The 53,157-nt window shown below is 28.0% G+C and overlaps 1 protein-coding gene and 1 pseudogene across 1 annotated transcript; both read right to left on the reverse strand.

Moving 5' to 3' along the window:
• Window positions 1-13,563: 13,563 nt before the first annotated feature.
• Window positions 13,564-25,650, reverse strand: LOC113557516. Its single transcript, XM_026963085.1, has 13 exons — window positions 25,565-25,650; window positions 25,343-25,462; window positions 25,128-25,244; window positions 23,667-23,783; window positions 23,349-23,605; window positions 22,221-22,362; window positions 20,997-21,080; window positions 19,983-20,124; window positions 15,042-15,219; window positions 14,702-14,976; window positions 14,469-14,637; window positions 14,060-14,398; window positions 13,564-13,977 (listed from the first exon to the last, which is right to left on the reverse strand). Exons 2-13 carry the CDS (start codon window positions 25,452-25,454, stop codon window positions 13,564-13,566), a joined length of 2,346 nt encoding a protein of 781 aa, XP_026818886.1. The 5' UTR covers window positions 25,455-25,462; window positions 25,565-25,650.
• An 18,139-nt stretch (window positions 25,651-43,789) lies between these two features.
• On the reverse strand, window positions 43,790-51,330 carry LOC113558340 (annotated as a pseudogene).
• Between the last annotated feature and the right edge of the window lie 1,827 nt (window positions 51,331-53,157).

Consider the following 53,157-nt stretch of genomic DNA (forward strand, 5'->3'; position numbering starts at 1 on the left):
ATTATTATTATTATTATTTCTTTTTTATTTTCTTTTTTACGTACGTAGTGCAGTTTAAAATGATCCTTGCCATGTTTTTTTTTATATTTATGATTTTTTAACAAGTTACTGGATGCTCATGATCGCACTGATGTTCGCTTGGCTTGTCTCGAATTCTTGGATGTTAACGACGACTTTCCTCTTCGACTGCGCTTGTGGAAATCGACGTTCGCTAGCCCGACCGAAACTCCTGGCGGGAGACCACTACAACCTGTAGTGGGTTTCTCTGCTTTGCTTACGACTTGTCGTTAATAAAACACGGTCGCGTTTTCGCGTATTTATTGATAACGACGATCGCGTTTTTACACCGATTACAACGATCGCGTATTTTTTAAATTTAACGCTTATCACGAATTCGAACCGCTAACGCGAGTCGTGTTGCTTGTTTACACTTCGCGGCGGCGCTGATTACGAGCGTCGTGCACTGGATATCAGTGTTTTCAGCGGCTATCAGCTGCTGGTACTATATTATAATATATATATATATATGTATATATTCGGCGGCGGCACAGACGTCCGGTTCGTAACTAGCATACACGGCAAATGCGTGCGTGCGTAAGTGAGTGTCGTTCGGTTCGGGCGGCACTATCGACACGGCGGCGGCGGCGCGTCCTTTGCGTGTGTGTGTGCGCGCTTATAAATTTCAGCGGTACCACGAACAACGGACGCGGCGGCTGTGATGCTCGTATTACGGATTCGCGTTCGTGTGAGTGCGTGCGCTACTAACCATTAGTTTGGGCGGCGCTATGAGTACAGCGTTACTGCGGGCTCCCTTCCTTGTCGTCTTGTAAACTGGAGTTTCTGTATACTTCGATGTTTTGGATTTTCTGGACACTTCGGATTTTCTTCTTCAGAATTTCTCTTGTATTAATTATATTATAAGCATAGATTTACTTTAACTCAAAATTACACGGCATTGACTAACTTATTGTTTAACGAACTGGAATCTACGGATCCCACCGCTGCCACCAAAAATGTTATGGACGTCTCCACAACCGAGTTTGTTCGTTAGTAATAAATACGCGGTGTTTAAGTTATCACTAATACTTTATTAATATAATCAATTTTAAAAGAAATTAGTTACACAGAATAATTGTTAGACTTAAGAAAATAACAGAGGCTCTGCTCGATGGTCTGCCAGGACTACACTAATATTACACAGACGGCGAGACACGGTAGTGGCTCGCTCGGGCTCAAAACTGTCCACACAGCGAATTCCCTAAAACCGTGTCACTATCGGTTCACATGTTAATATGCTTACACACTATACTATATTATATTATATTATAACTATATCCTATTCTGGGTATAGCATACAGACAGGGGTTCACAACAAAATATAAAACATAAATATTTAGAATTAAAATTATTATTTTATTTTCATAATTTATAAAAACGTCAGGTAAAAAAAAAGTGGGTACCGCTCTGCTGTATAGTAGAGATGGAGACTAGGTCACTGGTCACTATAGTGGATATGTTAAATTTGAATGCAATGACGGGTATTATTGTATACGGAAAACGATTCTGAACGGAAATGATTTGTCAGTCAATGATAATTAGTAAATATATTATATTATTACCTATATTTAAATTGTAATATATCGTTATTTTACGCGATTTCGTAAAAAATTAAATTTCATACGTTCATAAAATGTTTTCTATATTGACGCTGCAATTTTTTTTAACAGTTACTTGAAGGAAAACTTATAGATAACCTTGTATTGGATTTTTGAACCTTAGGTATAAATCACAAAAATTTTATGAATTTTCAACTTTAAGATTCCTTGCAAATTTTCGCGATTTTGATATATTTCGTAAACATTTGAACTTTAAATGCCTATAAACGAAAATTGTGACTAACGATTTTTGATTTTTTTTTTTTACTTCAATAAGTACAACTTATAATAAACCTTGTATTGAATTTTAAAGATTTTTGGATAGCCAAATTTTTTTTATCGGCATTTTAAGAAAAAAAACTTATAAAGTCGAAAATTTCAATTGTCTATAAGTAGTTTAAAAAAGGTCAAAATATAATCGTAAATAGATAACCATATTATAAAAATTTGGTGAAAATTTCAAGTATTTACAATGATTCGTTTTTGAGTTACAGCAAAATCAAAATATCGAAAGTGGTTGTGCGTAAAAATTCCCATTTTTCCGTTATTTTTTCAGGGTTTTTCCCGACGATTTTGAAAACTACTGTAAATTTTTTACTTTTGACCCCCCAAAATACCAACTAGATGAATTTTCCTATTCAAAGAGGGGCTGAAGTCAAAAATCGAAGCATTATTACTACGTGATTAGATCCGTTTATTCGTGGCTTATTCGTTTTGTTTTATTTGTTTTAGCTAATCTTTATTTAAGGTGGACTATCTGCTAATTACATTCTATAATATTCTACAATATTATAGATTATTTTTCTAAAATTATAATTATAATTTCTATATATTTGTATTTTATATTTATTTGTTACCGGACGTTTTTTAGCAGGATATTTTTGGTACAGGTTCATTTTGAACCGGATTAAACGTCGCCGGATATTATATACCGGACCAAATGACGGGTCACCAGTTGTATGTACTATATTATACTGCTATTATAATCGTGTACTATACTTTATAGACTTATAGTCGTATTACTATTTGTAATATCCATTAAATTAATTATGACTATAAACAATTTAAAGAAATTATTTCTTTCATAGTAAGAAATAATATAATAGAAACAAATATTAATTGTAATAAGATTAATTCTACCACCATTAAATTATAACCTATTAATATCTTTCAACTAAAGATTTAATGTACTAGATAAAAGTAAATTTTCTTTCAATATAATGATTTTTTTTTTTTTTAATGCAAAAAATTCGTTAATGTTAATCAAGGCGTCGCCCAAATCCGCCGGAGCGGGATTCGTTCTTGTTACTATTGTACCTACCTATGAATGGAAACCTAACGCTAACACCTATCGACTACAGTTTGAATTGATATTTGATGCCAAATCTTGAGCATTTAAGCCGTTATTTCTGAGCTTCTTTTTATATTTTACGTTAAACATTGTTTAGCTATGCCTATGCGATTAATATAATTCATGTGTAATTAAACTTGGATATTTTTATTAATTATCTTTTTAATTTATTTACTATTTATCTACAATATCTGTTTATATTTTCATGTTTTTATGTATTATATATTATCCTTAGCATAGAAAAATACAGAATATATAATATACAATATTTTAATATACCAAATTTATTTAAAGAATTAAATATTAATGCTTATACCTGTTCTATATAATTTCAATAAACACATTATAGCACCGTATAAAAACTATAGTTTGATAAAAAAAAAATTGGAGGGGGTAATTATAGAGTACTATAATAATAAGGTCTAGGTACTCTTTTTAAAAATAGAACATACGATTTTAATAACTGCTTTTCATTTGTTTCACTCCTAAAAGAATATAGAATAAATAAATTTTCTAAACAGATTTAGTTTAAAATGTTTTAATGTTAGACACTTCTTATACAAATAAAAGCTATAATAGTTTGCGCAGTAGTAATGTACGCGTTTGCTGCAATCTTACATAAAATACCTATGTCATAAGACGACGCCAAAACTTTTCTACTAATTGACTGATATTTTTTTATCTTAAACTATAAAAATATATTTTTGTCAATATTACGAAAAATGTTATTAATTCAATACCTACCATTTTACAGTTGTTAAATTGAGAAAAAACGAAATATTGATAATATTCCATTAACATTAAGATGTTTTCCTTAAAACTAATACTATTTTAGAAAACTCGAATTATGATACCCGATAACTTTGATTATAGGAAAAGTAACATTGATGTAAAGGTTGATTGAAATGTATTAAATTTAATAAACTATTGATTTTAAACACTTTTGTTAACAAATTAAGTACTATTTTTCATTAATTCAACATCATAATTATGCGTAAAAATGAAGATATCTTTCATTGTTTCTAAGTCAGTTGAACATAAAATAAAATATTTTTTTCTTTATTTTAAAGAGAACTGAATAATATAATCAATGGATTTGCTAAAATTTAATTGTATATTTTTATTCTTAAATTAAAGAAAATATCTTTGAACTGATTATGTTTATCTTTGAAATGATGAAATTTGTCATACATTTTAATAAAATAATAAAATAGTAAATCAATGGAATGAAATCATAGAAATTAAAACTATATTTTCTCTGAGTGTACGTGCCTAATTTCAAAATTATGTAATAAAATATTATAAAAATTATAAATTGTAGGAGAGGTAAATGTCTTAATCCCGTGATTGACGGCTGTACGGGATTGAACCGTATGTTCTCGGGGTCCTGTCCGTTCTCCCGAATGCTTTCTTATAGCCTTATAACCGTTGTAACGTTTTGTTCGTGTAATTTTATGATGGATAATAAAATTACAAATGTGGTCGTTAAACTGTTGTGCGAACGACGACTTGTGCTTGTTGTGCAGTACAGCGGCTCAGAGTTAAAAATCGGTTGAAAAACGCAAGTTTCTCGCGATGTTTACGGGAGTGTCTATTTTATATCGTCTAATAAATAATATTAATTTTTATCTTGGCGTTAATTATTTAAATTCCTACAAATTCTATTAATTATTGTTATTATTATGGTTTTTTTATTGCAGACCGCAATTACAGTAATAATTTAAGTATAACACTTTTATTTGCATTTAAGAACATTACTCAAGAAAACTTTTTACAATTTTCTAATAAAAACTATTTAACCACTTAAAATAATTTTTTTGCAATTAATGATGCAAATCTTAATTCTAAAGTTTAAAACCTTTTAGAAATTAAATATAGGCAGATTGAGTATTTTTTTAGTAATAAAATTATAAATATTACTTAATTCTTGTTTAAAAAAAGTATGTATATAATTTTTTTTTAAATAAAAATAAATAATTACATTAAAAATGATTGTCATAATCGTATTTTGAAAATATATCAATTATAATAATATTACAGTAAAATTTTGATAGAAAATTAAATATTGTTGTAATATTTTGATAATATTGCTTAAATCAAAATTAATCTCCAGTAAATCTTGAGATAACGTTAATATTTTAAAACATAGTTAATGGTAATATTGTTAAAATACACAATGTGGTGTTTATGGAACAAGAAAAAAGTAGTCGCCGATCTCACAGTTGTCGCAAGTCGACGAGATCGCCAACGGCCAGTCATGCGTTTTGTTGTCTTCCCGTCTCGCCTTGTCCCTTTGCGTTGGTGCGAGAGTCGACAGTTCTGACAGCGTAGAAAATAAATCAAGATTTCTTACCAGTCGCTTACCAGAGTCATATACTCTTTTCCCGAGTCTTAGATAAAAATATGTGTCAAAACCTCAAAACAATATACGTTATTTAAATAAGTGATTAATGTTGATTATTTAAATTCATGTAGGTAATCATTTGTGACACTATCATTTTAATAAAATTGTTGACTAATACAAACTTTGCTAGCCATAGGTACCTACTTCTTTACAAACTGAAAATATTAAAATAAAATTAATACACAATTTAATTTATTGTTTTATATACATGTTAAAACTAAGTACATTACGAACATTTAAAAACAAACAAGTATGTAGGTAGGTAGGTAGGTATTAAATTTAAATTGTTTAAAATAAAATATAATACTTGTTATCATTATGTATTATAATATAGATTGTCAGATTGATGTTATTACACACGTACGTGCTATTACACTCGTAATAAAGACATTTGTATATTATGGATCGACATTTATATCTACTAATCTTTTCGCCATGAGCTCTTATGCTACTAACTGTCTAAATTAATTCATTTGTACTTGTGAAAAATTTACTACAGTATCCCTAGCTAAATATTTAGCATATTTACACACGAATACACCACAATCATAACTATTATCGTACACTTTTGAATTTGAATAAGACAATTTATTTTGCATTTTTTGACATTTTGTTTTAAAATTTTACACGCGAGTTTTATATAAATTTATATTTTTTTTTGTAATAACAAACAATGAAGTAGGTACAAAATAGTTTAAAAAATAAAAAGGAAATAATTATTTTTCAGTTTAAAAGAAATCCAAGTTGAAGTTTAGCCTATGGAAAAATTATTTTCATTACTTTTATTTCAATTTAATTAATTTAATCAAATATTATTTACAATTTATACTAAATATATTAACAATGAAAATAGTTTACTTGCATTTTATTAGTGCTAGTGCATTAATTAGAATTTTTAGGGTATTAAATCATTTTTTAGAGTCTTATAGGGCATTACATTTCCAGCCCTAGAATAATACTGTTTTAGAAAAATATGTGGCTATAATGTTTCAGATGTAGAAAAAAAATAGTTATATCTATTATATTGTCAGAACTTTTTCTTATTATAGGTATATCGGATACATGCTTTTTTCTAACAAAATTATTAGGTTGAAAATGTAATCTTTTATGCAGTATTAGCAGATAACAGCATTGTCAGCATTAATGTTTTTGAATGCAAAACAGTATAAAACAATATTGGTGAACAAAATTATTGTTAATTTTACGAGATAAAATCGATAATAAAAACTAATAAATATATTTCTCGTCTTAATTGGACATTGTACCACAGTGTGATTTTACTAGGAAAAGAAATCAGAAACAATCACAAATAATAATATGAACTTATAGTCCATTTTATTTTTTAATAATTAACTATTTTCAAACATGTAATATTTTCATTGAAGTTTTTATTCTTTTTGTCCCGACTTATTTTGACCAAGACTCTATGTAATATGTAGTGGTCTGTGGTATATTATTAACTTTACAATAAAGTATTTATATTTGTATTCAACATTAAAAATTCTAAAATAGCATTTCATAAATGCTATTCCTAGTGTACTAAATTTTATGCTATGCTATTGGCCTCTAATGATGATTCTTAATATGTAATTTAAATTTAAATTAATAAAAATTGCTTTACGACTAAAACCTTATAAAAACGGTACATAATAATTAAATATTTAATTTCTAAACATGATTTTCAGTTTCTTACATTATTTTTGTATTCTTTAAACAATAAAAACTGAAAAATAATTGGCATCGGATGAATTTTCGGGAGGTGGAAAGATTAAACCCTAATAATTAACACTTTACAATAATTCATAATTATTATAAGTTATAAGTTATAACTAAACCTAACCTAACCTAATTTTAAGAGAATTTTTTTAGTGCATTTTTAAAGAATTTTCTGTTATGAGTGCATTAAATCGTATTTTTTTAAGAAATTTTTCTTTTTAAAAAATGCACTAAAAAATTTTTTTAAAATTCTTTTTAACATTGAAAAAATTGTTTGATTATATACATTTTTATTCTTAGGTATTAATTATTCGTATAATTTTCGTCTTCTTCGAATTCTCCTATCTTCTTTGTATTTTGACATGTATTTTCAAAAAATTAATATACAATTAAAATAGATACACGCATTATACTTTTACTTTGTCTTTCATAATAGTACTGCATAATCAAGTGCTGCTTAATTTTTATCGAATTTTATAAATTCCTATACAAAAATGACTTAAGACATAAAAATGTCAAAGAATCCAAAACAAAAGTTACATTTTTAATTTCTTGATGTATGAAATGAACTGTGTGTTTGGAAAGCAATGTTTTCGGACATTCAGCAAAAATGTAATTTGCATTTAAATACGTGGCCTAGTTATAACAATATTGTGCTCCAGTGATTTATAGATACAGAAATTATTTTTAATGACCCGCGTGCATTAATAAAAAAATATTTAATTTAAATATAGTGTTTTATTTCCAGTATTTGTATTTATAATTATAATATTGCATATAAGATAAATATATTTCATATTTTTTATGAAATATAATAGCTTAGTAAAATATTATTGTGTCATCGCTCATCGAATTTAAAAATATGCTTACATAGTTACATACTACAATTTTACTAATCGACTGTACTTAATAAACTGTTTGTAAAATTAATATTAAAACAAATAATAATTTACAAGCATATTACTTAAAATGTCTACAGGAATCCAATCTTTGAAATTCCTGGATTGATGTATTAAGTGTACATGTTACTGAAAATATACAGTCAATAGTAAAATGAATCCACCTTGTTAAGAAGCTGTCCAATCGATGAAAGAGAAGCCAAAATGAATACAAGAATAAAGTTAAATAAATTAACACGGTTTTGAAAATATTTAATGCTGTCTTTTTTTATCCTATCAAAAATAATTAAAGATTGTTAAATAAATTTTGTTTCTTGTCTATAAATTTGTCTATAATATTTAGAATTAAACGTTATGTAAATTTCATTATAAGGGTAAAAGTACATCGTACATAGATTAATGATTATGTATTATTTGTGATACCTATGGCTTTGAATTTGTAGTAAAGTGCATTTTTTTTTGCATTTTTTGACGTTTTTAATTTTTTAGCTCATTTTTTTGCATTTTTAGGTCATATTTTTCTTTTTAGTTAATTTTTTATAGATCATAAGATCTATGTGCAGTCGATTATATTGATTATTATTATTATTATTAAAACGATATTATTTCTACTTACGTAATCTTTCGAATATTTTTAATTTTTCACAGGATTTTAAGACTTTTACAGAGTTTTTCCAATCCGTTCTTTCCATATTTGCGTAATGGCCGTAATGTGCGTCTTTTGAATGCCATACGTGTATAGTTTATTCGTCGTTTGCGTTTGTAGCGGTCGCGATCGCGGTTACGAGTACGACCAACGAGGACAGTCCTCCGGACGTTTTTTTTCGTTATTTTTATTTTCTCACATAAGAGAGACGTAGAGCACTGTTGTTTGATTCGAAGCACATTTATCAATTTAGAATACTGGTTTTTTGATTCAATAAGTTGCATTTTATCGTATTTATATTGTTTTGTTGTTCTCGGTAGCTTTAATCGGTTGTACTGTATATTATAAAAGTGTTTCTTGACGACGGTCACGTTTGTGTTGCAAAGTACTGTATTCATTCATGTACTTGGGTGTATATTTAATATACAAAGGGGTGCTATGGGAGCGATGCCCCTCACCCCAAATGTCATGAAAAAAATGAATTTATTTTTTTATAGTTTAGGATCTTATACTTAGTTTTACCTGAAAACGCTACAATTTGTTATTGTCTTTTGGAAGCACTTTTAAAGGGACATCTACGTGATGTATCACGTACTCCTATTCCGTATTACCCGGTGGGGAGTTTCCATTATTGAAAGAACTATGAATTTGAAATTTGTACGACTAATGAGTAATGACCATTATATTATGTAAGTTATTAACTTTATATATAAATTAGATTATTGACTAGTTATTAAGCTCGAGTGTAGCTATTTAAGAGATAAAGAGAATATTCAGATGTAAAACGGAGATACGAGATGCTAATTTAGACCAATTGAACCAAAGCCTTAATACGACGAGGAATAATTTAACACCATCGTTCATCGAGAACTATATTTTGAGAGGCAATGAAGAAAATTTAATAGTAATATGGAATGGAGATTCTGATAGAAATATTTTAAACAGGCTAGAATTAACACAATACCCAATACTAAATATAACATGTCACAATAAACTTTTTAATAAAAAATTTCACAATCCAATTTGAAAAACAAAACTATGTATAATAAAAATTAGGTTAGAGAAAAATTATTAAAAATATAAGTTAAAGCAGTGGTTCTCAACTGGTGGTCCGCGTGTTGATGTTAGGGAGTCCATGGTTATGTAGTACTGAAGTGATATTTTTATTTTTATTTTAGTGGAATTACTAAACACGTAGTGAGATAAACTCGATTATCGCAAAAAAGGTCGACAATTAATGATATAATTAAATAAAATTGAAAAGTAAGTAATCACAAATAAGAGGGGTCCCCCGTCCAATTTAAGTTTTAGCTAGGGGTCCGTGGCTCAATGCTGATTAGGAACCACTGAGTTAGAGTATAGACATTTTACTAGAGATTATGCATTCAGATATATTATAGTTTTACTTTATTATAAATATCAAAATTATTATACTATAAAAAAAAAAAGGTGAACTATATTATAATTATGTACTACGAAAGTATTAATATTTTGTTTATTTATATACATTAGTAATCACTCTATTTGGTTTTTTTATAAAAGTTAATAATATTAATATATTATTATATCATTATCCATTAACCATTTATATTATATAACATATACATTATTATATTATTATACTATCTACTAAATATTTTTTTTATTGTATTAATTAAAAAAAAAATGCAAAAATGTAACCACTAACCAGCATATATTAAGCAAATTATTGATCCACTTTTGTAATCAATATATTACCTATTATAAATATTTATTGTAAACTTTAAAATATAGTAAACAAGTTTTAATAACTTGTATTGTATATTAACTATTTTTTGTACTAGACTTTGAAAGATTTCTGTCATGAGGACATAAACCTTTTTTTTCATGGAGAGATGCTACGTGCTATGATATTACATACCAATAATATAATACATAATAAGGATGCTGCGACGTAGGCATAAATATCTATTAGGATAACAATCACCGATATATTAGAATAACATACCACACAATAAGGATACTATGACGTAGAAATAAACATTTATATGTAATGGGGAAATATCTACATACCTGAGCGGTAACGCACTAGGCCTAAGTACTGCGGACAATAATAATGAGAGAGTCAAACCACCCATGACTTTACCTTCGGAACTGGAAGATGAATGAATTCCACAATGCGTTTTAGGCCTATAATCGAATATGATTTTTAATTAATCTCGATTTCTGAGAATTTCGATCGCGTTTGACCACCCGCGCGTTGGCAGACATCATCGCGGACGTCATATTGAGATTTATTATCGCACTTGCATCTTGAAATGTTTAATAGTGTGATAAGTGATAACGAATAACTCACTTAGGAATAGGCTAGAAGTGACATGAGTAGTTGGTCGGAGTACACCGACTATATATAATAGGGTTCAAGAGAGGACTCCGATACATGTGATTTACCAGAGTCAGCGCAAGCACCTTCACGTCAGTTTACATCAGAATATTGTCTATTGGACTTAATTAGAATTATTTTTATTTAAATTAAATAAAAAAAACTTAGAAATATTTTACTACTTTATATTTCGACAATCAGTCGGCTTACTACGGAGCAATCAAAATCAATCTGTTGGATCTGTGTTAACATTTACTGAAGACTGTAGTACATTCAACTGTAATACAACTTTATGGGAAATCTTGTATTAGATTTTTAAACCTTTAAATGATTTTATAAATTCTTAAACCAAAATATAATTTTAAAACTTCATGATTATGACGGATTTTGTCAACATTTTATATTTTTTAAGCCTTAAAACACTTTCAACACTTATATTATAAGAACACCATTTACTTGTGCGGTATTGTATTAAGTTTTCAATCTTTTTAAATGAACTTAAAAACTTTAAACAAAATTCAAATCAAAATTTCTATAAATTCTTAAATTTAAAAATAATCTAAATATATTTAAAATGTGATTGTAAATAAAAAATAATTATTAAAGTATTAGTAGAATGTTAAAAATTTCTAGAACAAAAAATGTCGAAAATTGTACTTGAATTGCATATGAATGGATTTTTTTTTTAAATTCCTATTTAAGACTCATTACAGTGAATCTTGTATTCAATTTCCTAACATTAGTTTCAAGTCTTACGTAACAATAACAGTTGACTACATATAAAACTATAAAATAATTTAGATACAATCATGAACTGTATAAACATTGTAAACATTTCAAATACGTATTAACAGGCTCTAAAAAAAATGTAAGAATAAATTTTCTATATTTTTGAATTGATATGAGAAGAACTCATTTTGAGATCTTGTATTAAATTGCCAAACGAAATTTGAAAAAAAAATGAAAAAGTAACGGTTTTAAATGTCTAACTGTTTTCAAAATTGTGAGCGCCAATAAATTATTACTTATATTGTAATTATTATTATACATTTTTATAATATTAAACTATGCTTGAATCTAACTTGAAACCAAAAAAATGTGTTAATGATTAACCTGGCAATAGGTTTCAATAGTGGGTTGTCATCATAAAGATTGAAAAACATTGATTTCCAACATTTTTTCCTAGTTAAGTTTGAGTTTTATTGGATTCAAAAGTTTTTATAACGTTTATTATAAAAAAAAACTTAAAAAAAAAAATAGTATACAATATTAAATCATCAAAATCCTAAGACCATAAATAATTAGAAAACAAAAGGTGTTGAAGAGTGACTATTGATAAAAGTAATTGTAATCATATTGTAGTTATAGGAACCTTTGTACAATTCTCAGTAAAATATCTACAGATTTACAAAACACAGATAATTGCATTTGTATGTTTATATTAGAGTAACATGACTATATTACTCTAGTTTATATGAATTACTCAAAACTTTTATCATCAGAATGGTTGCAAATATAATAATGTGCTAAGACACTGATTGTTAAGAATGGATTTAACTGCCTTATACAATCATAATATTATAAACATACAATAAAAGTTAAATTTGAAATTTATGCAAAATGAGTATTAATAGCTTTTATACAAATTTTGTTTGTATGACTATATCTAACAACTAAACTATTTATGTTATAGACAAGTTCAGAAAATACTAATGTAGAAAACTTAAAATATTTTTACATATAATTTTGAATTTTCAAAATATAGTAAATGTATATAAATTATATTTTAGTAAATTATTATCTTCAACATGCAAGTTAATATAGAATTTTATATGAAAAATAAACAATTAATACAAAGTGAAAACTTGAAATGCAATTTCACTTAAGTATCAAATTAAAAGTATTATTACCAAAAAAGAGTTAGGTTATTTATGTTCCGATTGCTTGAAAAGTTTTATTTTGTATTTAAGCAAGGCACATAGTCGGTTATTGAAATTGAATTAATAATTTTATAAAAAAAAGTTAATTAACTTTAATAATAAAATCATATCTAAATTAAAAACAATTGATTTCAGTTTAAGAATGATATACTGTGTGAATTGTTTTTTTTTTATAAAAAATATATAGAATACTTAAGTTTCTTAAAATGTTCTTTAAATCTAATTTATTTAGAATTAAATTAAAATTAATTTTATTATTACTAAACAATGAATGAAAAAATTTACAGTTTCAAATTATAGTTTTATATTATTTACAAAATGAAAAAAAAAATATATAAGTAATAAATGAAAAAAATTATTACAATTATAAATCTATTAAATACATAATAACATTTATGCTTAATGATGAGTTTTATTATACATATAGAAAAACATAATACATGTACATTATAAGTTGTAACTAATAATTTAAATTGTTATTAATATCTTCAACCTTAAATTAAGAAAAAAATTTGTCATGTTCACAAAAATAAAATCATAATATGAAAGGTTTTTAACGTAAAGAAACAAATGAATACTAAACATTTAATTCAAAGATAATTAAACTGTTCACTCAAATAAACTCTAACTGTTCTTGAAAAGGGAACTTTAATTACCCTAGTTTTAGCATTTGGCATCATTGTATCTAACAGTTTCTCTAGATCAGGAACTGAAAGAAAGTTAATTTCATTTAATTTGTTTTTATTCTTGTCATTTTTGGGAGCAGACTCTTCTTCTGGTCGCTGTCTGGGTTTTCTTGTCCTTAGTATAGGTATGTAGTTGGTATTTTCGTTGATATGGGATAATTCTAAATTATAACCAATAATATGCTGGTTTTGTTGACATGTAGTTATAAATATGTCAGTAACATTGAGTAATTCACGAGTCAATCCCCAAACCAAGTGTGTTAATGTCTTGGAGAGTTTCTCGAGGCAGTCAATCAAGTGGCAGTTGGTGATTGCAGTCTAAAAAATAAAGACAATCATAATTTTAAATATAAATAAATAGATGTTATAAAATAATTTAACGCATATTAAGTATACATACTTTGCTCATATAAGCAGGAATAATCAATAAAGCTTTAATGCCAACACATTTTTCCAATTCATCTTCAACACAATTACTGAATTCTATGTTTACTAATTCCAGAATAGTAAGCTTTTCAAGACCCCTTATAGCAGTAAAAACGTCGTGTACATAACTTTCCCATTTACCGCAACAATTTTCCAGTCTCAACGATTTCAAATTGACAAATCTTTTTAGTGACACAGCAAAATCTTTTGATAAGACATCGCAATCACCAATTTCCAAAAACTTTATGTTATCAGTAATAGTATCCAAACTCTGACAGATGTCTTTTGGAAATGAATTTATAGAGGTTAATGACTAAATAGTAAAAACATAATAAATATTTTAACTGTTTTTCCATAAATATTAAGTTATTTAATAAACTTACAAATTTATTTAAATTTATTAAATTTTCAAATGATGGCAATGACGTTAATTTGATTCCAGTTAAACCTTTTAGTCTTAACTCAGTGAGGTTTGTCATTTGGCCTAAATAATTTAAGTTTAGGGCCATAAGATCATGGGGATTTTTTGTCTCTTTTGTTACATTTGGATTTCTAAAAATAAAATCAATTATTAAAATAATTTTTAAAAAAAACTGGATATTTTTTTCTTTATTACTTTATTGAAGTTGCATTAAGTACTTCAAGTTGAGGTAATGAGTGAATAATATCTTCAACTACATGGGTAGGACATCTATACAATTCAATGAATTTTAAATTCTGTGCTCTTTTCATTGCTTTGGAAAAATGCAACCAAAAATTTTTGAATTCATCAATTTGTACAGGTAATAACATTCGTCTAGTATCTAACGTATTAGTTCTTTGTTGATCAATCGAGTCTACAAACCTTTCCCAGTCATAGACCATAGAATTTTTTAAACGACAATTTTGCCACTAAAAATAATTGAATAAATTAGCAAACATATATTGTAAAAAATTTAAAGTTTATAGGTACTTACTAAAAACTTGTTCATTGCAATTATATTCCAGGTGGTACATACTCTAGAAGCGGATAAAAGCTCACGTGTAGTTAAATATTTAAAAACGTGTCCCAATGCTTTAACCATGTAGTTTAATGTTTGCATAGATGCGAGAGTAGTTGACATTTCTTTAAATGAACCATTCATTTCAGAATTTCTGTAAAATTTGAAAAAAAAATTCATTATATAATGATTTTATTGATCTAATTCTATAAAAGCATTCTTAAATATTTAATTATTTATTTATTAAACGTAATAGTATAAAATACAAAACATTGTGAACATTACATAAATAACTGGTTTAGCCCCCCAAATAGAAACAATGGACCTAACCTAACTTCTTTCGTTAATCTCATCATGCGTGGTATAGGACTGTTTTGCAAATAATTCACAGAACAAATAATAATATAGAAAGGGAAGATACAATGAGAATTAAAAGTTGGGATCATAAAATTAAACTTTTTTAAAAGAACTGGCTAGTCAATTCGACCATCAATGAGTTTTCCCAATAATGATAATTTTATTTCAACTCTCCTTGCAGCCAGCGTGGTCAAGCCCAGGCGGCAAAATACTGGGTTGTAGTCAATGTAATCAATTGATAACCGGAAAGATACACACTTCAGAAACTTGTGTTGGACTCTTTCAAGTTGGTAGCTGACATTCATAGTTGTTGGGTACCAAGTAACAGCTCCATACTCCAGTAGAGAACAAGCAAATGAGCAAAAAAGGACTTGTAAGGAAATAGACAACTTGAAGTCTGTAGAAATTCTTTTCCAGAAAACCTTCCCATGTTACCAAGGAATTGAGATTATTTTGAAGATGGATGCAATCCCGAGGAGCACTGATACGATGAAATAACTTTATATCATCGGTAAACAAGAAAAATTGGCAGTTTTTTATGACGCTTTTAACACAGTTTACAAATAAGGAGAAGAAAATCGGAGACAAGTGGCCTGCTTGAGGGATACCTACCGTTATATTTATATCTTTTGGAAAGATAAGATCTGAACCAAGAAATCAGTGACTCCCCAAAGACAGAGTGCATGGTAATTATGTTCCTGATCAGGCACATATAAAGACCACTAGCTTTTACATGCCCCTAAGGGGACCACTAACTAGTGGTGCGGGTATGGCGAACCTGTGGTCCCGAGCTCTAAACTGTACTGACTTTAACTAGTTGGATCAGTTTAGTATAGGCACAGGGAAAGTGGCACTCCCATCACCCTATACATCGTAAAATGCATTAACATTTCAGACATGAGCCTTAAGTGTCCTTCCAGACTTTGGGTTTAGAGCAGAGTTAACCACCCTGCCTAGTAAAACAACCTTTGTTCAAGATTCAAAACCCAAGCCTCGGACTAGATTAAATGGAAAAACGGATTGAAATAAGAAATTGGATATGTTTTGGTGCACATGGAATATACGGACACTATATAAGGCAGGATTAGCATTAAGTCTAACTAAACAAATAGAAAAATACGGAATAAAACTTTTAGCTTTACAGGAAGTTAGATGGGAGGAGGCAGGAAATGTGAAAATCTCACAAACAACTATATTCAATGAAAAATGTGAAAAGGGCTATAAATTAGGAACGGGTTTTAATGTGCATGAGTCGATAATACATAGAGTCAAAATTTTCAAAGACATCAATCCAAGATTATCGAATATAACTATAAAAACGAATGGCTTGGATATGGTAATAATTAACGTGCATGCGCCTATGGAAGATAAGGGAAATGATGAAAATGAAGAATTCTACACTATTCTGGAAGATGTCTATGATGTATCAGTGGGAAGCATTAAAATAATTGTGGGTGATTTGAATGCAAGGGTAGTAAGATAATTGGAATAAAGAACAACAACTAAGGGCCACAGTTTACACGAAAGAACCAACAGTAATGGGTATATGCTAATAGATTTTGCAATGAGAAAAGGGATGATTATAAAAAGTATGATGTTCCTTCGTAAAAACATCTATAAGTATATGTGGGTATCCCCAGATGGAAAATAGAAACCAAATTGACCATGTCTCCTAATTATTATAATTATAATCATAAGTTTAAAAATTGTATCACCAATGTAAGAACGTTACGGGGAGCAGATATGGACACTTACTACTTATTAATGGATATATGGATAAAAGTGAAACTACGGAAGATGGAGAAACGAAAACAAATAAATAAAATAGTGAGGTATGATATCGATTAACTAAAGAATGACAATATGGACAAGACATACAAAGAAAATATCGAAGTTTTTAAAACTAAAAGCAGCTATAGATAACGAAGAACCAGATGAATAGTGGACGGAGTTAAGGGAAACTATTAAAGAAGTGACGGTGTATCCGTCATGTAAGATATAGAACACTATCAAACAACGGTTCAAGAGGATATGCGAGGAAACAATTATAAGACGAGACGAAAGAAAGCAAGACAAAAATGGTTGGAAGATGTAAATAATGAAAACAATTTTAAAATATTTAAAACAAGACAAAAAAAGCGCATAATTTAGGTGTGAAAAAAGAAAGTATATGGAAAATATAATAGTAAGTGTTGAAAATTACTAACGAGGCCATAGAACTAGAGAGCTGTATCAACAAGTAAATAAACTTGGGGGTAAATATAAAAAGAAAGAACGTTTCCTCAAAGACAACATGGGTTCTTTAATAACCATGAACGAAGCATTGATAGAGAGATGGAAAAGTTATTTTGAAGATCTACTGAACTGTAATGAGCCAGAGGAGATGTTAACTTTTCTTTTAGTATAACTATAACGAGAATAACAATGAATGTCCGGAACCAACACTAGAGGAAATTGAAATACAAACAAAAATGTTAAAAAATAATAAATCCCCAGGAGAGGATGGAATACAAGCAGAATTATTAAAAAAGGGAGGAAAAGAGATGGTCAAAAGGATATGGGATCTAATCGGAAACATATGAAGTAGAAAAAGTTTACCCGAAGACTGGAAGATTGCGTTAATTTACCCAATATATAAGAAGGGACATACTCAGGAGTGTAACAACTATAGAGGTATCTCCGTATTGAATGTGACATATAAGATATTATCTAATTGAATCTTATCAATAATAAAAGGAAGGGCAGAAGAAATAATCGGAAATTATCAAGGTGGCTTCAGGATGGGAAGGTCAACTATTGATCAGATATTTATATTAAGACAGCTCTTTCAGAAAGCTTGGGAATATGATAAGGAATGCACTTTTCATTGACTTCCAAAAAGCTTACGACTTAATACACAGAGAAAGAACAATGAAAATACTGAAGGATTTCCCTGTCCCTAATATGTTAATAAATCTAATTATGATAAGTGTAATGGAAACAAAAGTCAAAGTTAAGGTTGGTGGCTTGATTTCGGACCCTGTACAGGTAAAGTCTGGGTTAAAACAAGGTGATGCTCTATCACCTTTCTTATTTAACCTGATGTTAGAAAGAGTAAAAAGGGAAATTAGTGTTAATAACCAAGGCTTTAAATTACAAGACTTTTCAATTGGATTGCTATCGTATGCGGATAAAGTAGTCTTATTAGAAGAATCACAAGAGAGTTTAAAAAATGTATTCTTCAAATTAGAGATAACCGCAGCGAAAATAGGATTACAGTGTAATGAAGGAAAAACAGCATATATGTGTGTTGGCACAAGGCAACTGCAACCACCTACTAACATATTGAACATTGGAAAGTATAACTTCAACAAAGTGCAATAATTTAAATATCTCAGAACTATGGTAAACAAAACATAATGATATAGCGAAGAAAGTAGCAGCTAGAATACAAACAGGCGACAAATGTTACTATGGGCTAGCAAAGACATTAGGATCCCGAGTATTATTAATAGAACTAAAAAAATCAACTATACATTACACTGATCCGTCTAGTATATGAATTAAATAAAGCAGTATTAGGAAAAAACCCGCAAGGAACAAGCCCGCTGGAAAGACCCAAAAACCAGACGGGAAGACTTAGTCAAAAAGGACGTGCTATCGTTAGGAGGAGGAACGAATTGGAAAGAAAGAGAAATGGACAGAGAATAATGGAGGAATGGGTGTTAGATGGGATGGTCAAGAAAGGCCTTTTAACTAGAAGAAGAAGAAGCTTTTACATGCAAACAAAATTAGGCCTTAGAACATATTGTATGAAACAATAAGCAAATAACAAACTGGGGTTAAAAGGAATATAGGAACGGTTGACTTTCTGCTCAAATCTAAAACAAACATAACCAAATGATTAAAGCAGTAAAAAAACGAAAATTAACTTACACTCATTCATACAAGCAAGACCGACCAATGACCAACGTTACTGTGTGCCTGGTCCATTATTACATTCCCACAAAGGATAGGGAAAATTAAATATTAACTTACTCTTGCAAATTTTTGAGCTCTTGAATAACAATAATCATTAAACTAGATCCTCGTTTTTGTTTCATTTCATAAACATACTGTACGTAAAAACTATCATCGACCATTTTAGTTTTGGATACATTTCCATCTCTATATTCATCAATTTTATAATGTGGTTCTTCAATTTTAGAAATTGGCGTACTTGATACTTGATGAACTTGTCTTTTACGAATCGGTTCAACACGTAGTTTCTCCGGTTCAGTAGTACCAACAACCACAGTACCTAAGAGATGACTAGACTACGAGTACGCGTTAAAGAGACAGGTTCATCAATATTAGGGCACCGCATACCACAACGAGACTGCATGATGATTTTCCTATCTGATGCTGGCAATGTATTTTTATCATTCACGTATAATATGATTTGATTGAGGAAAGATTATGTAGAAGAAAGCATAAGGATTACAATCCCTTAATTGTGTATTATATTTGTGTAGCCAAATAATAAACTAATAAGCAAAAACTGTTTAAGCAAAAAAAATTAAAAAAAAGCCTATATGTTACCGTTTTTTCATGATTGTGGTATTTATATCAATGTTCTCAAGTTTAGGAGAGACTTTTGTCGATACACTAGATTGAATAGCTTGCTGGTCTTCAGATATGTATTTAGGTGTGGATGAAGATGTATCCATTGATTCTGAATTCCCTATGTAATAATGTAAAACATTAATTCTGTATTCAAATAGCACAATAAAATATATAACTGTAATTTTTCAGATTATTAACCAAATAAATATATACAGAGTTACACTGAATATAAAATTATCATATTTACATGCAATTTTAAATATATGGAATAGTATTTAATTTAAATATATATATTTCATAGATTTTGTACACAATTTCGAATTTCACAATGAAATGCATTATTTAAGAAAGGTGCATACTTTAATTTATCAACAATTCTGTGTATCAACATTTATTTTTCAAAATAGGTTTTTTATTTAAAATTAATCTAATTTAAATTGACAAACAGATTTTAATATAATAATTGGTATACTAAACTAAAATCAATTCCTTATTTAGGGGGCATCACATTATGGGTATAGACAAACAATACTAATGACATTTTATAGCTCATTGTTTTGATTTGGATTTGACTTACTCAATACCATAGCCAGAAAAAAATATGGTGGGGGTTTAGAGTATAAATATGTTATATAATACAAGTTTTAAATATAATAGGCGATTAAACCTATTCAATCTTATTTCAAGAAAAAATTTCTGAGGGGAGTCTGAACCCTGAAACCCTCCCCTTAGCTACGCCCTTAGACTTACTAGTTGCATACTCGTATGATTGCAAGATATGGGAAATAAGTATTTACTTGTCAGTGCTACTAGAGAGTAAAATTAAAACTAAAATATTAATTAAGTGGTAAATTATTATATAAATTGTTAGGTCTTTATTATTTTATATTAGAACATAATAACATCATTACCTGTATTAAATGTTTGTGGTAGTTTACATTTAAAGAAGTTTAAATGATTAGCTAAATAATAAAATATATTTATATTTACCTTTTTTGGATCTTAATCTTGAGGAAGTCTTCACAGTTTTAAAAACAATTTTCATTTTACTAGCAGAATTTTTGTTTCCATTGCCTGTCAAATCATAATTAAATGGTGGACGTTGTTTAGATTTTATTTATTTTTTAGGTTATATATTACTAAAATCAATTACTTATAAGAGGACGTCACACTATGGGAATAGACAAACAATACTAATGACATTTTATAGCTCATTGTTTTGATTTAGATTTGACTTACTAGTTGTAGTATACAACTACGAGTATCGTAGGATGACAAGAGATAGGAAATAAGTATCTACTTGTTAGTGCTACTAGAGAGTCAAATTCAAATTCAAATATTAATTAGGTTGTAAATTTTTATACAGTGTCCAATGGAGATCTCACAAATTAAATAATGAAATAACTTTTGTTATAATCAATATTTTTATACTATTTCTTATAAATATAAATCATAGGCATTTGTGCTTCATTTTTAGTATACATTTTTTATTTTTTAATACAGAAAATTGTAAATTTGATTTTTAAAAAAATTTAGATGTTAAAAACATTTTTTTAAGTCCAGTGGCTGATTTTTATAATTTTTTAAATATCAATATTCTCGTAAGGTAAATTACGATCTAGTTTATGTTAGAAATTTTATAATTTCAAAAAATATATATTTTTTTTAAATATTTTATATAAACATTTTTAAAGAGGTGCATGTTAAAATCTAACTATTTTTTTATTGTTTTACGTAAACTAGATCGTAATTTACTTAACGAGAATATTAATATTTAAAAAAATTGTAAAATATCAGTCACTGGACTTAAATAAATATTTTTACTATCTGAACTTTTTTTTTAATTAGATTCACAAATTGGTTATTTTCGAATATTTTGGAAATCTTTTTATCAATTTTTTAGTTTTTTATTTCAGTATTAAAAAATAAAAAATGTATACTAAAAATGTAGCGCAAGTGTCTATGAATTATATTTAAAAATTTTTTTTTTAAAATATTGATTAGAACAAGAGTTATTTGATTTGTCAGATCTTCGTAAGACACCCGTATAAATTATTAGGCCTTTATTATTTTTTATTAGAACATAACAACTTAATTAACTGTATTAAATGTTTGTCGTAGTCTACACTTAAAGAAGTTTAAGGGGTAAATCTATTAATAGTATGGGCAGCACTGCAAATGTTTAGCTAAATAATAAAATATATTTATATTTACCTTTTTTGGATCTTGATCTTAAAGAAGTCTTCGATTTTTTTTTCGTTTTACTAGCAGACTTTTTGTTTTTAAAATCAAATGATGGGCGCTGTGTAGGTGTTTTAGATTTTTTAGATTGAGCAGCGCCAACAGAAGTGTTTTCCTAAAAATTATGAAGATAATTGCAAATGGTCGGTTTTTTTAACATTTATATGTATAAAATATGAAGAGTATATGCATAAAGAGTCATGTGTTTATGTGCATAATTGAATGATAAATTGTAAAAAAAGCACATTAGCTTCCATACTCGAACATTCCAAACTTAATAAAACCAAGGAATAAGAATTAACACTCCTTACTAAGATTTGTACAACTCTCCTCCACCGATTTTTTTTTTCATGAAAATTCTTGTTCAAGTGTTATTTGAAGATAAAATAAATTGGTTAATACAAAAAACAAAAATTAAATATAAAATTGTTTTTTGCTGTATACCGATTGAGTCCCTATACCGGAACGGGAAAAAAATAATTACTAATTGAGTCCTGGGTTAGGAAAATAATAATACTTATACAAATCGAGTCCTAGGATTATTTTGAGTAAAATATAATTTTTTATAGGTAATTTTATTCAGCTCATCCAAGCATTTACCAATTGGCAATTTATAAACATTTTGTTGAATATACAATACGAAATATATACATAAAAATTAGAAGTGATCATATAATAATTACAAAAAATTATTAAAAAGAAAAAGAAATTGGACATCAAATACAGCTGTTGCAATCAAACACAATAAATAGATTTGAATATATACAATACTTATCCCAATTTTTACCAATATAAATAATGTTATTTTATCATTATCTATATTTATTTAATTATACACAAATTATTCATATTATATTATACCTCAATATTATTATATATTTATATAATAAAATTTTTAAAAAAAAAATCATTTTTAACCATACTTGTAGATTTTTTTTTTAATTTGACAGTACTCAATTAATATTAAAACATGGACTCAATTAGTATTATACCTAAAATTTCACTGAACTTATTGGTATATACCCTAAAAAAATCTGTGATTTAATTTGTCATAAAAGGTTATACTGGGACTAGGTTCATATGCAGCTTTGTTTTTATTACCTTAAATGATTTGAAACATGCATCTCTGATCAGTTCTTTTGATCTATCATTGACACCAATTGGTTTTCTAACAAAAGTAAAACAATCTATAGTTAAAACACTTTTATCAGATAAAATATTCAATTGTTCCTGAATTTCTCGTAATGATCGTAATTTTTGGTTATTTGGAGAATGATAGTATACATCAGCTTTTTTATGTGCCCGATTAAGAGCAGCAGATTCGCCTGATGTTCTATAAACTAATTCTCGTTTCCATCCTGAAAAATATTTATCACAGGTAATCCACCAAAATAAATCATAAATAATTAATTTACTTACCATGCTCAAATGGGATTTTGAAAATAGCACCACTAACATCAGACTTAATTCTTCTGGCTGTACTACGATGCATTCTAGTGTAAGAAGAAGTTAAGTTGAATGTAGGAATGGTAAGTTCTAAAACATTAAAAATCAATTAACATGATACAAAACTAATATAATATCAAAACTGTTTAGAAATCTTTAACACAGTATGAAACATATACCAAACATGAAATATAATAGGTACTCTTTATTAGTAAGTAATAATGGTAATTAATAAGAATTTGTGTAAAAATTTTAAAACAATAACTTCTATAGAATGTAATATTAAGAAAAAATAATTTATTATTTGACATTTGGATATAAAATAAAGTATAAATAATTCTTATAAATACTTTTTTTAAAACATAGAAATTTAAAATTATATTCTGTAAAAGTAACTTAAATGTGACAATATCTCTAATTAAATTAGCCCTTTTCATTATTTTAAATTCAACATACCTAATTGCAAAAACAATAGTCATCAAAATGTAAAAAATTCAAAGAATTTGAACATAAAATTACATAAAAGCTATAAGTGCAGTCAAGTGCATGTAGATATTTATTAGAATTTCATTCATCTAATAAAAAAATATCAGTATCAATTTGGTTTTTATTTATGATACATGCAGAACATAATTTTACTTAGTTTTTTCATTAGCAAATGCGGATAGTGTCTCTCTTTGGGAAAAATGTAGTTTTAGTTTCTATAACTTAAATAAATAAATTATTAGGTAGAAACCTAATATAATATTTTTTCCTGTACTTTTTTTAGATTATAAGCTGAGGAATTTATGTATTGATTTAAAATTTATGGTTTTTTTTTTTTTACGATAAGTAGAAGAATTTTATCTTCTACTTAAATAAAATGGGTGGTTTTGGATAGAAAAGTTGATTTAGTTTGAACTTGAATTAAAAAATTCTTAACAATATTTAAAAACAATTACTTTTTATAAATATATTTTTAAATTAAATTTGGACAAAAATTATATATTTTAACTATGTTAATTATTATATTATCTTTCATAATCTTTAATCGTGGTGACTTAAAATTGTTATGTATATTATAGATTTAATTTTGCCAATGAAATTATAAAAGATTACGAATTTTTTTAAAGATATAATCTACTTATATTTTAAACCTATTCACACTGTTTTACAGTACACCTAGTGTATACAACAGATTGATACCCATTTGTCTATCTTATTTTACTACTTATTTATTAACTATAAATAATATATTATATTATGTTGGTATTCCTAAGATTGTTTGTAGGATATATGATGGATGTACGTAAAACAAAGAATATTAATATTTCAATAAAGAATAGCAATAAATACATTAAAAATTAAGTTAATAACTCCTATAAAAATTAACATTTAACGTGTATATATATTTAATGTTTTTAGATACATATATTATACATTTTTGCCACTCACCTAAAGAAGGCGGAACATGTAATTTCAAAGGTTCTAAGGTATCACTGCGTGTGTTGTCTTTCTTATGCCTCTTATTACTCCAATTATTCTTTATATCATAAGGTTCTGGTGTTGATACTATAAATTATTTAAAAAATTATATATATACATATTTTATTCATGTTATAAAACAAAATAAAATAATCAGGTTTACAAATATAATTTTTCTAACTTACTATTTGATTTAGATTGTTTCTTTTTATTAACATGATTTTTATGAACATTGGATGGACTATCAGTTGGCTCTTCTACTTCCATAGGCTCACCTGTTTCTTTACTAAGTTCCATTTTTAATACTAAATACAACCATATAAATTTTTTTTATACAATTTGTAATAACATTGAATTTTCAGTTAAATATAAAAGCTGTATGAACATATAATGATTAAAAAACTTACATTTTTTCTTATTTTTAAATATTATCAATACTTTATCATCAATATCAAATCCAATAAAATGTTCTTCTAGGTTTAAAAGATTATTGGTTTTCTAAAAATAAACAAATTAAAAATTTTTTTTAACCGATCATAAAATATACAATTAACACAACAAGAAATTATTTTTTCATTTATTATTTAACCTAATCTAGACTAAATTGTATTAATTAAATAAAATTGTGTTTTTACAAAAATTAAGCAAATTATATTAATTTTAATTGTAAGGAATGTTCATTGTAATTCTATTGTATATTTGTTTTATTATATTAACAATATTTAATAGGATTAGTGAATGTTAAATTGAATGTTATTTTAAAAAAATTTATCTGCACTAAAACAATACATACTAAATTTGTTATATTGCATTTTTGTAGGTCAATTCATAATTTTTACTTTAACGGAAAGTGTTTTACATAAAATAAAATATGTATTTATTAACTTACCATTATGTTACTCTTTTTTTAAACTATTATTAATTATATGTATTAAAATAATAATAAAAGCAGATATAATAACTTAAAATGTTTAATAACTAAAATTAACAGTAAAAATCCTTCAACGTATATTTGTTAGTAGTCAATAAATGAGATAGGTAATCAGTAATACTAACATAGAAATCATCCTCTACATATTATTAAACATTATATTAAAATGAAAATTGCATAAGTGATGAAATTTTACCAATTAAGTATGAAAAATGGGTGATATATATAAATAATTATTTGTCGAGGAAAGAATTATAGTATCTAGCTTTTAGAGATAAGTCTCCTCATTTTGAAAAATATAATTGTCATTTTAGTGAAAAAGCAGCAGAAATTGTTGAATATAATGTATCATCTCTCATAACAAATACAAATAGTACAATAGTTACAACTGATAATCTGGATAATCATAATATTGATCAATAGTCTGATGAATATGTTAATTAGATTCAAGAATTAATTAAAACAAATTTTGAAAAATTTAAAAGAAATACTTCAGTTTCTCACTAAATGTTTACATCGTTTGAAGAAAGTTAGATCAGTTGCTACTTAGGAATCATTATTGAGTACTGCTGGTAGTAGTATATTACTAAGGCATCAATCTCGTGCAACTATTCAAGTAGAGCCTACTATGATAAGTAAAAGAAAGCCAGGCATCAACAGAGGTAATAAACGTTTATTAGTAGGACGACCAGCAAAAATAGACAATAACAAAAGAAATGCAATAAAAAGAAAAAGAAATTTAGCTGAAAATGTTAAGAGGAATGTCCCAAATGCTAAAGGTCATTAACTGCTATAACTAGTATCAACATATTATTATGTATTCACTATTTTCATCAAATTGTATAAAGCATACTTTTAGTATTATTATTATATAAATATTATATAATTACGACTTAGGTACTTTACATAAAACAATATTATAAAACATTCATTCATTTTTTCTAAAATATTATAATTATATAAAATGTAAAATTCTCCTATGTTGAATTTTTTATTTATTTATTGTTATTAGAAGACAGCTATGTAAAATATTACCACTTCATAACTCACTTTAAAATGATAATATCAATAAAATCCTAAGTCATTGTTTAGATACTATTCTTACCTTTAAATTTGATAATAGGTAAATTTACTCTAATATTAAAGCTAACATTACAAAATGTATTCTACTGAACGAAAATTTGTTATGATGTGTACGTTAGTAAAAAAGAGACAACACATGTGGATATGGCGTTCTCTTAAGACACTGAAACCTGTTACAACGCACACCTGTAGTTTATAACAGATTTTGGTCCCGCGACTATCTGTTATATACAGGTTTCACTGTAATAACAATAATAATAATAATAATATAATTCTTATAGATATTAACCATCACGTCGCCATAACGTTATAAAGTATTAAACTGTTGCATAAGACCGCCGAAATTCATTCTGTAGATACAGGCGTTGAGGCATCAATATTTAATTACATATTATTATTATTAATACTGTTATTATTTAATAATATTATATATCAATAAAGTATAGTACAATAATATTAACTTACCGAGTTGGCTTTCTCCCTGTACACCGAACACTGTGTACTGTAATACTGTGAGCGAGGACAAAAAAAACCAAAATTCCTTGCAGTAAGTGTGCGCGGTCGTGTGTATTGGGGTGGGAGTCGGTAAGGTTTCTGGCAGTTCACAATGTAGTAGGTAGTGGTGGTGATGTACTCGGCACTATTCGCCGTGTTCAATATAATATATATATATAATAAAAAATCTATTATATATATCAGCTATAGAAATCACGGGACGATCTCCTCCACAACAATACGTGGTCGTTTGAGGTGGCTAACTGCGTTTCGTTCGGTACAGTGCTTCTCAAAATGGGCTTTTTATTATGTACAATCGTGGTCAGTCAGCACTTCAAAATTCGGCATGAAGGTCACCCAGACGTCATTTATATGGTATAAATTCATTTTCTATCCGTTCGGCTGGATCCGCACGTGTCGGTGTTATTACTATACCATACTACCTATACCTACCATACTATTAATTCACGCATTCATATTTTGTTATAAAAATTATTAATTATCATTCAGCGAGTATAAAATCTATACACGTATATTATAGCTTATAGGCCGGGAGTTTTATTATACCCGTTATACCTGTAGTAACTGTACGATATGCCGTTTTTATTGTACGCAACTATGTCTACACTGACTGAACTATATGCACACGAAATATTAATTAATAACCACAGAACAACGACTATTATAAGTACTCATTTCGTAAATTGAATAATTCATACATTTGCGTTTAAATATTATGTGGTTGTGCCAGTGATCCAAGAATACATCGATTTTTTTAAATGTTTTGGCCAGCCCTTCATTCTATACGACCGATTTCAAAATACCTTTCAGGTGACACTGCGACATGCGGAGACTTCCTTCGGCTATCTTTTTTTCTCTTTAGGCATATAACAATGTTACGTATTTCTAACGTATTGCTGCGCGTTACAAATACGTTTCGAGTTAACAATACGTGTTTTTACAATACGGCTCGTCCTTTTCAACAGTTATGAAGATTTTTTACTAGGGGTTTCCAATTTCTGCGTCTGACAATGGGAGATGGTAAACTGCGACAAAACTACACCTTTTCTAAAAGTCGATATGTAAACTATGTCAATAAATAAAATTAAAATTATACAAACTGCGACAATTTATTTTATATATATATAGATACTATATGTACAATGTACATAACCGATAAGATAACACATAACGTTAAGCGTTTAATTAAACATTTATGCTATGGTATTGGTATAGGTGTATAATAATAATTAGTTCACGGCGCTAATATAAGCTCTGTGCTCGTTTTTATGTTTTCTTCGAAAATAATTACCCGTTTTTTGCGTTTTTTAGATTACTAAATCCATAAAAAGTGCGTGCGTAGACTGGTGTCATTGTTGAGTCAGTCTGCTCAATAATTTTTCTTTATTTTTCACTTTCAGTCAATTGTTAAATAATTTGTATACATCGTTGAAAGATAAAATTTAATATAAGTTTATACTATCAGCTAATTTATGGCAGAATCTTATGGACTTTTGATAAGCAGCGGCGACCTATGGCTGCTATTTCTCAATTAGAATTCGGCACGTATCAAGGCCACCGCCTATCGTAGTTATTCTCAACGGGTGCAAATTATTTGGCCTATCTACTTTTGTTAAGGCGCCTTACTTGTCCTTTTGTTTATTCGCATATTTTCTCATCAATTAGTCGAAAACGTGTTATGACTCAAAACAATGATCTTCCTTCTGCCGAGTTAAATAAGTGGACTAAAAGCATGCTCGTCGACTTTATTGTGACGCAATCTCCGCCTGCTGGTGTGAAATTGAGTGAAGACATGTCAACGTTGTTAAAAGTTTCTACTTCTAACCCTGTAACGCTTTAGCCTGGAAACTCAATAAATGTTGCCAATATTCTCCAATCCGTGGTCTAAGAGCTTAAATTCGTGGCATTTAGTAACTCTTAGTTACATGATAAGCTCAACCGTCTCAATGTGAAAACTAGAGCCTCAATTCCCAAATCAAATGCTCAGTCCATTAATTTGCCAGTTGTTGTACACCAGTTGTTGATGTGACCATCAGCAAAATTTCTACAAGGCACCCATCATACTCTTGATTCCATGTGCGCTTGTCTGCGGAGAAGCTTGATATTATCCTCGATTCTGTATTCTGGCCCGATGGAGTAATGGTCAAACGTTTTTGGGGTCGTCTTGTTCCCGATATGATTCAAAACACTACTCCAAAAAACTGATATCTTCATGTTCATCTACCAGTCCTCCTCTTATTGGTGTACACGTTCCATCCACTTCCAGATATGGTGTTGAAAAAACCACAAAAACTTATCAGCCTGGGAATGAAGTTACCCATAAGCTACTATCAAAACTGTAGAGGTCTAAGAACCAAACTTGGTTTTTTTAAATGTAATGTTGCTGTGTTTAATTATATTTTCATTTGCTTAACTGAAACGTGGCTAACTAATAGCTTCCATGACACTGAATTAGGTTTAAATAACTATGTTGTATTTAGATGTGATAGAAGTAGTCAAACCAGTAGTTTCAGTAGAGGAGGTGGAGTTCTCGTTTCCATACGTAACGATGTGTTCTATAACTTATAACCAGCTCTCGTTAACAATGTTGAATATTTATTCGTTAATTTTTATGTAAATAATACTGCTTATATTGTTTGTTCCGTTTATATTCCTCCTGATAGCCCTATCCCGGTATACGAGTCCGTTGTGTCTGCTACTCAATATATTACCAACGCTAATCCTGGTTCCGTATTTATACTCTCTGGTGATTTTAACCTTCCAGATTTATCCTGGTCTAATGATGATTTTGGCTTAATTTATTCTTCCTCTGGCCCTGGAGTCCACTGTGTTCCTGACGTTTTCGCATTTAATAATTTTTTCCAATTAAATCTTATACCTAACTCTAATGGTAATTTCCTTGATCTAGTGTTTTCCAATGATTCTAGGATCAATATAGAGAAATCCGTTACTGTGGTTGTTCCTTGCAATCCTTATCACCCATACTTAGATGTTATGCTTACTTTTATGGATGATTTACCTCCCATTGATAGTTGTCATAAATATTATAATTTTTGTAAAGCCTGTTATCCTCGTATTAGTGCTTTCTTATCATCGTTTAACTGGTTAGAAACCTTTACAACAACTGACATTGATTCTGCTACAAGTGCATTGTACGATGCATTGCATTTCTGTGTTACAAGTTTTGTATTCTTAGTTGTTTTCAAACCTTCTAAATTTTCATCCTGGTTTTCTAAAGATCTTAAGAATATTGTTTTTGCCAAGAAGAAAATGCATGCTAATTACAAAGCATCACGCAACCCTGTTGACTATAACAAGTTCTCTAACCTGCGTGCTCAGTATAAGTAGTATTATAAAAAATGCTATAAAATGTTTCTGTATAACACAGAAAACATGCTTAAACTTAATCCTCGTTTGTTTTGGGACGTTGTGCATAAGCAAAGATCAACCAATGGTATTCCGAACGCTATCCATCTCAATGATTAAAGTGTCAAAGATACTGAATCCATCTCCAGTCTTTTCTCATCTTACCATAACTCAGTCTATGTGCCTTCCTCAATAAGTAGCCTGCCTGTAATTTCATTCGCGCAGCATATTTTGCCTTCTGACTGCAGCTTTAGTGTCGATGATGTCGAGAATGGGTTAGCTGCACTAAAAAATGTAGACTCCGTTGGCCCTGATGGTTTACCTGGGAGTTTTTTGTATAACATTAGATCTGTCTTCTGCTTTCCTCCGTGGTTACTCTTTAGGCTCTCGATGGACGATGGAGTTTCCCATCTATTCTAAATATTAGTTCAATCACCCCTGTGTTCAAATCTGGTGACAAATCTGACGTCATGAATTATCGGCCCGTCTCGATTCTTAGTCATATTGCCAAGCTCTTTGAACACTTATTACTGAAATCTATTCAGCATTCGGTTAACTCTATTCTAGTTGATGAACGATATGGCTTCTAACCTGAACGTTCCGCCGTTTCGAATCTAATTGTTTTTAACAATTTTGTCCTTGAAGCATTTGAAAATCGCTCTCAGGTAGACGTGGTTTTCACTGATTTTGCGAAAGCATTTGACCGTGTCGACCACGCCATCTTGATTGACATTCTCTATAAGTCCGGTTTTGGAAAACCTATTTTATCCTGGTTTAAATCATACCTTTCCAATCGTGTTGTCGTATACGTCACGCGATGATTTAACGTATAGAATAGGTATATCGGTATCCGATTCCCAAACCGTCAAACAAGTTAGCACCCTTGGCCTTCAATTTAATATTAATAAATGCAAATCTATGTTCTTCACCAGGTACCGGGTGGCAGTCGATTATTTATACACTATCAATGGTTCAGTGTTTGATAGAGTTACAAGCTATAACGACTTGGGCGTTCTTTTCACTGCTGATCTTAACTTTCACCCTCACATTGATTCCATCTGCTACCAAGCTCTCAAGTCACTTGACTTCATAATTCGCACCATGAAAGAGTTCAAACTGTTTAGATCTCTCAAGATTGTATATTGCTCTTTAGTCCGGAGTTTACTATAGTATGCGTCTGTGCTTTGGGACCCATTTGTGGTAATTGATTCTTGTCACTTAGAGCGAGTTAAAAGGTGCTTTTTGTCGTCCACAACATACATGCTAAAAATTTCCACCCTCCTCACAACTATATTCCAGTATTACACGCACTTAACCTTACATCCTTAGCTGACAGACGCGTTAAAGCTAACCTAGGCTTTTTGGGAAAGTTAACCGATGATTCTATAAATGCCCCTTCACTGCAAGTAAATTTTAAAGCTCCACATCGTGCTACAAGTTCTCGAGTTCCTTTTACTGTACCTTTCCATTGCACCAATTACGGTAGAAACAAACCAATTGACCGCATGATGCGTTTGGCTAACGAAGACCCCCCCCCCTTTCTTAGTTAACCTTAATATTGTGTTATTTATCTTGTAGTATCTTTTTTATTATTTATTATATCAGTATGTAATTCTATTTGTGTCTTAATTATTACAATTTATATTTAATGTACCTGTAATTTTGTTGTATTTTTGGGCCTTCGCCCCTTTTATATATTAATTATGTTATGTTACTGTATTATTGTTGTGTGCTGTATTAAATAAGGAATTTTTATTCCGTAAATTAATAAACAAATATACAAATATACAAAATAACTATAGATTGTGTACCAAAAATTATTATTATTGTAGAGTAATATTTTCGTTGTTTAAGAACAATTTGGCTCAGCATGTTTTCTTAGAGCAAATCCATATCGAATAACCGCTTAATTTGGAATTATAAACAGTGGACGCAACTTATAAGACTCACGGATATAAGGTTCAGTCGCTTATTAGACTCAAAATCGTCTGGAACGGCCGGTCCGGACGTACCCAAATACATAATAAAAAAAATTTGATTATAAGACTCAAATTTCTTAAAAAATATACATTTTTGGTTAAAATTTAGAAATAAATTAGTGTTTGAAAATTACATATTTTTTGGGGTTTTTTCTGGTTTCAATTCATGCTTTTTAATGTGTGTATGTACATACAATTTTATCGCAAATCACATTTTTCACAAATATCGTTAGGTATTGTAATATGAGTACGAGAAATATATTTTCAAAATATTAGATAATACTCAAAACAAACCAAAATTACAAATTTTTTTCATAAATAATAAATACATCATACATCTTTTATAATTTTTAGTTAATATGTAATAATTTTTATAATATGTATATGCATGTCTTTAATTTTTTTATCAGAATTTTTAAATTTATTCTATAATAGATAAGTAAAATTTATTAAAGTAAATTAAAATTAAAGCAAAATATATAGTGAAATAAAATTCATAAAAATATAATGCATTTTTTTCCAACTTCGCCTATATAAGATTTATTCGGTTTTAAGACTCACCACTTTGAGCAGATCCCAAAGTGTGTCTTTTAAGCAGCGTCTACTGTTTATTTAAATTTACAATTGTTTTGCACCAATAATAATTGTTTGTTGTTTTGGGGAGCGTATTTAGAGAAGGAGCCCATTCACCGTATTTTATACTTTTTTATGTACGCAAATTTTAAATTTTTATTTGTGCATGCATAATATATATATACATACATATATATATATATATATAAATATACATATGTATCAAAATCATATAGGTAAGTATATACTGTATATCTGTATACACCTTAAATCCAGCGCGACGTTAGTGGTGCGAAGCTAAGTAAAAAAAAAGCAGAGCGGTCACATACATTACACGAGCACGACAATAATAACCGCATTCGGGACTTCCTACGATAATAAATATTATAGTGGAAAGCGATAAAATGCAAAATCACAGACGTTATCGAAAATATCGAAAATCTATTTTCCATAGTTGTTTTAATAGTGTAACAAAATGCAATAGGTACCTATTCATACTTATTTCACCATAAGTCCATATCAGACAATCAGTCCGTAGTCGCTTGTCGAGTGTGAAGTGCCGTAGTTGCTTATGTAAATATTCTTACCATGAAGTCCATAGATGAAATATTTATAATAAAACGAGGAAAACTATGTGTTCTAATACAGGGATATAAGCTAAGTAAAAATAAACAATTGAAGGACCGAATTTTTCACTTCAGATGTACAAATCGTAAATGTAACGTAACGGCTATCATTTGTGAGAATCTTGATTTAATAATTTCACAAAAAAACTAAACCAAATAAAATAATCAGAAAAGTACCTAAAGATCAAACTACTGTTAATATAAGTCATTCAGATGTGCGTTTATTCAGGAAATCTATGTATGAAGCTAGGCAAAAACTAATATTAACTATTCTTAGATCAATAGACGAGGCTAAGCATCAATTGTTTTCAAATCAAAACGATTTCATTGCTAATAATAAAGAACAATTTCGTTTTATGAAAAATAATGAAAGCATACCAATATTCACTTGTTATACAAATTTAGTTATGTTGTGTGAAGTACGTCAATTTTTGCTGATGGTACTTTTACATATTGTCCGTCATATTTTCATCAACTATATAAAATCCACACATTACACAAAACAATCTGCCTTTGATTTATTGTTTTTTTAAATTCGAAATCAACTGATAAATATAAAAAAATGTGGCCATTAAATAAAGAACTTTGTAAATAATTAATTATCAAAGAAATACAAATTAATAAGAATTTTAAAACTTAGTGCTTTTGCTCATTAGTCAAACTACCGCAAATAGAATTAATAAACAAACCAAAAACATTATTTCGAGGATCAATAACCTTTAAAAAAAGCTTAGATATTAGGCTATTAGACAAAGTGCATTGGCAAGCTAAGAAAGTAAACTAATAAGCTATAAGCTATTATTTAAAAAAATGAAAATATAGTTTCGGGTTTACATAGATAGTAAGCTGAATAGTCACTAAGGTAAACGGAAAAAAATCTCCAGTTGCAGTATAAATAAATCGAAATAAAGACAAATCTGTAGTTATTCCTAATTTTTTAAAACAAATAGATCAAAATATAATAAACAGATCTTTTATAACTAAATAAATATATTTTTATATTTTTAAATTATATTATTAAAAGATATTTTTTTTTAATTTTTAATGAATTATTTTAATTTTATATTTTATATATTTATATATATATACAACGGACGACTTTTTTTCGGGGACTTTTTGCCTAATAAAAAATTGCTTTACGACTGATAGTTTATAAAAAACGGTACATAATAATTAAATATTTAATTGCTATACATAATTTTCAGTTTCTGAAATTATATTTATATTCTCTAAACAATAAAAACTGAAAAATAATTGGTCATTGGATAAAATTTTTTTGATCAGATGGAAAGATTAAACCTTAATTATTAACACTTTACAATATATAATATATATAATAATCATAATTATTATAAGTTGTAACTAGAGAACGGATTTAAATTCTCTAAAAAAACCAAGAAAAATTCCTTAAAAATATACAATTTAATGCATTCATAACAGAAATTTTTTTTAAAAAATGCACTAAAAAAAATTCTCTTAAAATTATTTTTAACATTGAAAAAATTGTTTAATTATATACATTTTTATTCTTAGGTATTAATTATTCGTATAATTTTCGTCATCTTCTAGTTTTCATATATTCTTTGTATTTTAATATGTATTTCCAAAAAAATAATATACAATTAAGATAGATACATGTTCATCTAATATGTTTCAACAACTTTACGTGATACGAGGAGATTATAAAAGTAAAGTATCTACTTGTGTGTACGCGTTTTTATCAAATAAGTAAAAAAAAATCGTATACAACTATATTAAAACAAGTTATCATTAAATGCATTCAATTTTCTCGACATCCAAAACCAAAATATGTAATTATGGATTTCGAAATCGCTGCTATGAGTGATTATGTTAGTGGGAAGTCTGGGAGCCCAATATTTTCTCCACACCTTATGGAATGTACACGAAATCACTTTTAGAGGATTTCCATACTACTAGATTCTAAGGAACATTTTATAGACAATTTCTTATCCATGCGGTAATCAGTCTTGTCGTTTATTAGTCGTAAATTATTATTAGTAGTAGTAATCTGCATAGTACAATATTTCACTCACCACTCCCCACCCAACCGACCAGTAATTGGTCGTCGGTCGCGCGGTGTCTTCTTAGAATAAGTCCAGTTTATTGTTTACGTTTGATTGTAATAAAAATAATAATAATAACAGTATGCAATCATTAACACACCTTTTTGCATAAAAAAAGATGCACTCCTTATACAGGAATGTCTCCTGTATTATGATGTTAGTGTCTCTGTTATATTACTAACTAACATACAGGCTATAGGTATCTGTTAATTAATGTGTAAAATGTGAATTGTATTGCTAAATAAAATAATAAAATATAAAATAATATATATATATAATATAACATATAAATATATAAGTAAGTACTACAACACTTACAACTTTAAAATTACACAAGAATAAAATTTTCATTATATTTTAATTATATTATTATACATTAATTATAGTTTTTGTGATTTACATACGACGATTTTAGTTTTTTTTTTGCCGTTGAGCATCAATAATATATTGTAGATTTCTTATCGATCTTCCTGGATACCTTGGGTCCACACAGCAAATAAACAACAATTTTTTGTGCAATTCTCATTTGTCCTTGTACTTGATAATAGTACTTGTGTTTTTTTTTAAGCTTCCGATGCTACCATCTTTATTTATAGACCAAAAATCAATTTTTTTATTTATTATTCCTTTATCAGGAGTCATATTAGCAGCAGAGTATGGACATTTTATTTCAATCAGTCCGTCGTTATCCAGAAAACCATCTGGAGTAGCTCCTAAAAAAAAAAAAAATGGCAACAGAACAAACAATTTATGTGAAGGGTGGAATAGTTATTTCAATAAGCTTGTAGGAATAAGTAATCCATCATTTTGGTTAGTAATAAAGTGTATCCAACAAGATGAAGCGACAACGCGGATTGAAAGAACCCGTTTTGAATCAAATATATACAATACCTTACTCCTTAAAAGTTCAAAAAAAAAAAAAAATACTTAGCAAGACAAACTACACAACGAATGTGAGAGCTTCTTAAATAAAGAAATTCAAATAGAATAATTTTTAAATAATATAGCAAAGTATACGAAATAAATATTATTAATCATAAATTATATTATATTATATTTATTGTACCTATATTTTATATTTATTTTACTTGCCTGCCACTTTGTATGTACTTATTTGTGTTTTTGTTAACCTAACCATTATTTTTTTTGTTTTAAGTATTATTTAAATTTAACTTGTTGACGATGATGATTTATCGAAATTATATTATAAACATTATAAATATTTTAAGACCCCTGCAAATTAAATTTTGAATAGTACCAGCTTTCCGCGTTTTTTATTACTTTTGATATAAATGTATGGACCGTACCAATATTCCGAGCATCTTATACTTTTACCTTGTGTTTCACAATAGTACTGTATAATCAAGTGCTGCTTAATTTTTATCGAATTTTATCAATTCCTTTATAAAAATAACTTAAAACTTAAAAAAAAATGCACTAAAAATGTCAAAGAATGCAAAACAAAATTTACATTTTTAATTTCTTGATGTATGAAATGTACTGTGTGTTTGGAAAGCAATGTTTTCGGATATTCAGAAAAAAATGCAATTTGCATTTAAATACGTTGCCTAGTTATAACAATATTGTGCTTCAGTGATTTATAGATACAGAGATTATTTTTAATGACCCGCGTGCATTAATAAACAATTATTTAATTTAAATATAGTGTTTTATTTCCAGTATTTATATTTATAATTATAATATTGCATATAAGATAAATATATTTCATATTTTTTATGAAATATAATAGCTTAGTAAAATATTATTGTGTCATCGCTCATCGAATTTAAAAATATGCTTACATATTTACATACTACAATTTTACTAATCTACTGTACTTAATAAACTATTTTCAAAATTAATAATAGTTCAATAATAATTAACAAGCATATTACTTAAAATTTCTACAGGAATCTAATCTTTGAAATACCTGGATTGATGTATGAAGTTACATATTACTGAAGATATATTATACAATCAATGGTAAAATGAATTTACATTGTATAAGAGGCCATCCATTTGACGAAAGAGAAACCAAAATGGATACTAGAACTAAAGTTAAATAAATTAACATGGTTTTGAAAATATTTAATGCTATCTTTTTTTATACTGTCAAAAATAAGTAATAACTAAAAATTGTTAAATTAATTTTGTTTCGTGTCTTTAAATTTGTCTATAATATTTAGAATTAAACGTGATGTAAATTTCATTATAAGAGTAAAAGTACATTGTACATAGATTAATGATTATGTATTTATTTTTTGTGATAGGGCTGTGAATTTGTAGAAAAGAGCATTTTTTTTTCATTTTTTAACGTTTATAATTTTTTAGGTAATTTTTTTCCTTTTTAGGTCATTTTTATAGATCATAAGATCTATGTGCGGTCGATTATATTGATTATTATTATTATTATTAAAATGTTATTACTTTTACTTTCGTGATCTTTCGAATATTTTCCACTTTTCACAGGATTTTAGGACTTTTACAGAGTTTTTCCAATCCGTTCTTTCCATATTCGCGTTATGTGCGTCTTTTGAATGCCGTCCGTGTACAGTTTTTTCGCCGTTTGCGTTTGTATTGGTCGCGATCGCGGTAACGAGTACAACCAACGGCGACGGTCCTCGGGTCCTCCGGATGTTTTTCTTCGTTATTTTTATTTTCTCACATAAGAGAGACTTAGAGCACTGTTGTTTGATTCGAAGCCCATTTATCGATTTAGAATAATGTTTTTTTGATTTAATAAATTGCATTTTATCGTATTTATATAGTTTTGTTGTTCTCCGCGGTAACTTTAACGGGTTGTGCTGTATATCATTATAGTATTTCTCGACGACGGCGACGTTTGTGTCGCAAAGTACTGTATTCGTGTACTTGGATGTATATTTAATAATACATGATAGGTTTTTTGTAGGTGAATTGGTGGGTTAATAACATTTTATATTTATTGCCGACATTCAAATGTACATTTGAGAAACGTACACAGTATATTTTATATATAATTTATATTAAATAAAGGAATGACCTGTACTAAACTAAAAATGAAATAAATATTTAAAAAAATGTTCTCCCACTACTATATGACTATACGCTTTTTGTACACAAAATAAAGCAAATGTTATTAAAACATTGATTCTGCTGTCAACGTTGAGATATTTTTCTTTTTACAATATTAATAATATCATGGAAGGATATTATACATTTGATAATTTCAAGTATTGTATATTTCACTCATAGTATTATAATGTATAGACAATAGTCAATAAGTACAGACAACAGACAAATACATTAAATAATATGTAACATTTTTCTATGGTAAGATTTATATTATGTAAATTAATTAGGTTTCTGGAGTGTAATAGTTATCCAATCAATATATAAACTTTATAATGTGGTTTTTTTAATGTATTAAACAATAGCTACCATATTATGTTTGTTAAATCTTGCTCAAGAGTAAATAAGTTATTTGATAATTAATAATAATAATTAAATTAATAAATTATCAATAAGTTTTAATTTATGGCCTCGATTGTTTATATATTATATTAAATATTTGAATATAATTCTACAGGTTTTAAATTTAAATAATTATTTTTTTTATATTGCTGAAATATTATATTCATATAATTTATACGATTTGTTATATACTGTAACAGGCATTTGTACAGGAACTTTATACTATTGGAAGTTCGAATTTACACAAATTTTAATTTCACTTGCATAATCGGATTGCCTACCTGGGAGTTTCAGTTTTGTTTAAATGATAACTGACAACTAATTCTTTTAACATGTAATTCAACTTTAAATTTTTTCTCCTATACAAAACAGCGTCGGACTTCCGACGTCAAGAAGTATAACAATCCACCATTTTGATTTTTGAAATTTATTTTTCTGAAAATTTTGATGTTTCTACATTTTAGTTACATTAATCCCGTGATTTTTAATAATTTTTTTAGTGTCGAGAAAAATTTTAAATTATTTAATACCATATACTATTGAGCTATATTATCAAACATGTGGCCTAATCAAACTAAAAAAATATTTAAGATCACGATAATAATGAAAATAAAATGTTAAACATCAAAATGTTCAGATAAATAAAATTAAAAATTGCTCTTCAATTTTTTTGAAAATAATTAAATAAGACAAACTTGAATTTATTAGGAAAAGTTGATATAAGACAACAATTTGACATTGGTTATAAAATAAGTATCCAACGCCATAACGAGTTACCTAGTAGATAAAAATCGTTATGTTCTAGATAAAATTCTAAATTGTATTAAATGTTGCAGTAAACACGAATTACCATTACGGAGTCATGATGAAAAAGCATCTTTAAAAAATCAGGGTATTTTTTGTGGAATTCTCGACCTTTGTACTAATTTAGACTCTAGTTTGAGTGATCATTTTGAAAAATCTACTGTTTTTAGAGGAACTTCCAAAATAAAACAAAATGATTTGTTGGATTCTATTCTATCAGAATGCCGAAACAAAATAGTAAATTAAATTCAACAGCCAGAATTTATTTCCAAATACACATGGCATTATGTAATTCAATACTACTATACGGTATAACATGTTGGGGAGACTCTAATAGAACAGACATAAATACATTACACAAAATTATAATAAAAGTAGCGTACTCCTTGCTATTAAAATACCCATCAGGTGAATTATTCATCAAACATACAAATATATTACGTATCTATAAATTATATATTAGACAAATTTTAATAAAATCTATACAAAACAACAGACTAATTACTATAGAAATAATGGACAGAAGAACAGGTAAATACATTAAACCGTCATGTACGTTTTTAACAAATTCAAGGAACTCCCCTAACCACATGGGGAAAACTATATTTAAAAATTTAAGTAACGATGCGAAGAGTCTAATAACGAGTTTATGTGAAAACCAATCAAATAATACTAATGATATAGTTAATAAAAATCAATTAAAAAAGTCTATAAATAAAATAGTTAATGAACTAGATGAGAATGTGTGTATAAATGAAATTTTAAAAAGTGAATATGTATAATAATTATATAATTATCAGAATGTGTATATGTTAAATTTGTTACTAAAATATGTTCCACTAAATTTTTGACTACTGTATAATATTAATTAATTAAGTCGTATCTTTAATTGTATAAGTATCCTCTTTAAACATTTGTTACTATTATCAGAATTTTAATTTATAAGAACTCCGTATACTTAGCTCAGTTGGTATACGTATCAGCTATTATTAATGTATTCTTAATGTAATAATTTACTTATTGTATCATATAGTTGTAATTAATTTGGTATTAAAAGGCTTCTAGAATATAGTGATTTCATATAATGGTTGACTATTTTTCATAAAATTATGCCAAATGTTGATTGCTTATATAGTTGTATCCAAGCTAGAAAAACAGACCCCGTTTAAGTAAACAACACAGTAAAATCATTTATAAATTAAATAATTAAAATTTGTGATAATATGCCATCAATTTGTTCGATAGTTTTTAATCAATTTGATATAATACATTCAAATAAAAGAAAAATTAGCAAATACCCAAATACTACTAAAAGAATTATTGCTTTAGAAGTATGTGATGTATTGATAACTCAAGCAAAAGATCGTTTTAGTTTTAATGAACATCTAACTACAGCTTTGCTTTTTGAAAATGAATATTATCCAAAATTTAACAACAAATTCCCAATTGACTATTTCCAAAAAACTATAAATTGCTATCCTTTCATTACAAAATAACGTTTAAGAACTAAACTTGAAGTTATTTATAGCCGTGATGATTTTCATTTATTAAAAGGAATTATTCCTACAATTAACTATATCATATCCAATAATATGAACGATTTATTTAAGGAAGTACCAAAATAACTTAAATTATTAGTCGTCATTCCGATGATATCGTTGAAAGCTGAACGTGGATTTTCAATGTTAAAAAGAATAAAGATTAAGGACTTGTTTGCGAAGTATCATGGGAGAAAACAGACTAAATGCTTTGTCTATTCTTAGTATGAAATGATTGCAGAAGATATAGACTTCAATAAAAAGGTCGTCGAACATTTTTTATCTACGAAAAACAGGCACATGAATTTTATTCATAAAATAACTCCATAAATTACTTATTTTTAAATTATATATTAATATACTATAATGATTTAATGAATAAAATAATAATAATGGTAATATGTGTATTGTATTTAATTTTATTATTTTCATAATATTTAATTTGACAATTTGTTATATCTATGACTAAGAGCATTAATGTATTATATTTGAAGTCGTACCCCCATCACCAGCACCCACGAGCCGCCACTGATAATATTTACAGATTTACAAACCACAAATAATTATGCATTTGTATGTTTATATTAGAGAAATATGACTATAACTATATTTCTCTATTTTATATGAATTACACAAAAGTTTTATCATCAGAATGGTTGCAAATATAATAATGTGCTAAGACACTGATTGTTAAGAATGGATTTAACTGCCTTATACAATCATAATATTATAAACATACAATAAAAGTTAAATTTGAAATTTATGCAAAATGAGTATTAATAGCTTTTATACAAATTTTGTTTGTATGACTATATCTAACAACTAAACTATTTATGTTATAGACAAGTTCAGAAAATACTAATGTAGAAAACTTAAAATATTTTTACATATAATTTTGAATTTTCAAAATATAGTAAATGTATATAAATTATATTTTAGTAAATTATTATCTTCAACATGCAAGTTAATATAGAATTTTATATGAAAAATAAACAATTAATACAAAGTGAAAACTTGAAATGCAATTTCACTTAAGTATCAAATTAAAAGTATTATTACCAAAAAAGAGTTAGGTTATTTATGTTCCGATTGCTTGAAAAGTTTTATTTTGTATTTAAGCAAGGCACATAGTCGGTTATTGAAATTGAATTAATAATTTTATAAAAAAAAGTTAATTAACTTTAATAATAAAATCATATCTAAATTAAAAACAATTGATTTCAGTTTAAGAATGATATACTGTGTGAATTGTTTTTTTTTTATAAAAAATATATAGAATACTTAAGTTTCTTAAAATGTTCTTTAAATCTAATTTATTTAGAATTAAATTAAAATTAATTTTATTATTACTAAACAATGAATGAAAAAATTTACAGTTTCAAATTATAGTTTTATATTATTTACAAAATGAAAAAAAAAATATATAAGTAATAAATGAAAAAAATTATTACAATTATAAATCTATTAAATACATAATAACATTTATGCTTAATGATGAGTTTTATTATACATATAGAAAAACATAATACATGTACATTATAAGTTGTAACTAATAATTTAAATTGTTATTAATATCTTCAACCTTAAATTAAGAAAAAAATTTGTCATGTTCACAAAAATAAAATCATAATATGAAAGGTTTTTAACGTAAAGAAACAAATGAATACTAAACATTTAATTCAAAGATAATTAAACTGTTCACTCAAATAAACTCTAACTGTTCTTGAAAAGGGAACTTTAATTACCCTAGTTTTAGCATTTGGCATCATTGTATCTAACAGTTTCTCTAGATCAGGAACTGAAAGAAAGTTAATTTCATTTAATTTGTTTTTATTCTTGTCATTTTTGGGAGCAGACTCTTCTTCTGGTCGCTGTCTGGGTTTTCTTGTCCTTAGTATAGGTATGTAGTTGGTATTTTCGTTGATATGGGATAATTCTAAATTATAACCAATAATATGCTGGTTTTGTTGACATGTAGTTATAAATATGTCAGTAACATTGAGTAATTCACGAGTCAATCCCCAAACCAAGTGTGTTAATGTCTTGGAGAGTTTCTCGAGGCAGTCAATCAAGTGGCAGTTGGTGATTGCAGTCTAAAAAATAAAGACAATCATAATTTTAAATATAAATAAATAGATGTTATAAAATAATTTAACGCATATTAAGTATACATACTTTGCTCATATAAGCAGGAATAATCAATAAAGCTTTAATGCCAACACATTTTTCCAATTCATCTTCAACACAATTACTGAATTCTATGTTTACTAATTCCAGAATAGTAAGCTTTTCAAGACCCCTTATAGCAGTAAAAACGTCGTGTACATAACTTTCCCATTTACCGCAACAATTTTCCAGTCTCAACGATTTCAAATTGACAAATCTTTTTAGTGACACAGCAAAATCTTTTGATAAGACATCGCAATCACCAATTTCCAAAAACTTTATGTTATCAGTAATAGTATCCAAACTCTGACAGATGTCTTTTGGAAATGAATTTATAGAGGTTAATGACTAAATAGTAAAAACATAATAAATATTTTAACTGTTTTTCCATAAATATTAAGTTATTTAATAAACTTACAAATTTATTTAAATTTATTAAATTTTCAAATGATGGCAATGACGTTAATTTGATTCCAGTTAAACCTTTTAGTCTTAACTCAGTGAGGTTTGTCATTTGGCCTAAATAATTTAAGTTTAGGGCCATAAGATCATGGGGATTTTTTGTCTCTTTTGTTACATTTGGATTTCTAAAAATAAAATCAATTATTAAAATAATTTTTAAAAAAACTGGATATTTTTTCTTTATTACTTTATTGAAGTTGCATTAAGTACTTCAAGTTGAGGTAATGAGTGAATAATATCTTCAACTACATGGGTAGGACATCTATACAATTCAATGAATTTTAAATTCTGTGCTCTTTTCATTGCTTTGGAAAAATGCAACCAAAAATTTTTGAATTCATCAATTTGTACAGGTAATAACATTCGTCTAGTATCTAACGTATTAGTTCTTTGTTGATCAATCGAGTCTACAAACCTTTCCCAGTCATAGACCATAGAATTTTTTAAACGACAATTTTGCCACTAAAAATAATTGAATAAATTAGCAAACATATATTGTAAAAAATTTAAAGTTTATAGGTACTTACTAAAAACTTGTTCATTGCAATTATATTCCAGGTGGTACATACTCTAGAAGCGGATAAAAGCTCACGTGTAGTTAAATATTTAAAAACGTGTCCCAATGCTTTAACCATGTAGTTTAATGTTTGCATAGATGCGAGAGTAGTTGACATTTCTTTAAATGAACCATTCATTTCAGAATTTCTGTAAAATTTGAAAAAAAAATTCATTATATAATGATTTTATTGATCTAATTCTATAAAAGCATTCTTAAATATTTAATTATTTATTTATTAAACGTAATAGTATAAAATACAAAACATTGTGAACATTACATAAATAACTGGTTTAGCCCCCCAAATAGAAACAATGGACCTAACCTAACTTCTTTCGTTAATCTCATCATGCGTGGTATAGGACTGTTTTGCAAATAATTCACAGAACAAATAATAATATAGAAAGGGAAGATACAATGAGAATTAAAAGTTGGGATCATAAAATTAAACTTTTTTAAAAGAACTGGCTAGTCAATTCGACCATCAATGAGTTTCCCAATAATGATAATTTTATTTCAACTCTCCTTGCAGCCAGCGTGGTCAAGCCCAGGCGGCAAAATACTGGGTTGTAGTCAATGTAATCAATTGATAACCGGAAAGATACACACTTCAGAAACTTGTGTTGGACTCTTTCAAGTTGGTAGCTGACATTCATAGTTGTTGGGTACCAAGTAACAGCTCCATACTCCAGTAGAGAACAAGCAAATGAGCAAAAAAGGACTTGTAAGGAAATAGACAACTTGAAGTCTGTAGAAATTCTTTTCCAGAAAACCTTCCCATGTTACCAAGGAATTGAGATTATTTTGAAGATGGATGCAATCCCGAGGAGCACTGATACGATGAAATAACTTTATATCATCGGTAAACAAGAAAAATTGGCAGTTTTTTATGACGCTTTTAACACAGTTTACAAATAAGGAGAAGAAAATCGGAGACAAGTGGCCTGCTTGAGGGATACCTACCGTTATATTTATATCTTTTGGAAAGATAAGATCTGAACCAAGAAATCAGTGACTCCCCAAAGACAGAGTGCATGGTAATTATGTTCCTGATCAGGCACATATAAAGACCACTAGCTTTTACATGCCCCTAAGGGGACCACTAACTAGTGGTGCGGGTATGGCGAACCTGTGGTCCCGAGCTCTAAACTGTACTGACTTTAACTAGTTGGATCAGTTTAGTATAGGCACAGGGAAAGTGGCACTCCCATCACCCTATACATCGTAAAATGCATTAACATTTCAGACATGAGCCTTAAGTGTCCTTCCAGACTTTGGGTTTAGAGCAGAGTTAACCACCCTGCCTAGTAAAACAACCTTTGTTCAAGATTCAAAACCCAAGCCTCGGACTAGATTAAATGGAAAAACGGATTGAAATAAGAAATTGGATATGTTTTGGTGCACATGGAATATACGGACACTATATAAGGCAGGATTAGCATTAAGTCTAACTAAACAAATAGAAAAATACGGAATAAAACTTTTAGCTTTACAGGAAGTTAGATGGGAGGAGGCAGGAAATGTGAAAATCTCACAAACAACTATATTCAATGAAAAATGTGAAAAGGGCTATAAATTAGGAACGGGTTTTAATGTGCATGAGTCGATAATACATAGAGTCAAAATTTTCAAAGACATCAATCCAAGATTATCGAATATAACTATAAAAACGAATGGCTTGGATATGGTAATAATTAACGTGCATGCGCCTATGGAAGATAAGGGAAATGATGAAAATGAAGAATTCTACACTATTCTGGAAGATGTCTATGATGTATCAGTGGGAAGCATTAAAATAATTGTGGGTGATTTGAATGCAAGGGTAGTAAGATAATTGGAATAAAGAACAACAACTAAGGGCCACAGTTTACACGAAAGAACCAACAGTAATGGGTATATGCTAATAGATTTTGCAATGAGAAAAGGGATGATTATAAAAAGTATGATGTTCCTTCGTAAAAACATCTATAAGTATATGTGGGTATCCCCAGATGGAAAATAGAAACCAAATTGACCATGTCTCCTAATTATTATAATTATAATCATAAGTTTAAAAATTGTATCACCAATGTAAGAACGTTACGGGGAGCAGATATGGACACTTACTACTTATTAATGGATATATGGATAAAAGTGAAACTACGGAAGATGGAGAAACGAAAACAAATAAATAAAATAGTGAGGTATGATATCGATTAACTAAAGAATGACAATATGGACAAGACATACAAAGAAAATATCGAAGTTTTTAAAACTAAAAGCAGCTATAGATAACGAAGAACCAGATGAATAGTGGACGGAGTTAAGGGAAACTATTAAAGAAGTGACGGTGTATCCGTCATGTAAGATATAGAACACTATCAAACAACGGTTCAAGAGGATATGCGAGGAAACAATTATAAGACGAGACGAAAGAAAGCAAGACAAAAATGGTTGGAAGATGTAAATAATGAAAACAATTTTAAAATATTTAAAACAAGACAAAAAAAGCGCATAATTTAGGTGTGAAAAAAGAAAGTATATGGAAAATATAATAGTAAGTGTTGAAATTACTAACGAGGCCATAGAACTAGAGAGCTGTATCAACAAGTAAATAAACTTGGGGGTAAATATAAAAAGAAAGAACGTTTCCTCAAAGACAACATGGGTTCTTTAATAACCATGAACGAAGCATTGATAGAGAGATGGAAAAGTTATTTTGAAGATCTACTGAACTGTAATGAGCCAGAGGAGATGTTAACTTTTCTTTTAGTATAACTATAACGAGAATAACAATGAATGTCCGGAACCAACACTAGAGGAAATTGAAATACAAACAAAAATGTTAAAAAATAATAAATCCCCAGGAGAGGATGGAATACAAGCAGAATTATTAAAAAGGGAGGAAAAGAGATGGTCAAAAGGATATGGGATCTAATCGGAAACATATGGAGTAGAAAAAGTTTACCCGAAGACTGGAAGATTGCGTTAATTTACCCAATATATAAGAAGGGACATACTCAGGAGTGTAACAACTATAGAGGTATCTCCGTATTGAATGTGACATATAAGATATTATCTAATTGAATCTTATCAATAATAAAAGGAAGGGCAGAAGAAATAATCGGAAATTATCAAGGTGGCTTCAGGATGGGAAGGTCAACTATTGATCAGATATTTATATTAAGACAGCTCTTTCAGAAAGCTTGGGAATATGATAAGGAATGCACTTTTCATTGACTTCCAAAAAGCTTACGACTTAATACACAGAGAAAGAACAATGAAAATACTGAAGGATTTCCCTGTCCCTAATATGTTAATAAATCTAATTATGATAAGTGTAATGGAAACAAAAGTCAAAGTTAAGGTTGGTGGCTTGATTTCGGGCCCTGTACAGGTAAAGTCTGGGTTAAAACAAGGTGATGCTCTATCACCTTTCTTATTTAACCTGATGTTAGAAAGAGTAAAAAGGGAAATTAGTGTTAATAACCAAGGCTTTAAATTACAAGACTTTTCAATTGGATTGCTATCGTATGCGGATAAAGTAGTCTTATTAGAAGAATCACAAGAGAGTTTAAAAATGTATTCTTCAAATTAGAGATAACCGCAGCGAAAATAGGATTACAGTGTAATGAAGGAAAAACAGCATATATGTGTGTTGGCACAAGGCAACTGCAACCACCTACTAACATATTGAACATTGGAAAGTATAACTTCAACAAAGTGCAATAATTTAAATATCTCAGAACTATGGTAAACAAAACATAATGATATAGCGAAGAAGTAGCAGCTAGAATACAAACAGGCGACAAATGTTACTATGGGCTAGCAAAGACATTAGGATCCCGAGTATTATTAATAGAACTAAAAAAAATCAACTATACATTACACTGATCCGTCTAGTATATGAATTAATAAAGCAGTATTAGGAAAAACCCGCAAGGAACAAGCCCGCTGGAAAGACCCAAAACCAGACGGAGACTTAGTCAAAAAGGACGTGCTATCGTTAGGAGGAGGAACGAATTGGAAAGAAAGAGAAATGGACAGAGAATAATGGAGGAATGGGTGTTAGATGGGATGGTCAAGAAAGGCCTTTTAACTAGAAGAAGAAGAAGCTTTACATGCAAACAAAATTAGGCCTTAGAACATATTGTATGAAACAATAAGCAAATAACAACTGGGGTTAAAAGGAATATAGGAACGGTTGACTTTCTGCTCAAATCTAAAACAAACATAACCAAATGATTAAAGCAGTAAAAAAACGAAAATTAACTTACACTCATTCATACAAGCAAGACCGACCAATGACCAACGTTACTGTGTGCCTGGTCCATTATTACATTCCCACAAAGGATAGGGAAAATTAAATATTAACTTACTCTTGCAAATTTTTGAGCTCTTGAATAACAATAATCATTAAACTAGATCCTCGTTTTTGTTTCATTTCATAAACATACTGTACGTAAAAACTATCATCGACCATTTTAGTTTTGGATACATTTCCATCTCTATATTCATCAATTTTATAATGTGTTCTTCAATTTTAGAAATTGGCGTACTTGATACTTGATGAACTTGTCTTTTACGAATCGGTTCAACACGTAGTTTCTCTCCGGTTCAGTAGTACCAACAACCACAGTACCTAAGAGATGACTAGACTACGAGTACGCGTTAAAGAGACAGGTTCATCAATATTAGGGCACCGCATACCACAACGAGACTGCATGATGATTTTCCTATCTGATGCTGGCAATGTATTTTTATCATTCACGTATAATATGATTTGATTGAGGAAAGATTATGTAGAAGAAAGCATAAGGATTACAATCCCTTAATTGTGTATTATATTTGTGTAGCCAAATAATAAACTAATAAGCAAAAACTGTTTAAGCAAAAAAAATTAAAAAAAGCCTATATGTTACCGTTTTTTCATGATTGTGGTATTTATATCAATGTTCTCAAGTTTAGGAGAGACTTTTGTCGATACACTAGATTGAATAGCTTGCTGGTCTTCAGATATGTATTTAGGTGTGGATGAAGATGTATCCATTGATTCTGAATTCCCTATGTAATAATGTAAAACATTAATTCTGTATTCAAATAGCACAATAAAATATATAACTGTAATTTTTCAGATTATTAACCAAATAAATATATACAGAGTTACACTGAATATAAAATTATCATATTTACATGCAATTTTAAATATATGGAATAGTATTTAATTTAAATATATATATTTCATAGATTTTGTACACAATTTCGAATTTCACAATGAAATGCATTATTTAAGAAAGGTGCATACTTTAATTTATCAACAATTCTGTGTATCAACATTTATTTTTCAAAATAGGTTTTTTATTTAAAATTAATCTAATTTAAATTGACAAACAGATTTTAATATAATAATTGGTATACTAAACTAAAATCAATTCCTTATTTAGGGGGCATCACATTATGGGTATAGACAAACAATACTAATGACATTTTATAGCTCATTGTTTTGATTTGGATTTGACTTACTCAATACCATAGCCAGAAAAAAATATGGTGGGGGTTTAGAGTATAAATATGTTATATAATACAAGTTTAAATATAATAGGCGATTAAACCTATTCAATCTTATTTCAAGAAAAAATTTCTGAGGGGAGTCTGAACCCTGAAACCCTCCCCTTAGCTACGCCCTTAGACTTACTAGTTGCATACTCGTATGATTGCAAGATATGGGAAATAAGTATTTACTTGTCAGTGCTACTAGAGAGTAAATTAAAACTAAAATATTAATTAGTGGTAAATTATTATATAAATTGTTAGGTCTTTATTATTTTATATTAGAACATAATAACATCATTACCTGTATTAAATGTTTGTGGTAGTTTACATTTAAAGAAGTTTAAATGATTAGCTAAATAATAAATATATTTATATTTACCTTTTTTGGATCTTAATCTTGAGGAAGTCTTCACAGTTTTTAAAAACAATTTTCATTTTACTAGCAGAATTTTTGTTTCCATTGCCTGTCAAATCATAATTAAATGGTGGACGTTGTTTAGATTTATTTATTTTTTTAGGTTATATATACTAAATCAATTACTTATAAGAGGACGTCACACTATGGGATAGACAAACAATACTAATGACATTTATAGCTCATTGTTTGATTTAGATTTGACTTACTAGTTGTAGTATACAAACTACGAGTATCGTAGGATGACAAGAGATAGGAAATAAGTATCTACTTGTTAGTGCTACTAGAGAGTCAATTCAAATTCAAATATAATTTAGGTTGTAAATTTTTATACAGTGTCCAATGGAGATCTCACAAATTAAATAATGAAATAACTTTTGTTATAATCAATATTTTTATACTATTTCTTATAAATATAAATCATAGGCATTTGTGCTTCATTTTAGTATACATTTTTAATTTTTTAATACAGAACAATTGTAAATTTGATTTTAAAAAATTAGATGTTAAAAAACATTTTTTTAAGTCCAGTGGCTGATTTTTATAATTTTTTAAATATCAATATTCTCGTAAGGTAAATTACGATCTAGTTTATGTTAGAAATTTTATTAATTTCAAAAAATATATATTTTTTTTAAATATTTTATATAAACTTTTTAAAGAGGTGCATGTTAAAGATCTAACTATTTTTTTTATTGTTTTACGTAAACTAGATCGGTAATGTACTTAACGAGAATATTAATATTTAAAAAAATTGTAAAATATCAGTCACTGGACTTAAATAAATATTTTTACTATCTGAACTTTTTTTTAATTAGATTCACAAATTGGTATTTTCGAATATTTTGGAAATCTTTTTATCAATTTTTTAGTTTTTTATTTCAGTATTAAAAAATAAAAAATGTATACTAAAAATGTAGCGCAAGTGTCTATGAATTATATTTAAAAATTTTTTTAAAATTATGATTAGAACAAGAGTTATTTGATTTGTCAGATCTTCGTAAGACACCCGTATAAATTATTAGGCCTTTATTATTTTTTATTAGAACATAACACACTTAATTAACTGTATTAAATGTTTTTCGTAGTCTACACTTAAAGAAGTTTAAGGGGTAAATTATGTTCAATATATGGGGAGCACTGCAAATGTTAGCTAAATAATAAAAATATATTTATATTTACCTTTTTTGGGATCTTGATCTTAAAGAAGTCTTCGATTTTTTTTTTCGTTTACTAGCAGACTTTTTGTTTTAAAATCAAATGATGGGCGCTGTGTAGGTGTTTTAGATTTTTTAGATTGAGCAGCGCCAACAGAAGTGTTTCCTAAAAAATATGAAGATAATTGCAAAATGGTCGGTTTTTTTTAACATTTATATGTATAAAATATGAAGAGTATATGCATAAAGAGTCATGTGTTTATGTGCATAATTGAATGATAATTGTAAAAAAAGCACATTAGCTTCCATACTCGAACATTCCAAACTTAATAAACCAAGGAATAAGAATTAACACTCCTTATAAGATTTGTACAACTCTCCTCCCCGATTTTTTTTTTCATGAAAATTCTTGTTCAAGTGTTATTTGAAGATAAATAAATTGGTTAATACAAAAAAACAAAATTAAATATAAAAATGTTTTTTGCTGTATACCGATTGAGTCCCTATACGGAACGGGAAAAAAATAATTACTAATTGAGTCCTGGTTAGGAAAATAATAATACTTATACAAATCGAGTCCTAGGATTATTTTGAGTAAAATATAATTTTTTATAGGTAATTTATTCAGCTCATCCAAGCATTTACAATATGGCAATTTATAAACATTTGTTGAATATACAATACGAAATATATACATAAAAATTAGAAGTGATCATATAATAATTAAAAAAATTATTAAAAAGAAAAAGAAATTGGACA

This window comes from Rhopalosiphum maidis, chromosome 3 (genome assembly GCF_003676215.2).
Source record: "Rhopalosiphum maidis isolate BTI-1 chromosome 3, ASM367621v3, whole genome shotgun sequence".
Taxonomy (NCBI): domain Eukaryota; kingdom Metazoa; phylum Arthropoda; class Insecta; order Hemiptera; family Aphididae; genus Rhopalosiphum; species Rhopalosiphum maidis.

Excerpts from the sequence above, each read along its gene's own strand:
- LOC113557516 (XM_026963085.1), bottom strand. The coding sequence starts at position 25,454 with ATGGAACTTAGTAAAGAAACAGGTGAGCCTATGGAAGTAGAAGAGCCA. Across the intron at positions 14,399-14,468 it reads TAATAAATTTAAATAAATTT|TCATTAACCTCTATAAATTC; the intron begins GTAAGTTTATTA and ends TTTACTATTTAG. Across the intron at positions 13,978-14,059 it reads TTCCTGCTTATATGAGCAAA|ACTGCAATCACCAACTGCCA; the intron begins GTATGTATACTT and ends TTTATTTTTTAG.